At 45.2% G+C, this 70137-nt stretch overlaps 7 protein-coding genes across 10 annotated transcripts in view; 5 read left to right on the plus strand and 2 right to left on the minus strand.

The window, feature by feature from the left end:
- LOC130385859 (uncharacterized) overlaps positions 1 to 730 on the plus strand; it is a 10455-nt gene extending 9725 nt beyond the window's left edge. For all 3 annotated transcript variants that reach the window (XM_056594592.1, XM_056594594.1, XM_056594593.1), the window contains one exon: positions 1 to 730. This exon is cut by the window's left edge and continues 1099 nt beyond it. The gene's annotated coding sequence lies outside the window, so the exon portion shown is untranslated.
- A 2508-nt stretch (positions 731 to 3238) lies between these two features.
- Positions 3239 to 9069, plus strand: LOC130385966 (E3 ubiquitin-protein ligase rififylin-like). Its single transcript, XM_056594752.1, has 6 exons — positions 3239 to 3271; positions 4223 to 4429; positions 4595 to 4732; positions 4937 to 5530; positions 5909 to 6116; positions 8730 to 9069. Exons 1-6 carry the CDS (start codon positions 3239 to 3241, stop codon positions 8909 to 8911), a joined length of 1362 nt encoding a protein of 453 aa, XP_056450727.1. The 3' UTR covers positions 8912 to 9069.
- Positions 9070 to 24003: 14934 nt separating this feature from the next.
- Positions 24004 to 31236, plus strand: orai2 (ORAI calcium release-activated calcium modulator 2). The gene is made up of 4 exons (XM_056593951.1): positions 24004 to 24266; positions 24450 to 24615; positions 26910 to 27148; positions 27592 to 31236. Exons 3-4 carry the CDS (start codon positions 26918 to 26920, stop codon positions 28222 to 28224), a joined length of 864 nt encoding a protein of 287 aa, XP_056449926.1. The 5' UTR covers positions 24004 to 24266; positions 24450 to 24615; positions 26910 to 26917; the 3' UTR covers positions 28225 to 31236.
- On the minus strand, positions 29679 to 43323 carry bckdk (branched chain ketoacid dehydrogenase kinase). Its single transcript, XM_056593950.1, has 11 exons — positions 42925 to 43323; positions 42378 to 42446; positions 42069 to 42179; positions 38817 to 38864; positions 35901 to 36020; positions 34708 to 34806; positions 34311 to 34384; positions 33519 to 33647; positions 32915 to 33004; positions 32166 to 32321; positions 29679 to 31691 (listed from the first exon to the last, which is right to left on the minus strand). Exons 1-11 carry the CDS (start codon positions 43153 to 43155, stop codon positions 31547 to 31549), a joined length of 1272 nt encoding a protein of 423 aa, XP_056449925.1. The 5' UTR covers positions 43156 to 43323; the 3' UTR covers positions 29679 to 31546.
- Positions 43324 to 43949: 626 nt separating this feature from the next.
- Positions 43950 to 56466, minus strand: lrwd1 (leucine-rich repeats and WD repeat domain containing 1). Of its 2 annotated transcripts, none has more exons than XM_056593949.1 (16): positions 56372 to 56466; positions 55874 to 55969; positions 55370 to 55604; positions 55119 to 55238; positions 54847 to 54993; positions 54305 to 54400; positions 53661 to 54035; positions 53280 to 53430; positions 51826 to 51932; positions 50981 to 51191; positions 50468 to 50540; positions 49951 to 50091; positions 49051 to 49154; positions 48174 to 48329; positions 47085 to 47197; positions 43950 to 46633 (listed from the first exon to the last, which is right to left on the minus strand). In XM_056593949.1, exons 2-16 carry the CDS (start codon positions 55951 to 55953, stop codon positions 46481 to 46483), a joined length of 2262 nt encoding a protein of 753 aa, XP_056449924.1. In that variant the 5' UTR covers positions 55954 to 55969; positions 56372 to 56466; the 3' UTR covers positions 43950 to 46480. The 2 variants fall into 2 exon arrangements, with proteins under 2 accessions (XP_056449924.1, XP_056449923.1); XM_056593948.1 differs by having other exon boundaries at positions 43951 to 46633; positions 55874 to 55961.
- Positions 56467 to 67148: 10682 nt separating this feature from the next.
- Positions 67149 to 68968, plus strand: alkbh4 (alkB homolog 4, lysine demthylase). Its single transcript, XM_056594290.1, has 3 exons — positions 67149 to 67308; positions 67711 to 67899; positions 68109 to 68968. Exons 1-3 carry the CDS (start codon positions 67192 to 67194, stop codon positions 68661 to 68663), a joined length of 861 nt encoding a protein of 286 aa, XP_056450265.1. The 5' UTR covers positions 67149 to 67191; the 3' UTR covers positions 68664 to 68968.
- Positions 68969 to 70020: 1052 nt separating this feature from the next.
- LOC130385667 (E3 ubiquitin-protein ligase CBL-like) overlaps positions 70021 to 70137 on the plus strand; it is a 24007-nt gene continuing 23890 nt past the window's right edge. Inside the window, exon 1 of the mRNA XM_056594289.1 lies at positions 70021 to 70137. This exon is cut by the window's right edge and continues 482 nt beyond it. The gene's annotated coding sequence lies outside the window, so the exon portion shown is untranslated.

The following is a 70137-nucleotide window of genomic DNA, read 5'->3' on the forward strand; positions in this document are numbered from 1 at the left end:
AAAGCCTGGATGAAAAGTCAGGATGGTTAATATCGTTAATGTTAGTATTGTTAAGCATCTACTTTTGGTTTTTGGTCTGTCTAGGTTGTTTTATAATGGTGTCTTGTAAGCCCTTGTGGGCTGGGCATGCTAATGCATGAAACAATCAAAAAAAAAAATGTATAGTCAAATTGGAGAAATGTGCAGAGCTCCAATGCTAATACAGAAGAGAGATGATTCAGCGGTGAGCTCAGCCTCCCCTCTGATTCGCAGTGGAGTGGGGCGATAGGCACCTGCCTGTCACTCTCTTTCTGTAGGTCAACAATGTTGGGCTGGTGGACCCCGTCTTCGCCTTCCATATTCCAGGTCATATATGTCATGTGTGTATAATATATTCAGGATCGCTGACCTCTTCATGGGCTGTGGAGCCCATGATAAACCACGAAAGACCAATGCTGAGCTTGAGGAAATACTTCCAACTCATTTTTCACTGTTGCATGAGTATGAGTAATGGAACTACATGTGCATATAAAACATGAATCTAATACGTCATTTGCCTGTATGCGTGATTTTTTTAAAGAAGGCTAATATGAAATATGTAATTCATGGTCACCTGACCAAAAGTCTTTGTGCAACTTTGTGTTTAAATCTGGTTCTAATACTATCAAGCGGCTGCCCAGCCATTGACCTCACCGCATGTCACTGGTATACAGCTGGTATGTGCAGCTGTATGACATAGGCTGGCCTTTAGCCAAAGGGTGTATGTTGGCCTGTAGAATGTAGCAGGGCAATGTAGTTTTGCCTGTGGCTCTAAGCTGGCCTGTCGCTCTAGGCTGGCCTGTCGCTCTAAGCTGGCCTGTAGCTTTAGGCTGGCCTGTCGCTCTAGGCTGGCCTGTTGCTCTAGGTTGGTCTGTAGCTCTATGCTGTAGGCTGGCCTGTTGCGCTAGGTTGGCATGTAGCTCTACGCTGTAGGCTGGCCTGTCGCTCTAGGTTGGCCTGTAGCTCTAGGCTGGCCTGTCGCTCTAGGCTGGCCTGTCGCTCTAAGCTGGCCTGTCGCTTTAGGCTGGCCTGTCGCTCTAGGCTGGCCTGTTGCTCTAGGTTGGCCTGTAGCTCTACGCTGTAGGCTGGCCTTCCGCTCTAGGTTGGCCTGTAGCTTTAAGCTGGCCTGTCGCTCTAGGCTGGCCTGTTGCTCTAGGCTGGCCTGTCGCTCTAGGCTGGCCTGTCGCCATACAGTTTTAAGCCTTTGGCTTAAAACTGTATGGCTTGAATAGCTGCAGGATAGACTCCTTCCACAGTAGGAAAAACACAGGTGTAGCTCAGCATCAATTAAGGGTCCGTCCGTTTAGGTATGGCAGTGCAACAGTATAGACACAAAAGGACCAGCATGTATAAAACCAACCTCATGTCAAAACGACAGGAACGGGAGGTAACTTAACCCTACTATTGACAACCTGGGACTATGGTTCATTTGGTTGATGGACCTGCTTGTATATTACTGTGACACATTGAACAAGGTAGAAACAATTGAATAAGGTAGAAACTATGGGCAAGAACTACATAAGAACACCAGCCTCCCAACTCTTTCTTGTGAAACGAGGCCAAACCTATTTGCTGTATTATTCGAACTGCACAGGAAGCCACCAAGAACAACCTTTTGACACGGGCCATTGTAGCTGCTGGTGGCAGTGCTGGCCACAACTCATGTTTCTTAGATCTGACAGCGAGACAAAAGACAAAAGTGTGCCCCCGCAAGCCTACACCTCCAGACGCTATCGCACAAAGATAAGCACTTTCCTATGCTGTGTTAGGGGCTGAAACAAGATACTCATGAACCAGTTATCAATGCCATAAAGGGAAGTCATGAAACGCGCCTAATTTCTACAAGCTTAACTCTGTGCTTGGACTGATTGTTGTTTTATAGCATCTACGTTTATAGCCTAGGTTCAAGATGAATCTGTGACTGGGTCTGGTCCAACTCCCGTTCCCTATTGCGAATTTGTTTGTCTATGTCAGGCAGATACAATTGTAAGCTAGTGAAAAATCATCTTGAATCTTAAAACTGGTTTGATCCAAAAGTCTTCTCAGTGAGACTTCAAGCATCTGTTAAACAGACTATAACCTACATTATTAGTAAATCTCGAATAGGCATTTATACATAAAGAAAACACTATTATTATTATTATTAAAATTCATATGTATATATAGATTAAAAAATGATTAACGAGATACAAAACATATGAAAGTTGTACAATATACACATAATGAAACAAGGGTACACCCCCCACCTGGTGGCAGATTCCGTCTAAGCAGGTTAGTATACATCAGGGTGCACATAACTTCTTTATAGAGCTACTCAGTTGAGTACCAGGAGATGGTGTTTGGTACGCACCCCAGAAATAGCTCCACACGTAACATCGGATCTTATGAAACGTAGCCAGTTTCACGGAGGTTTTTTGCGTCACCTTTTTTTTTTATCAAACTGCAGCAGCTCGACCACGGAGCGTTTGATTATCTGACAAAAGGAACGTTGTGATCAGCTGATTTTGCGCAGTGTTGCGCTTATTATTCGTTTCGGGCCACGGCACATCTTGGGGCCAACATTTTCTTCTGTTCCTTTTCTTTGCATGCGGCGTAGGCCTACGCACAAGTAGCTGCTCAATGTATTTTGTTGTTTCGTTTTTTTTCAATCTCCCGTAAGTTACGCAAAAGCACTGTAGTGACACAAGTGACGTTACGCGTACCAGTTATGTGCGCCCCTGGCTATAACGCCACCAACTCAGTCTGAATTTAGTAGCCTTATAATCATAACAAGCAACATTTTCAGCACAAATTAACTACTATTCAGTTATATTTAAGTGGTATTATCAGTTGCTTTAACAATTGTTATTAATGTAGACAAACAAATGAGGATAATATAAATATTTGGTCTATTGCACCAGTAAATTTAAAACGTAATGATAATAGTTAGGCCTATGTGTGATATTAATTAACACTATTATAACTTCATGCCCTAGAGTGACATATTGTATATTACACTTTACATAGTTAACCATAATGACTTGGGGATGAGATGCTAAAATGCAACGCGCTTCTAAGAGAATGGATGAAGAAAGCGAGTGGACTTATAAATCATCTGTAAAGCTACGAGTCCTGTACACAGAGAGGTGATAAACAGCGTGGATCATCTGATGAAACCAGTCAGTAAGTGTGGTGATGAACAAGCTGGATCAATTAAAGAAACCAGTCAGTAAGTGTGATGATGAACAAAGTGGATCGTTTAAAGAACCAGTCGGTAAGTGGACTTCCGCGCACGCGCAGACCGGGAAACCATTCGCGTCGATGGAGCATGTCCACTGACTGGGATGTACAGAAAACCAGTCGACGGACGGGTTACGATGCATACTGAAACACTGGATATAACCTGCAATGACCTTCATTTATTTATTATGATTCAAACAATACCATTTTTTACTAGCACGATTGTTGCAGAAGGGAAATGTTTCCAGTCAGGCAGGTAAGGTAAAGCGCGTCTCAAACCAGACCACCGGATGATCGTATCCCGCTCGTCCGATCGTCCTGCAGTCCAAACGCTGCAGATCTTGTCTAACCAACGAAAGGACTTAAATGTAAAAACGGACAGGGGAACTGTGGAAGATTCTAGATCCATTGTTTTTAAATGCTTGAGCTATTGCATGGGCGCCACCATCTCCATCCAGATGTGAGAGTGAACCAGAGGCCCGATCCTGGTTTGAACCACTGACGGTCGCTGTTCTCTCTGGTTGATGGGGTCCGGTTTCTAAATCCTTTTTTTTTAAGAATCAACACCATATCTGATTTTTACACATGATGCAGAATGGTGCTGCTGAACGTTGCTCTTATATCGGCATTATTTTTTGTGTTTTTTTTAATCTGCTGTCTTGTATAAATATGTAGGCTAACATGTCTTATCGTACAGTGTTCCAAAAGGCCCTAGTTCCACATTTCTTGATCACATGCACTGCTGCTATCGCCTTGTATTTGTGTATCAAGGAATTTGATCAACGTTTAATGACACTACGAGAAGTTTATTTCAAGTAGAACAAATCATTAAATACAAATTCAAAACAATATTCACCGAAGTCAACTTCAACAAACATTGCATGATTCAAACCAATAATAACAGGACTTAATATAAGTAACGGATATAGACGTTTTCTGGACCAATATAGAAAGGGATTGACATGAATATGATGAAGGACACTAGGATGCCCCAACCCTGGTGTGTTCCTCTGCAGGCAGGAGCGTGTGGACGTCTGATTGCTGGCCTCTTCTGAATCCCTCCGTCACGGTGGAAGAGAACGGCCCCTCCTGGCAACAGGCCTGCACAAATCTGGGTTTCAGTCTCCCCCTGACCTGTCCCTCTCATTTGTGTAAGGCTTGTGGTAGCCATTTTGACTCTCTCGCACACAAGGTAAGGAAGGACCCCCCCACCAGTCGCCCCTTTCGATTGACAACACTGACAGAAGGAGCTCTAGCGAGCCTAAGACCTGGGTTGTCTCGTGTGTGTTTGCGATCTACGTGTTTCCCACCACGTGGATCAGGCTCACCCGTTGTTCTGTCCCGTGTTTTGCCGCAGCATGTCTGTGGGGATTGCAAGAAGAACTTCTGTGGCCGCTGCTCGGTGGAGGCCGAGGCCCGCCAGCCCCGTCTCTGCTGGACCTGTCGGCGGTTTCACGGCACCCTCTTCAACCGCACACAGCTGATGAGGCTCAAGGTACGTCTCACACCCCCCTCCAAACCAACCCAACCCGTCATGTGACAATAGTCGTCGTAATTCTGTTAGTCTGGTCATCCTTGGGAGCGTTCAATACTGGGCGGGCGCGGCCTGGGAACATGGATTTACACTGTTTGGGAAACACTGCCGCAGTGGGTCCTTGTTCTGCTCTCCTCTAACGGACCCATCTCCTCCCTCACCAAGGTGCGGGAGCTCCGGGACTACCTCCACCTGCACGAGGTGCGGACGGACAGATGCCGTGAGAAGGAGGAGCTGGTTGAGCTGGTCCTGGACCAGCAGGCCCTGGGCGGCAGCGGCGGCAATGCCGCCGCCAGCAGCGGTTGTAGCACAGCGCCCAACGGCGCTACAAACGGAGCTGCACCCCAGACCCAGCACACAGCTCCTTCGTCCTCGGACGACAACAACGAAGAGGATGACGATGACGACGAAGAGGATGACGATGATGATGACGACGATGAGGACGGCGACGACGACGACGACGACGACGACGACGGCGGCGGCGGTGGCGACGACGACGACGACGACGACGAAGAGGAGGATGATGAGGAGGGTGAAGAGGAGGATGAGGGGGATGAGAATGCTGATGAAGGGGAGGCAGATGGTGGTGATGAAAGTGAAAGGGTGGCTGAAGAAGATGCCGGTGATAACAATGTAAGGGAGGCTCAGGTGGAGGAGAACAACGAGAGAGAAGTGGCAGAGGAGGAGGAGGAGGAGGAAGACGACGATGAGGAAGAGGAGGCAGGGGAGGACGAAGAGGAAGTTGAAGAGAACATTGAGGTAATGATCATAAGTTTAGAGTTGATTAAGTTGATAAGGGCTTGGGGGAAATACAGGTTAGATACTCAGAAAGCACTCAATTTAGGCCTGGAGTAGGATTGTTTCAAGGTTTTTAACATGGTTGTTACCTTTAGTTATAGGGCAGCAAACTCAAACCTAGGCCCTGCTTACAACTGCGTTTTGAATCGCTTGCGCAAGAGATTCTGTTTAGAAGATAACCCAGCACTACGGTTCCTACTGTTCGATGGTGGGAACCATCTCTCTTTGCCTCGCCATCCCACAACCCTTTTGAATCCCGATTTGAAGACGGGCCGTGATGTGTGAACAGGGCCATAGTCTAGTCTGAACCTGTCCAATACGCTCTATTCCCGGTCCCAGCAGACGTGGGACCCTGAAGAGGCCGTGCCCGCGGAGGCCCGGACCGCCTCCCTCTCTGACCTGAGCTGTGTGGAAGACATCGAGGGTCTCGGCGTCCGTCAGCTCAAGGAAATCCTGTCGCGCAACTTTGTCGACTTCATGGGCTGCTGTGAGAAGTGGGAGCTGATGGAGCGCGTCACCCGCCTCTACAACGAAGTCCGCAATGAAGGTGAGAGGATGCATTGTGGTGCTGTCTGATGGGTCAGTCATCAGTCCTACTGCTAATACTGCTGTTCCTCTGATGGGTCAGTCATCAGTCCTACTGCTAATACTGCTGTTCCTCTGATGGGTCAGTCGTCAGTCCTACTGCTAATACTGCTGTTCCTCTGATGGGTCAGTCATCAGTCCTACTGCTAATACTGCTGTTCCTCTGATGGGTCAGTCATCAGTCCTACTGCTAATACTGCTGTTCCTCTGATGGGTCAGTCATCAGTCCTACTGCTAATACTGCTGTTCCTCTGATGGGTCAGTCTTCAGTCCTACTGCTAATACTGCTGTTCCTCTGATGGGTCAGTCATCAGTCCTACTGCTAATACTGCTGTTCCTCTGATGGGTCAGTCTTCAGTCCTACTGCTAATACTGCTGTTCCTCTGATGGGTCAGTCGTCAGTCCTACTGCTTATACTGCTGTTCCTCTGATGGGTCAGTCGTCAGTCCTACTGCTAATACTGCTGTTCCTCTGATGGGTCAGTCATCAGTCCTACTGCTAATACTGCTGTTCCTCTGATGGGTCAGTCGTCAGTCCTACTGCTAATACTGCTGTTCTTCTGATGGGTCAGTCATCAGTCCTACTGCTAATACTGCTGTTCCTCTGATGGGTCAGTCATCAGTCCTACTGCTAATACTGCTGTTCCTCTGATGGGTCAGTCGTCAGTCCTACTGCTAATACTGCTGTTCCTCTGATGGGTCAGTCATCAGTCCTACTGCTAATACTGCTGTTCCTCTGATGGGTCAGTCATCAGTCCTACTGCTAATACTGCTGTTCCTCTGATGGGTCAGTCATCAGTCCTACTGCTAATACTGCTGTTCCTCTGATGGGTCAGTCATCAGTCCTACTGCTAATACTGCTGTTCCTCTGATTGGTCAGTCATCAGTAGGGGTTGGGTATCGTTTGGGTTTTATCCGATACCGGTGCCTACTCGGTACTTTTCAAACGGTTCCGGTGCTAAAACGGTTCTCAAACCGGTACTTAAAAAAACGAAACGGCACACACTTGCATTAAGCAGTAAGTCAGCGGACACTGAGTTGAATGGCAACGGTGTTTGCTAGCCTACTTGATATGCAAGATTTATGGTTGTCATTAAATTACTCAACTTACCCGAAGAGGCTGCTGTGAGTGCTGTGACTGATACATATCTTATTAAAATAAAAAAAGGCAGGCAGGCACATATCATGGCGCAACATTACTGCCAAAGTCATATTAAGTAATATAACTCATGTGCGCAAGGCAGCCACAGGAGACGCCAACATTGTTTTCAACCGCTCGGTACCGCTGTATTAATTCCCAAGTTTTGAAAAGAAAAAGTATTTGAAGCGAATAACGACTCTGTTTTTGATTTGTTTATTTGGTTTTTGAACAGCAAGTTTTGGATGCATGCATCGGCTTTGAGTTTGTTTGTTTGTTACTTTAAAATGACATTCGCTCGCAACACACACACACACACACACACACACACACACACACACACACACACACACACACACACACACACACACACACACACACACACACACACACACACACACACACACACACACACTACAACCTGCCGATCTTCAATCAAAACAACATGGTCCTGGACCTATAAAGAAAGTCGTAGTCGTACCATGCGTGTTTACCGCAACATTGAAAAGGGTCCCGTCTGAAACAGTGTCGCGCAGCGCTGCGTTCCGAACGTTGTGTAATCAAATACACCGGTATGGCGGTATATAAAAAAATCATATCCTAACGAAAATACACACCGTTATTCAGTGAGAACCGGTATAGCGCCCAGCACTAACGCAAGTTGACGCCGCAACACCATGGGGGCGGGGCAGGGGGCGTTAAAAAACGTCAGGCACCATTATGAGGAAACGAAATGTGCGTTCTTATTCGATCTCGTTACAACCGTTTACGTCGGAACCGGTTCCCTACTGGAACCGAGTTTCGGTGCTCAACCCTAGCCAACACCCTACTACTAATACTGCTGTTCCTCTGATGGGTCAGTCATCAATCCTACTGCTAATACTGCTGTTCCTCAGATGGGTTAGTCATCAGTCCTACTACTAATACTGCTGTTTAGCACCGTTGTACGCAGAGCACACAAGTGGCTTCCAATGGATTCCAAAGCCCAAAAAGCCAATAAGGGACTACCACAAAGACAACCTCTTCAAACCGTATACGGTTGAACAGTCAGGGAGAGCTGTCAAATAAGGCCTTGTACCAGGTACCAGTTGGTTAGGTGATGGTTCACTGCTTGCGGTACACCAACTAATGCCAGGGTCAGACTATACACAACCTTTCTGTTTTTCACGAGGGTCAAATCGTCATGATGTGGTTAATCTGGGGTGGGTTCAGTATTGAATTAAACCTAGTCAGGTTGTACGTCACAGGAGTTACCGGCCTACGCGAGGACAGTCAAATTATTGAGAAAGAAACAGTAGGGGGGGCCATTCTTGATGTTTCATCCTCAGCTGAGCCCATCTCTGCATTGTGTCCTCATCCTCACCTGAACCTCTCTGTGTCCTAATCCTCACATGAGCCTCTCTCTGTGTCCTCATCCTCACCTGCCCTGTGTCCTCAGAGTCGGCCGCAGCCACCAAGCCGGACGAGGAACTGTGCCGGATCTGCATGGACTACCCCGTGGACTGTGTGCTGCTAGAGTGCGGACACATGGTCACCTGCAGCAGGTGTGGCAAGCGCATGAGCGAGTGTCCCATCTGCAGGCAGTACATCGTCAGGGTGGTCCACGTCTTCAGGTCCTGAGGACGGAGAACGCAACAGAATCACTTCCTCAGACACCACAGTAGATGGTGTCCAATAACTCAGAGATGTTATTTATGTTGTTTCTTTGTTTACTCATTAGTTTGTTCATTAATAGGCAGATACAATTGATATTTTATTACAATTTTGTATTTATTTATTTATTTATTTATTTTCTATCGTATAATAACTAATCTTAAATGTAATTTGCCAATATGTTGTTTCCTTAATCTTGGATGGTATGTCCTTGTATGTTACCTATGTTTTTTTAGATTAATGATAGAATAAGCAATCCACAGTACTAGTAATAATGTTTATAATGTAGACACTTTACCAGGTATTATTGTATTTGTGTATATTTGTATCTGTAAACATCAACATATCAAACAAATGGTGCAGGCACAGTTATAATGTCCAGAACACTGGAACGTTATGTATGTTATAACCCTGATATTTCGTAAGTTTTCTTTTCTTTTTTTTTCTTTTTTTACAGAATCCTCTTATTTTTTTCATGGATTCAGGATTCCCCAAATAACGGGAAGGAGGGCACTGCAGCTCATAATACAAAAAAATTAAAAGTTAAATTCTGGCGCAAATTGAACCCATGGTCTTTTTCGGCATGAAAACACATGAAATAAGCCCTCCAGACACTTTTTTCCTTTGATTAACAAGTACAGAGCTTTCCCGTACCAATGAAAGAAAGTGTCTGTAGGGCTTATTTCATGTGTTATCATGCCGAAAAATACCCTTGGTTCAATTTTCGCCGGAATTACACTTTAAGTAATCTTTTGCACATTTATGAACAAATAAAACGTGTACTTTACTATACAATGACTAGCAAACTAATAAACTTACTAGCCAACTCACTAATCGTGTCGCGCTGCAGTGTCCAGTCTGTAACAAAAGCCATGATAATATCATATTATCATAATGTTATCATGATATTATCATGATAATATCCATGATAATATCATGATAATATTCCATCACTTCAAAGGCAATACTACAATTGACGCATAGTCAATTTATGCATAGTAATTCCATTTGATAAATCTTTATTTATATATGCCGTCGGATGAGGTATAGAATATTCATATAATTGTGTGCACTTATTGTTCAACGCTCACTGCATTGATCACTCTCCTTGGTTTGGTTGCTTATCGGCGTAATTAGAAATTTACTTTGAGGGAGAGGGTCAAGGGGAGGAACTACTCATCAGGTAGGCGAGTGTTTTCAACCTTTGTAATGTTGTTGTGTTCTTCTACTGGTGGTTCAGCGATGGTACTGCAGCAGGTGTATGGGGTTCCGTATGGTGTGTGTGTGTGTGGGGGGGGAGGTCACCAACACGGTGCCCGCGGGCACCAGGGCGCCCGCAAGGACCATATGAGGCGCCCGCAGGCCTGTTCTGAAAATAGCAGAGCTCATTCTTGAACAACTCTTTCCCAACTTTTTTAAGTCATTGTTGATAATTATTGTGAGAAATCATTAACACGATCAGTTTCTTCACATAGATGAGTATCATTAATCAATATTAATAATATATAACTAAAGGCAAACTGAGCAAATTGTTTATTTCAGAAGAGTGTATCAAACTGGGTGCCCTTCGTATGACTCAGTACCCATGAAGTAGCTCTCAGGTTCAAAATGGTTGGTGACCCCTGTGTTAAAGGGACACTGTATTAGCAAAAACCAATGTCTTCATCCATAAATATGTCACCTCTGCTAATAATCTGATTTATCTTCCTGGGCGAAGAATTTCTTATATTTAGGTGAGTGCTGCATTCAGCGCTCAACTATTGTTCTTCTTTCTTTCTTTCTTTCTTTCTTTCTTTCTTTCTTTCTTTCTTTCTTTCTTTCTTTCTTTCTTTCTTTCTTTCTTTCTTTCTTTCTTTCTTTCTTTCTTTCTTTCTTTCTTTCTTTCTTTCTTTCTTTCTTATTCTCTCAAAACTTTGGGACCCATCTACTTCCTACATTTTTCTCCTAGAGACTTGTTATGATGGGTGTGTAGCAGGGCCGTTGCACCAAATCCTGGGCCCTGTATACAAGAGGTACTGATGCCCCCCCCCCTCCCCCCTGCACTGAATTATTGACGGGGGGGAAATAACAAACGCGTTACTTTCCAGCAAACATCTTTATCTCCGTTCTTGTATCAACCTACATTACATTCTTCTTTCCCTCTTCTCGCATCTATCATCAGTCTGCCTTACTACGCCACCTAGAGGCTGTACAATTCAACTGAACATAACTGTATGAGTAACTCAATGCAGTAGTGAACAAAACAAAAACAAAACAAGTGAACAATAAAATAGTCATATTAGCTTGGTATCGCGCGCTTCTTTTCAGATTTATTTTAATGTTTTATACTTGTATCTTCAATAATCTGAAAACAGAATTTCGATTACCTTTATCATTCAATATCACAGTTTAAGTTCCATGTCGGCTTGTTTGCAGTTGGTCTCATTGATTTAATTGGCAGATTGGGCAATTTTTCTCGCCCAATTTGACTAGGCTGGAAAAATGAGCATTAGGCGAGTACATATTATTATCTCACATTTAGTTCAGCTATTCAATCTTTTTCTTAACTTCTTGTACATCATTGCACTAATTGTATCAACAGTTGTAGTTTTTATATTATATTTTATATTTTCAGTTGGTCTCATTAACTTTCATAGAGGTGGTTACAGTATTTATTATTTCACTGGTGCTAAAATTATTGAATAAAATGAGATCTACCTCAAATGTATTCACACTTGATCACTAACTCTTCACTTTGTTTGTTTCCAGCCATTATAACATTTTTAAATGGTGTGCATGTTTACATTGTTTACTCCATTTAGGCTCATATTCAAATTGAAGTAAAAATCCCTTAATTTGATCACTTCACTTGCCATTTAGCATTTCTTTACGTCTTAAACTATGTGTCTTTATTAAAACATATTTTCAACCTCACTTTGCAATACAGCACTCACCGCATTTTCTGCAGGAAATGCATTTTAGTTATAATACATTATTTACCATTGAACGGGTAAGTCCTAAGGACCGGCATTAAATACTAATATTAGTTTAATATTCAACATTCATTTAACATTCAAAATACAAACGCTTCAACTATTTGAGTGAATGATGTCAAACCAACTGTGAAACATACAGATTATTGTCCCTCATGAGCCACAAGGCTAATTCTTTAAATATATTTTTTGGAAGAACCTCTGAGTGTACAACGTAGTTTCTCAAGTTGGGAATCATTGATTTACAACTTGAGTATGAGATGGTGGTCTTCTTGGTGAATTCCATCTCATTAATATTAAGCGTCTGGCCATTAAATGTTACAAAAGCTATCAGTACTGTTTGTGATTTAGGCAAAGCTAACCAAGGGACGCCAAAGCAATGATAGGCTCTGGCTCGATAAGAGTCCCCGTCACCTCTGTTAGCGTGCTAAAGATCACAGTCCAATAAGCGTGTGGAGCTGAACCCGACCAAACATGTGAATGTGATTCACTGGTATATTTCCACACCTTTTGCAAGAGGAGTCGATATTGTTATCAATTTTACAGAGACTAGCTTTGGTCCAATGAGTAGAGTGAATAACTTTGCAGTTAATCAGCCCATGTTTGGCGCAAATAGAAGAAGTGTGTACTCATTTAAAACTATCCTCCCAAAGTTCCTCTGAGATGGCCTCCCCCAAATCTTCCTCCCGGAGCAGCTTTATAGAGTTAAGGGAGGTTGAAGACTGCCTAGGATTTGACTGTAGATATGTGAAATCATACCTTTCATCACAGTGAGAAAATCCTCCAGAGGAATTTCCTCTGGTAGAATAGGAAACTGGGCATATTTATGGCGAACAAAAGTATGAATTTGCAGGTATTTAGGGAGGTGAATCTTGGGAAGGGAGAACGGTTCTGGGAGCTGCAAAAATGTTGTCAATATATAAGTCTTTGAATTGCTTGCTTCCAAGACTAGAACATATAGGAAATGTGATATCAGATAAGGAGGGCAGAAAAACATGGTTCGCAGCCAGGGGAGCTGAAGTAGAAAAAAAAATGTTAGCCATAATAGCGTTAGAATTTGAGATTTTTTAAATAAATCTTACATATGGAGAGGTTGAGCAGTTGATGGGAGAGTGAAGTCAACGACACCGGCGTAGAGGCAAGAGACTCCTTCAAAAATCCTGTTGCATACGTTCTATGCAAGATGTACAATTGGCACGAAAGAAATCTTTGGATTTACTAGAAACTTTAATTCCAAGGTATGTGAAACTATTATGAGTAACTAAGGTCATTTAGCCTGATATATGACTATAGGCTTTTAGTGTGGCAAGTGTAGCAGGAATGGATACAAATAAATCCGTAATGTACAGAAGAAGATCATCCGCATAAAGTGAGACCCTTTGTTCAGAGCTTTTGATGCCTATTCCAGTCATTTGAGTGTTAAAGCGAAGGGCTATTGCAAGGGCTCAATAGCAATGGAGAATAAAAGGGGGCTAAGTGGGCATCCCTGCCTAGTGGACCTATGTAGAGGGAAGTAATAAACTTTCCGCCAAAGCTAAATTATCCGATAATATGGAAGGGATAGCCCCACTCCACGCGATCACAGGCCTTTCAGCCTCCAGTGATATCACTGCTACTGAAACCGGGGTGGTAGATTTGTTATAAATTGTGTTGAATAATCTCCTTAAATTAAAAAAGGAATGTCTATTTCTAATGAAACCGGTTTGATCCGGGGAAATGATAGTCGGTGTTACAGCCTCAATACGCAGGTTAAGGAGTTTAGATAATAATTTAAAATCTACATTTAGCAAGCTGATGGGACGAAATGAGGCGCAGGAGAGTGGATCCTTATTCTTGATCAAAATAAGGGATATTGAGGCCTGGTTAAGAGTCTCTGGTAATTTGAGAGAATCGAATGAGTCGTTAAACATGTAAATTAGAATTGGGGCTAGTTTATGTATGAACTTGTTTTAAAATTCTGCAATTCTTAGCCATCTGGTCCAGGGAATTTCTCACATTGCATGGATTTAGCTGCTGCAGTTATTCAACAGTAATGTTTTTCTCCAAAGCCTCTATATAGTTGGAGTGAACAGTAGAGATCTTAAGGGAATTAAAGATGGTATCTAAGTGTGAGGAATTATGTGTGTGTTTTCAGATGTACAGTATATAATGTCTTGTAAAAATCTTTAAATTCATCATTCATTTTCTTAGGATCAACAGTTAAGCCTGGGGCTGTTCGCATTTTTGGTATTTGATGAAATGCTACAGTCTGTCGTAGTTGAAAAGCGAGCAATTTGCTGGCTTTATCCCCTTGCTCATAGTAAGTTTATCTGGATTTCAGTAACATTTCCATTGTACGATCCGTGGCTATAATATTAAACTCAGTTTGCAAGGTGAGGCGCTCTTCATACAAATCTGGAGAGGGAGATGTGGCATCAATTGTGTCCAGTTGTCCACTAGGTATCCTGCTCCGCCTTTGAAAAATGAAAGCTCACACGCTCCGATTTCAAATTTGGCCCGATATGTTGTCAAAGGGGGCAAGTTACCTCCTCTTTCTCCGCCTTGCCCGCCCAGAGAATTTGGCCCCCAATGAGACAATGAGCTACGACCGTGCGAGTGTCACATGTGTGTGTGAATATACACACACTGTAACGCAAGTGTTGTACACTTCTTTATTATTTGGATAACCGTTCTGCGGTTGGTGTTACCATATGTTGCGCATAACACGCAACATATGGTAAGGTTTGCGTAAATCTGCCTCTTCTGATCTCCCAGTTAATGACCTATGAGCAATAAGAGGCGGTTCTGAGTAGAAGTGTTGATTATGACGTCATGATGGGGCTGAAGGAAGGCTCATGGCCTGACTTCATAATATCAATATTATCAGGGACTTTGGTTGAAAGTGATGCTGAGGATGATGACTCGTCGAATAAGCAACGCTGCATTTTTAAACCAAGTTATGAACAATTTTGTATAGGTCTACCCATTAAATATATGTTAATGATCTAATCATTGATATTATGTTCATGAACACTCATACCTGCACGTTTACTCTGTTTGTTATAAACGGTTTTATTAAAGGTCCCAAGGAAGAGAGAGAGAGAGAGAGAGAGAGAGAGAGAGAGAGAGAGAGAGAGAGAGAAAGGGAGGGGTGGACTGGCCATCTGGCATACCGGGCATCGTCCTGGTGGGCCGTTGACCCAATGTGGGCCGGTCCGGTCCGCTATGTTTTGTTTTTTTCTCTCTCTCAAAATTTCCTCCAATTGGGCCGGCCAATGGGCTACAGAGGGCTAGCAGTGTGTTGCCAGCATCGACACATATTATTGGTCTATGTTTGTCATTGGCAATCAATCATGGGCTGACAGGCTCAGAGAGCCCTGACAGTGCTGTCAATCACAACACAAACCAGGGTGAGCGGGACCTCATGGCATGGGCCGGAGTCACGGGAGTCTAGAAGGAGCTGAAAATGGATAAGCGTAAGAAACGCCCGGGTGGCGCCGTCTCTGGAGGTGGAAGCTGCTAAATGTTCAAAATTGACAGACCTATTTGGTGCCGGGGTCACCACCCCAGCAGGTGCTGCTGCGCCGGGAGACGAGCGAGTGGAGGCATATATGCTAAGTAACGTTAGCCTGGGGCTAGCTAGGCTACATTTTGAGACATGTCCAAAACAAAGTAGAAAATGTTTTACATAGAGAGAGAGAGAGAGAGAGTTTAAGTTCAATTAATAGTTATAGAGCCTTAGGGCTTTAGGGCTCAGCCTTAGAGCTCTTTTGAGACTTAAGTCATCCTTCATGACGGATTAATTTGTTCACTAAGGCCCCGTCCACAAGAAGCCGATTTCATGGCGAAACCGTAAAGGTCTTGTACGGTTCGGCCTTCCGTCCACACGAATCTGGCGAATCCGCTGACCGAAACCGTAAACTTCTGAAACCACCTCGGAGGTGGTTTCAAATCTACCCGGTTTCGTTTTGGATTCGTGTGGACGCCTGAAACCGACTGAAACCGTAAACCATGACGTCATCGCCCCACCCCTCGACCCTCTAGCCAATGACTCATAAGCCCGCGGAGTCTCAGAACTCACAACAACAAAGATGATGGCGGACTAGAGGCTTGTAATCGTTCTGCAGCAGATCATGTCCCTTGTTGGGTTGCTAAGCCATTATTTATTGAGACTGTTGACTGACTGTTTGTTTGTGTTGTTAGTGGTTCGGGGGGCAGCCTTTATGCGCATGCTCGCCTCTTCTTCTTTAACTTTCTTCTAGATTTCTGTAGCAGAAGCAGCGCCCCTTAAGGGCCTGGCATGTGTACTACAGCGTTTCTACAGATCTACCCGGTTTCGCTTGACTCCGTCTTTACGGAGATACTCCGAAACCGGATAGATCGAAACCGGAACGGTTTCGTACGTTTCGGCTTCGTGTGGACGGGGCCTAATGCCGCGTTTCCACTGCAGGGTGCGGAACGGATCGGATCGCAAAGGTACGGTAGGGAGGGGGCGGTATAGCCCAGCTCAGTTCCGAGGTCGCGTTTCCACTGCCGACAGTACCCTTTGTGGTAGGCCGGATGTTGATCGCCGTGGCAGCTACGTAAACATCGTAAACAACGTCTTCCTCCCCAAGAATGCAGACGAACGTCTCCACCTCTTTGTTCGCCCAAGCAAGCGTTTTACGCGCCATGTTAATTGTAAAGAATAATACCTCGAGGCTACTGTTTCTTTGTTTTTATCCCCGCGTCGCCCGGAAGTGATGATTCTGTCGACCAATCAACCGAGGGGGTGTGTAGCTAGAATTTCCCGGGACCCTTTCAGGCGTCTCGTCTTGTTTTCAGTACCCCAACGGAGGAGTCCTGAAAACGAGGCCAAAACTGGCCAAAACGGGTACGGCTAAGTCCGGGTCACGCCCACTTTTGGCGGTGGAAACGCGACCCGATCCGCACCTTTGCGATCCGATCCGTTCCGCATCCTGCAGTGGAAACGCGCCATAAGTGTCACTATAACAAAAGGGCTACATGGCTACATATACTTGTCAGTACACAGATACTGAGTACAAGTTCTGTTTGCTGTTTCTTGCAGGTCATGAATTTGGTGAGGAGTGTAGCTGGCTGGCTTCTCATACATGTATACATTCATGTGCACATACACGTATATGAGAATGCATATCTATTCAGACCTGTAATTCATGTCTTAGACTTTTTCACACAGCTAAAGTAAAAAATAATAATTAAATTCTCTATTTATGGTTTCATAATGACATTAAAACAAATGAGTTTCAGCTCTAATGCTCCTAATGTCTGTAATATGTTTCTATTTAGATTATTTGTCATGATATTTTGTTATTATTGTCCGAGTCTGGTTTTAACTAATGCTGGGCTTACACCAAAATATTTTCACAGTCACAGACTAAAAACTGCAAGAGAGAATTTAGCGTTGGATCAAGTGTGATATTTAACAAGTTTTTTTTTTTAGATATGTAGATAAGGGGGGTGGAGATGCAGAGACCACAGGAGGTCTGTTAACTTCCTGTTCGGGTTTCACAGCTGTCTTGTCAGCAGCACAAGAGACACAAACTAAAAAAAACCAAAAAAAAAACCTACTATTTACAGTGCTGTACTATTATTCGGATGTATGATGATTAAATTGTTTTAATCAAGTACATACAGGGTTCTTCCCGTTCATTTCGTCCCACCCCCAGTGCTGATAATTTAGTGGGCTGGTCTGGACCGAAAATGCCAGGGCTGAATTTCTGTACCAGTCCACCCCTGGAGAGAGAGATGCCCTGTGTCAAATATCACACCAATAGTAACTTTTAACCATAGATCATGGGGCATGTTAAGATCAAATCAAACATCTGCTGCATAGTGGTTCCGTTGATTCCTGGTGCAAACCATCACTGATGTATGATTGTGCATAGCTCCACCGTGTTCCCACTCCTTCTTGTCACAAGGGGGCAGTATAGGTTCAATCAATACAGCCACAGAAAGGATGTTATCGATTGTGGCACAGTATCTTCAACACTTCAGTGTAAGAAAGAAAAAAAAAGATGGGGGAAATATTGGGATATTTGGTGTGTGTGTGTGTGTGTGTGTGTGTGTGTGTGTGTGTGTGTGTGTGTGTGTGTGTGTGTGTGTGTACAGGCTAAATGAAGAAAAGTAAACAAACATTAATTTAGATAGCAATATAGTCAGCTGCAAATATGACTTGACCCCAAACAAATTCTAACAAAATATTTCTCAGTGGATTACAGTAGTCAGATGTACTTATAAACATACTAAGAGTTTACCAAAGTTTGATACCAAGAAAGGCCACATTTTCAAAATGGCCCCTGCCAGGTCCCAAAAATTACCATTAGTCCTCTGTGTTAGAAACCGCAAGTTTATTAAGCTTCACCTCACCTCCACAAGGGACACCAAGTGGTGATTCAGGGTAATCGATAGCTCCTCCCACTATAAATAGAGGCCTAGTTAGGCCTACCCCCCTTTGTTCTCACCACATCCTCACCACAACTGAGTGTGTGAAGGTTTTTGCCATGTGTCTTTTGAATTCTCTTCACTAACCATGGCATTCATCATGGCAATCATCATGACAAAACAACTTTGCTTACAAAATAAAGTCAAGCAAATTAATTCTTGTTTCCTGTTGGTTTGTGGCTCCAGTGGAACCTACTCTTCGCTACTAAATGGTCCTTCGAGACGGAGTACTGAGCCACACCATTCAACATTAACCTAAACTGGCTGAAGCTAAAATAATTGATATCGATGATGAGCCCTCCACTGAGTTTATGATGGATGGATCCCAATTGGAAGTACGCTCAACCCAGCTTTACCCGGACAATGCAGATTTGTCTCGACTAGCACCTGTGCTATTAATACCTACTCCCCAAACAAATCCTAGCCTTCCACCTAAATCAGTATTGCCTACTTTCTTTGGTGAGCACCAAATCCCCTTGCCATCAGCACCATGTGAAGCATTAGCTCAACCCCACACAAAGTCAATTGGCCATGAACTAGGGGCTAGACCTAAAAGAGATAGGCAGCCCCCAGTATACTATGGGATCCAAATGCCCCAGCAGCAGCAAGCACAATCCCATAGGTTACGTCACTCCCGCAGCAAGAAAACTTATTTTTCCAGGTCAGCTCCTAGCCTCCCTGTTGGCTCCCAAGTTAGTAGGCACTCTGGAAGTGACCATGCCCCAAGTTTGAGTGATCTCCAAACCAGCATTCTCAAGGAAAAGAACATGTTGTACATCAGAGTGGGAGGTCGACTTCGAGGACACTTGATGATGAATATATCCATCCAATCGTATTGGATCCAAAACATCCCCTAACCAAACTCATTATCAAGCATTATGATGAGAAACTGCTCCACCCAGGCTCAGAGCGTGTACTGGGCGAAATGAGATGCCGATACTGGATTCTGCGTGGTTGCCAGGCCATACGACAGCATCAACACCAGTGTCTAGAATGTCAAAGATGGAGAGCCAATCCAGTCATTCCCAAATTGGCCGACCTTCTTCCAGCCCGCCTTAGATTGTCTAAGCCCGCCTTTTGGTCCACAGGCATGGACTGTTTTGGGCCTTTCACAGTTAAAGTAGGTCGCCGCTCTGAAACAAAGTGGGGCATTCTATTCAAATACTTGACAGTTCGCTGCATACATATCGAGCTGCTTGACAGTATGGATGCGGATACCTTCCTGATGGCCTTCAGGAGATTTGTTTCACGCAGAGGGAAACCCTTTGAACTCCTCTCTGACTGTTGGACTAATTTCAAAGGAGGAAAGGCAGAGCTGCAAACTGCCTTCCAGGCCATGGCACCAGATTTAAAGCAGCAATTTGCCCACACACAGGTGAACTTTCAATTCAATTCTCCATCTGCCCCACGTTTTGGCGGAAGCTGGGAACGAGAGATCAAATCAATTAAAATGTCCCTCCATGTTGCAGTAGGAAACCAACCAACAACGGAGACAGTCCTACACGCCCTGTTTCAAGATTAATCTCACTACCGGAAATCACAGACGAAGAAACAAAATGAAACGCATTTGCTGCACAAATCTGGGGGCGGCTGTTAGAAACCGCACCTTCACCGCCGTGAAGGTGAACTGCACCTTCACCTTCACCGCACTTTCACCTCACCTCCACAAGGGACACCAAGTGGTGATTCTTGTGGTACTCTTTGCTACACTCTGTATTTCCCCTAGACCAGGAATACTGGTGCCTGATACATGTTTTGGCCATGTAATATTCTAATTTTCATATTTGCATGATAGATAAGTGATTACATGTACAATTCTATATTAATACAATTGGTTACAAGCATATATTTATGTGAAATATTTCTCCTTTCTCATATCGTTTTGCCTTGTGGTTGTGGTTTCTGTGGTTCATAACCATTATTTTGATCCTAATTAAAAATAAATTCATTAGAACTGTCTGGTACGGTACAATTAGTCAAAACACGGTTGCCACGTGAAGGCTCGGTACCGCTAACCCCTTTTTTATGTGTTTCTTTTTATACTTATCTTTTCTATTTTCTTCAGTTGTTTCCATTTATTATGGTTTATTTTTTATATTATTTTGTACTGTGACCTTTAAAACAAAACTGCCATTGCCTTGTTCCCATGGTCCTCTTTCCTTGCTTGACGTGGGAGCAGAAAGACATTTGCACAGAACTGGATGGTTGATTCACAATCCACAAGTTTTTGGAATGTCTGTTTGCCGACACAAAAAATGTGTGAGGTTGTATCACATCCTGTGAAGGCGTAAACAAACAGCAATTGGGAACACAAGTCACTACCCAGGACTTGTTTCATCTCACTGATGTTGTACACTTTAGTAGCTTTGGACCTGTCTGAACGAAAATAGAGGCCTCTATTGTTCGTCCCAGCATAGTAGAGGAGAAGAATGAGTAAATCTGTATCCTCTCCTATCGAGGTTGTGGGCTGATGTTCTGAGGCCTTGACTGCAGCTTTGACAATGTCCACGTCTGCATCACCTGATGCATTGATAACAGTGCAGCCCTTCTTCTCCAGCTCCATGGTCATAAGATTGATCGGTCCTTGTTTGTTTGAAGATCTGGAAAGGAAATTATCCTTTCCCACAAACTCAGTCTCTGCATTGAATTTAACGATGGGGCGAGTGTTTGCACCACGTCTCTGATGAGTATTGTCTTTGATGGAAGGATCTTCGCTGTAACCATAGAAAACGACTGTTGCTTTACCATAATTGCGTATGGTAAAGTCTGCACATGAAACCGTAACTGTCACCCCTTTTCCATGCCAAGCGGTGAACCAGGGAGCCCCCGTCATGGACATGATGCTCAGTTGGTGGGATGGAATCCAGGACAGTTTTGTTAGATTTCTTGGTTGAGAGCTCAGTGACTGCCTGCACTAGTTTGGGCTTGTTGGCGTGACGGAAAATCTCCTTGCCTTCGAACAGGGCTGCAGGAAATGAGTAGAGCTCATAGCTCATTATAACTTCCCGTGAAAATTGTCAAGTTTTCGACATGATCAGGAACAGTTGGAACAGCAAAGCAGGATCTTTTTCCGTTTGAAGGATATTCCCAAAATGGGTTTTCCAATCATCTTTTCAATGATCTCATTGCCAACAGTCTCACATCGATCTCTGGTTCACCCCTAACAAACATAAAACCTTACAGTAATCTCACAAAATCATGTTTGCATTAAGTATTTAATCATGTCAGTGCAATTTAGACAAGTCCAATGGATTCATAGACCCAGAAAACATGGGGTTAGACATCAAGATTACTTGGCTAGGTCAAATAATGAAGGAGTTAGGGTATTTTAAGGGCTTCATGCCCATCTTGGATGCCATCTTGAAAATTACACCTTTCTAGTGGTCAAACTTTGGTAAACTTTTAGTATGTTATTCAGAACACCTAATGCTAAAAAAAAACTGCTGAGAAATCTTTTGTTAGAATTACTTTGAGGTTAGGTGTTTTTTTCAATATCTGCAGCTGTCTAATATTCACTTATGATGTTATGGGATTTCTTACAAGTTACACTCATATAGCCATATTGCTCTTAAATCTAACCTACGACAGCTTTAAGTGTTTAAAAATAGGGCAGAAGAACAAGCCAGGAATGAATGGTTATCTTTGTTACACAATTATAACTGATTGTAAATGAAACAACAAGGCAGTAAATGGTCAGTTGCTTTGACGAGCTGTCCTCAAAGCGGTGTAGGACCTGCCACTAGGCATAAGCAGAAGTAGAAGAAAATTTGCATCAACCTGGCAGACTAGGATCTAAACATCATCCCCAGTCCCCCCTGATCTCTCACGTTTCTTGACTTGTCTCGTGCTGCTGTCACGTCCACTAAATCAAACACAAAGAGTGTACAGTATGGATTTGACATTGTGAAGTTTTGTGAATAATTTTGTGTTTTTAAATCACAGAAATAGACTACTTCGCCTACATCTTGACCTTCAGGAAATATGTAACTTGTTAACATTAGAAAAAAAGGCTTCTTTCTGGGGCCCTTGTGCTACGGCTTGATATCACACCTATCTTTTATCCGAAACAAATGGTTTACCATACTGTCCCCTGTAGAGGCCTACTGTGTCCTACTGCTAATTACAGCCTGCTGTAATGAGCCAGTTGAAGCAACTGCTTGATCATAAACAGTTAAAGAACCGCTTTAGACATTCCCCCATCAGTACAGCACAGAGGGGTAGGCAGATACAGAGACATTCCAACGTCAGCACAGAAGGGGAGGCAGAGACCCTTCGCTGGATGTCGATCTCTCAGGAGAGTCTGCCTGAGCTCTAATGCTAAGTCAGAGGTTTCTTGTATCTAAGTACTTTTCATCCTCCTAACTGTGGCTGCTGCTGTTGCCGGATTGCAGAATCATGATAACAAATATTGTGACCAGGTTGTTTATATCACACCTGCCAAAGTTGATAAATTGATACACCACAAAATATATCGGCTCTGAAGTATCATAGTACAACACATCTGAGCAAATTGAAAAAAACGTAAAATGCTCCCTACCTGTAATCCCTGCAACACTAATATTGTGGCCTCATCTTTCTGACATATGAGCATCCTTGCGTCAAAAGTGTCAAAATAATGAAACACATCAGTAGATGATTGGACTTTGTTTGCTACACAGAAGACTCCTGCTGCACTGACTACGAACTGACACTGATTGTAGAGCAAGAAATGCAGTTGTCACAGACATTGCATTAATTAAGCCATCTACTGTTAGTGACAACGATGAAGGTGAAGTGGATGTAGAGTTCAATGCATCCTCTGGCCAACGAAACCATCCAAGAAAGGGCTAGAATTCAAAAATTAGCTTTCAGCTTAGCTATTTTGTTAAAATAAGAAATTAGTATAAGAAATTTCTGACAACGCTGGCCCCTTTACCAGGATGTCTTTACAAGGCCCAAAGCCTGGGCGACTAGTCTAGTACCAGGCCCCTCATTTGAGGAGGCTGCAATGCTGCAGAATAGTGCTTACACTTGTGAGAAGGAAGATTAGTCTGAGATCAGCTCTGCCCCCTCGGAGTCCAACTTGTGCTTCCATCTTGATAGTAAGATGGTCGCCCCTCATGCTTTCCTTCTTGCCCTAGGAGGAGGTGTTGTTGTAGGATTTGTTCAGTCACAAGTTCAACGGTTTGCCCCAGGACAGGCTAAACATGATGAAACCAACAACAAGCAGGATAAAACACAAATGTCAAAACAGATGATAGTCAAGGCTACATTACACAAGGTACACAGGTGTTATGAGAATGGGCGTACTGCAGGCTGCATACTGTTTGAAACACCATACATGCAATATATTTTAAGTCTCTCTCTCTCTCTCTCTCTCTCTCTCTCTCTCTCTCTCTCTCTCTCTCTCTCTCTCTCTCTCTCTCTCTCTCCTCTCTCTCTCTCTCTCTCTCTCTCTCTCTCTCTCTCTCTCTCTCTCTCTCTCTCTCTCTCTCTCTCTCTCTCTCTCTCTCTCTCTCTCTCTCTCTCTCTCTCTCTCTCTCTCTCTCTCTCTACTAGCCAATTTCATGAGAAAAACGCAAACGCTATAAGGGCTCCGAGACCGGAAACCTAGTACTTGAGGCGGGACTTTTCCAGGATTCCACCTACGCAATCCGGTTTTTTTTTGCGGCGAGCAGCAAATCTTTTTTTCGGAGGGTGGTAGGGATACGTACCGCCTCTGCTTCACATCTGATTGGTTAGGGTTAAGGTTAGGGTGAGGGTCCCTACCATCCATGGACCTATAAAGAAATCTACCATCCTACGAAGGAAAGCTACCATCTACGAAAAAATGATTTGCGCCCGGGCCGCCGGTCGTCGTCGAAGGAACGCACTTGAGAATGAAGCGCAGGGTTCAAAGGGTGTCCTCTGAGCTCACCCTCCACCATAAGGTGCATTCTGCGTTCAACACAGAAGTCGGCGCTCAACATAAATATTGTTTTATTGTATTGTATTTTCTTTTATTTCATTGTAATATTTAAATTATTTATTTATTTATTTATATGTATTAAGTTATTTAGTTTAGTTATTTAGTATTTTTTTGTTTATTTGTTTGAGTTTATTTATTGTTTTAGAATCAGAATACTGCTCCACACTCCGGTCCGCTTGGGAGCGGCAGTGGGACACAGAGCCAGACCGCCCGTACAACAGCAGAAGAATAAAAGAAGAAGAAGATACTATACCCACCGTAGTGAAACCTTGCAGCTCCAGCCCTCCTCATAATCGATGTACACCTGTCAGGTGAGATTAACTCTTATCTACTGAACCTCTCTGCGTCCTGATAAGCCGTTCAGCTGGGATCTCTGGTCAGCAAAGTCCAGGCTCTGCTCTACAGCCTATAGCTTTTCTTTTCCGGTGTTTTAGACAGACTGACGTTATTGGAGTCGCCCCGCCGTATATTCGGTGGGGTTTTGGATAGTTTGTACCATCGATCTTGTTGGTACATGTTTCCTCGTTTGTTGTTGGCTGAAACATGCTGATGAGGTGAGGAGCAGGAGAGCCTCAGCGACCCGGCGCTCCTCGGTGAAACGTCGGTACCGATGGACACGGTGGACACACTGGGTCTGTGGACACGGTGGACCCTTGGTCTGTCGACACTGGGTCTGTCGACACTGTCTGTGGACACGGTGGACCCTGGGTCTGTGGACACGGTGGACACTGGGTCTGTTGTCACTGGGTCTAATGTGGCGATCTGATTGCTTTGGATGTCCAGCTGACATGCAGCTTATGTTGACAGTAAAGTTTGGTGAATCCTGTGGTGCAACTTCAACCAATCGGCACACCAAACATCCACCACCAGTAGGTGATCTTCTGGGGAAGTCCAGCGAGGTCGTGGCTGATTTCGTTATCTCTTCATAACCTGTTGGCCTATCTGCCTTTATGTTGTTCCCCCGGTTCTCTAGTAGTGAAGAGCTGATGGACCAGGAAGATGTTCCCCGCTCAGTAGAAGAGACCCGGCCTTGTCTCCCTGCTCCGTTCATGTTTAACAAGCTGTCATCGAGATAAATACTACAGCAATATTACTTAATCGTACTACGGGCAATTATGCAATAACTCCCGTCAAATACACCCAGTCTAAAACAAATCGCATGATTTGTCATTATGCAGAGACGTTGTTGTGTTTCAAACTGACAGTGTTTCGCATGAGAGAGGTGGATATACCTTCTTCAACCCTAGTTCCAGGTGCATTTAAGTTGTCTGAGGATGTGACAGTACTACAACTCTCTGTAGTCCGCTCAGTATGGGGGAGTAGAGTCCATGATGCACTCTCATGTACAAGCCCAGGGTTTGGTTATACGTTATGCTGTCGTGCATAGCCGCATCCTTTGTTAAACCTGGACAGGACCCCTCAGTCGGAACACAGGTCAATGATGCGGTCGTCCAAAGTTGTACATTTATGATAATAAGGAGATAAAATGGGGAAATTCTGGAGAAATGGGGAAGGCCATCATTGGAGTGTACTTTGGGGGGGGGGGGGGGCATGAAAGGCTCTTGAAATCAAATGTATTATTATTATTACTTGGTATTGAGATAGTGCGTGCACTTTCTGTGAAGGATGGTCTTTCCTTGGCGACAGGAGATGATGAGTTAATTCTTTATGGTAACCTTATAGCTTAGGTTGTTAAGTATCTAGTATATAGGTTTGGTGAAATGAGTGGCTTACATGGATTGAACCGGTTTGAGGTGACACAGGAAGTCACAGAGGCCGGAAACACAAACCAAAAGAGCAGAGTTTACTTGAGAGACACTGGTGATCATGGAAGGAGGCCAGTTATTATTAGAACATTTTTGCTCAGTCTCGTCTCGTGGGACTCTGACTCTGAAAAGTCCTTTAGCTTTTTATTGTTTAAACTCATATTTTGTGATTTTATTTTGGTTTTTATTAAATTTCATGGACAAACCAAAGGTTGTATTGGAAGTAGGACAGACATAGTTCCAATAATATACATGTATTATTTTGCCCTATTGATTAGGGATTTAAAATGCCTTTGTGATATTTTTCTTGGTGATAAAATATTTTCCCTCAGTTCCCTAATGCACTCATCCATAAATGTGCCTCCTTTTGAATGTCAAATGAGTTTTGAATATGAAAGTAATTTATCTCTGTACCTCCTCTGTATCTCAATAATTGGTGGAAATAAATATGAATTCACCGAGATTGGGGCTTGTTGGCCATCAGATTTTTGATTGGTAATCTAATCCGAGTAGCAATCTTTGTTGTAAAGTATTTGGGTTAACATTTTAAATCCAGAACAGAGCACTTGGAGTGGGAAAAGAAAAGGAAAGTTCGGTGAATAATATAGTGCTTTTATGAATACATATATAGGACCAATATATATGTTAACTAAATGGTAGTAAAACATATTCAGGTTTCATTCTGAAACGGTGGCCTCTTAAGCTAACATATCTTGTGATATAAGGGAACACTGCATTTCATCATCCCGTCGTCAAATCAGTCAGACGGACGCCATCTACCGTCCGTAGTCTGAGCGACTCTTCCCCTCCTCCCCTCTCTTCCTGTCCGCCCCCCCCAGTTGCGACCATGAGCGAGCTGGAAGTGCCCATGGGGTCGCCCACGCCGGCTGCCTCGGAGCAACTGCAGGCGGACGGGGGGGGCATGGACTACCGCGACTGGGTGCGGCGCAGCTACCTGGAGCTGGTGAGCTCCAACCACCACTCGGTGCAGGCCCTGTCCTGGAGGAAGCTCTACCTGAGCCGGGCCAAGCTCAAGGCCTCCAGCCGGACCTCTGCGCTGCTGTCGGGCTTCGCCATGGTGAGTCCCCCCGTCCCCCCCCGTCCCCCCCTGCAGGGCCCGATGACGTCAGCTAGACTGTATGCGGTCCTCTTTCTCTTTTTTATTTATTTTAAGCGTTCGAGACAGGAAGGATGGAGTTAGAGAATAACTTCTTTCCTTCTTCTAGCAGATAATCACAGTTTTAAATGATTGCTCAAACTCTGCTACTTTTGCGTGCATGAGGGCATTTGTGTATTTGTGCTTAGAAAGATTGTAACTTCCAACTCAGAGTTGGAAGTTAGATTATACTTCGAACTCTGAGTTGGGTCTTGTTAGAGAATGGAGAAGCCTCCCTTAAGGTACCTTGTGTCCCCCACTCGCGCTCTGCTCTGCCTGACCTGGTGTCTCTGCAGGGGGCCATGGTTAAGGTACCTTGTGTCCCCCACTCGCACTCTGCTCTGCCTGACCTGGTGTCTCTGCAGGTGGCCATGGTGGAGGTTGAGCTGGACTTTGAGTACGACTACCCCCGGCCGCTCCTGGTGGCCTTCAGCGTGTGCACCACGGTGCTGGTGGCAGTGCACCTCTTCGCCCTCCTCATCAGCACCTGCATCCTCCCCAACGTGGAGGCGGTCAGCAACATCCACAACCTGAACTCGGTCAGCGAGTCCCCGCACGTGCGCATGCACGTGTACATCGAGCTGGCCTGGGGCTTCTCCACGGCGCTGGGCATCCTGCTCTTCCTGGCCGAGGTGGTGCTCCTGTGCTGGATGAAGTTCCTGCCGGTGGACGCCGTCAGGGCGAAGACGCCCCTGGCCGCCGTCAACTGCTGCCGGGTCCCGGACCCCGGTGGCGGGGGGACCGGGACCACCGCCGCCGCCGCCACCGCCAGCCCCACCACCGCCGGCAGCAGGGCGGCGGACGCCAGCGGCTGGTACGCGGCCATGGCCTCCACAATCATCATGGTGCCCGTTGGGGTGGTCTTCATGGTGTTTGCTGTGCACTTCTACCGCTCGCTGGTGCGCCACAAGACGGAGCGCCACCACCAGGAGATCGAGGAGCTGCACAAGATCAAGGTGCAGCTGGACGGCCACGAGAGGGGCCTGCAGGTGGTGTGACCGCCGCCACGCCCCCACGCTCGTGACGGCCACGCCCCCGCGCTCGTGACGGCCACGCCCCCGCGCTCGTGACGGACACGCCCCCACGCTCGTGACGGACACGCCCCCATGCTCGTGACGGACACGCCCCCACGCTGGTGTTTACCTATCTTACTCTTCTTCTAGATGACATTCGGTCTAGACTGTACTAGATACTATCGGCACTTGGATTGTTTTAGAGATACTGCTTACAGTAGGAAAAAGCCATCACCTATTTATTAAGCAGAAGACGAGTCGTTGCTCTGTGGAATAGACTGCGTCCCTAGTTTTGTTTCATGAGTTGATTTGACTCGTTCTTCTGATTTACGTGTGCATTGATTTACATTGCAGCATGTCGCAGAATCGAATGCTCTACAATGCTTTATGACTCATTTTTGGCTAGCTATAGAGTGGAAGCCCTTTTTAATGTGTCCTTCTGTGGCTTTTTAGGAACCGGCCATACCATGTTTGCAAGCCTGCCGTCATGTGAAGGTCAATGTCTCACGAGGCTTGTCTCAGTTCTAAGTGCTCTCCACTAAGACTAAGAAAACTCCCAATCCCCCCCACCCCATACCATTGTGGCTTAGCCCCGACGAATGTACCGATTTTCTTTAGTTTTTTTAAGACAATGCTTTTTCACCGATATTTGGGGCTTACCAGGATCCGTCTGTAGTAGGCAGACGAATCCTGGGACAGTAGGGGATTGATATAGAATAAACTTTGAAACGAGTCGTTCCAATTTTAGCCATGGGACTTCACTGGGCTTGGAACACGTGTGTGGGTACTGTCTAGTTACTTACGATAAAAAAAAATATGGTGATGCTCATCAATGCCAAAATGAGTTTTGTACTTTAATAATTCGTTTTCTTTTCATGTTACCTAAACCTAACTGTTAAACTCAGAATACGTTTACTGTGTGATTAAGGCAGGGTTTTGTTGTGGCCAGGACAGTGTATACTTTTGGGGTCAAACTGGTGTCCCCCACGCCATCCGAGATCGCCGCCTAAAACTGTTGCCTTGACCTAAATGGCGGTGCCTGCAAAGTGTCTATTTGTTTATGCAAATTGTGTCACACGTGGCCATAATTTGTATGAGTGATTTTGTTTCTGCACAGATCGATCCTGTTTTGACACGGAAAAAAAAACATCCTGCAACAAAGAGCTTAAGAAAAATGTCTTAATAAAAGTCACGGGTCTGCATTCTTCAGCTTGTTCCTGTTGCATCCCTCACTCACTCGAAGGGTTGGCCTGGAGAGACGCAGAGTTCCTAACGTGTGAGGAAGCACCCAGAGCGGAGCCACATATAGAGCGGCGTGTCAGCAGTCCTGCTAGTCAATATCAGTGTAGTGTAAGTATACTGCAGAGTAAAGGCCTGGATTAAACCTGTGCATATCCTAGTTTAGAGCTTCCAACATGACAGTACCTCAGACGTATTTAAGTAAGGGAAACCATGAATTGGTGTTCAATAGTTTTATAATGGCAAATAAGTCCATTCACTATAAACGGGCTGTTAAGAGTGAAATGTATAATTATGAAACACAGGAAACGGTCCATGACAGTTGATCAGTCACATTCGTACATTTGGCCTTAAGGATGTTAGCTACTTGGTATATTTATAAAATGGAAGAGATAGAGTTGTGTCTTTCTTAAGGACCTAGCCTTCCCTGGTTATTAATTTTGTGATTAACCGCTTTAGTTTTTTGTTGTCTAGTAGTTCCTTCAACAAGCCAGCAGAGGGCAGACCGTCGGCACCCAGCAGAACCTGGATCCATTAGCTGCTCACTTTTAAAAGTGTACTTTTAATATACTGTACAATTTGTTAGTCGCATCGTTTGAGGGTTGCAAGGAAAACAATTTCCACTAAATAACCTTGTTTTAAGGCGTGTCTGATAATTCATGCATTTCCTCGTCATTTAGTTATTTTCGACTCACTTAAACACTGTTCATATGAAGTCTCTGGGGACTCTTGTCACATTTGGTTATTGAAAAGCATCGACATATCTTGTGAGTAGAAATGGTTTCAAATGCCCATCATGCCATTATCCAATTGTTTCCCTGGGTTCATGGTCCCGCAACATGCACTATAGAGGATCACTAAGACAAATGGCCTTTAGTAACAGGTGCCCTCAAGCCAATCATAGCTGTTTCTTTGTGTCCTTATATACTGTTAAGGAGGTTCATCAAAGACGTATTCAGCCCCCCCGAGAAGGCAATACAGTGCAGATCTTACTTGGATGGGAGTGCAAACCACAACAAACATTTTTATTTGAAATATAGTTGTTAATAATCTCCAAGTAGCTTTTATAAATAAGCCACAACTTTGAGTGACTACATTGTTCTCTGGAAGGTAAAAAACAACTTGATTGTTGAAAAGCACTTGAAATGTCAAAGAGAAATCTGTCAATGTAGAACAAAACAAAGAAATGACAACATTGAAAGGCAACAGAAATACACGGTTATGCTGACTGTCTACAGTTGGTAAAACCACATCGTAAGGCAGCTGACGACCTCTCTGCTCACCTGAGACCTTGCCAACAACACTACTATTACTACTATTTTATTTTTTTATTCACTTTTCGCCGTTTCCTCTGGTGTGTAAAAAAAAAAGAAAAAAAGAATTGAGGTGGGTGGGTTTGAACATGGTTGCTATCAATTACTTCTGCCCTCAATATGGTCTTCAGTCATCCAAATGGAAAATTCCCGTCCCCCCCATTCCACTACACAGTAGAAAAGTACTGTCTCAATTGCGGTTGGGAAAAGTCTTCAGCATAAAATCACTAAAAGAGAAAAAACACTTTGGTGTTAAAAAAAATGTGACTACGCAAAGAAAGGTTAGAACTCATCATTAGGATTTAAACACGGAGCACAGATACTGCAGCTGTATTTGTGCCCAAAACAAAAGTAATTATATTAATACCAATAATAATCATCATAGGTCAACATTATTTCCCGCCAACTGCATTCAAAATCTCATAAGTCCTTCCCAAGGATTTCTTCAACCCCCCCGCTCTGTCCCTGGCGCTTAATGAATGGCAATACTAACCCATTAATGCACCTGCACTAGTCTAGCTTCTTCAGTGGCTTCAATCATCTCCAAATGTCCTTCAAGGGGGTATGCAAGTGTTGGCCTGGTAATGAACAGCAAAAACAAGACGACTCCATTTCCATCATAGCAAAAACCATCTAACCCCTCCCCCCTTAAAAAAAGGGAAAACTCCACATGGGATGGAAAAAAACAAAAATACTGCCCGTCCTGACTCCACATTTGGGGGGGGGGGGGGTTTAATACAAAAGGCTGGCGGCCGTCAGACCCGGAAGCTCTCCCCCTTCCCGTCGATGTGGCGCAGGCGGAGGTACACGTCGGTGCCGATGCCCTGCATGGACTGGATAGAGAGGGACCCCCCCAGGTAGTCTGCATAGGCCCGGGACGTGGGCAGCCCGAAGCCAAACCTGTGGAGACCGGGAGACCCGTCAGCACTTTGTATTTTTGGGAGTTTTATCCTTCGTTTTCCACTGCTGCCTGGCTGTTGTAACAAAAGGAATTTCCCCCCTGGGGGGGGACACTTTCACCTCTATGGGTGAAATTCGCATTTCACCCATAGAGGGCGAGATGAGTCCATTTATAAAACTTGCATCAAAGTCACAATTTGGACCAGGTTCAATCCATATCACTATAAATTACTTAAATAAGTTGATTTAGGGATGGTTGTCTTTTATAAAAAATACACATATCTATCCATCCTATATAAATATTTGTCCACTTTCTAGGATATTATTCACTGAATCAGTATCCGTCTGTAACTTGTCCTAAGAATGTCACTGCCATGTCTGACTGTTGTTCTGTTAAAGTTGTGTCAGACAACACTGACACAACTTTAACAGATCCTCTGATCCATAAGGACCAGCCTCCGCGAGGTGCGTTACCCGTGCATGGGGCCGGACTGGGGCCCGCTGTTGGTCATGGTGTTGAAGAGGCTGCTCATGCGGGGGTCTTGGTTGCTCTCCTCTGCCGTGCTGAAGTGGTAGTCCATCACCTTGTCCTTGTTGGCGTGGGGGATGCCACCGCCGCGGTCAGAGATCCTGGAGAGAGGAGGGAACGGAGTGAAGCCGGCGACACGCCTACAAGACTGACGACCCCTTAGCCGACGATATGCAGACTGGGCCGCATCACACACTGATGCGACCGACTCTCTGATTCAGGTCATGGACAAGCAGTCTGCTTATTGTAGCCAGGATAAGTACGGTGCCGAGGAGCGCCATAGAGGCACAACATAGATGGCCGCCGCCGATGTACGACGCTATTGAAACAGTTTTAAATGGAGACACTGGTTCACAGACGTCGTCATCGCTCAGTGCTGCGTCAGCCACCAAAGCATCACTTTTGGATCATCCACAACTCCGGTCTTAAAATATCAAAACATGTTCGATATTTAGGACTGAAAGTCCAGACTGAATTGGGGCGGCACCGACCGGTCCAGGCCACAGATTTGAATCCTACATCTAAAAAGGTGTGTTTGGTTGTTTTGCTGTACTTTGCTGGTTCTATCCGTTCTTCTAGGATATTCTAAACCGTTCTAACCCTATCCATCCCCAATTATATTGGATAACTGGGCAATTCAAAAAGGCCACCATGGAAATTGTCTAGGAGTTTCCCTGTTCTTCACCCAACTCACCTGATGACAAAGTCTATATCGTTGTTGGCAATGGTTACCATGACGTCAGGCACATTGTAAGGTGTGTCCAGGTGGCTCTCCATGGTGGATCTGTTTGGACAAACAGGGGAAGGTCGTTGGGTTAATGAGAGGACAAGCACCACTCCAGTACTGTAGTACATAAAGGCAAGATGAATAATGATCACAATTTGCAAATGGAATTAAACTACTGTTCAATAGCAAACCAAATGAATTGGGTGGTTTCAGCAGATTTTAGAGGTCGTTTTTAGTAACCCCTGAAGGTCAATGCAGGTGGAACCGTGAAAACCTACCTGCTAAAACCTACCTAGCAGAGGTAGCAACAGACCAACTGTGTGGTGTTAAGAGTGCTTCTGGACACTGTACGGCAACATAGGTAATGATCCAACACACACACACACACACACACACACACACACACACACACACACACACACACACACACACACACACACACACACACACACACACACACACACACACACACACACACACACACACACACACACACACACACACACACACAGGGGGGGGTGGGGGGGATCGGAGCTGGTCCTTGCCGGCGTGCGGGCGTTGGCGACCTCACCTCATGGCGTTCTTGAGCAGCTCGGGCAGGATGTAGTCCAGGGGCAGGGGGATGAAGGGGAAGCGGGCGGCCACGTGGCCGTTGATCCGCACCCGGGGCGAGTTACCGTACTGGTGCTCACACAGCCGCCTGGAGGGGGGCAGACTTTAGACCCCTGCTGCGGACCACAACCGTTCTGCCAGATTAGTTGAGTCGACATCACCGTCTCAATGAACGGGGTCCGCTTTTCTTTTATTCCCGACATTGAAAATGGTGTGAAAACACCGTCTGTTTTCCTATGTTCTGTGCTAGTGTTGGCCCTGAGCCATTATGAGGTCTGTGCCTCTTAAAACATTTATATTGGTTCAATTAATTTCACAATGTTGCTTATCCATTTTAGTTTTAAATACAGTGAGGAAGACCGGCCATCATTGTGTATGTTTCGTATAACGGCGTGTCAATGGAGACATGCTAAATTCCTTTGGGTTCTTCACCATTATGTTATTAACCACCGAGGCTCAAAGGTCTACTGAACATGAGAAGTCTAGAAAAATCGGACATCACAGCCAGCCAAGTATTTCAACCATACCGTTCTTTCTTGTTGACATTTACCTTTATTCCCTTAACTTGTCTCCACTGTCAACAATGGGGGAGGGGAGCTACGGGGTCAACGTGACATTCTTATCAACATGCGTTATCACCTGTTATCTACAGGAGGATAATGACGGCCATATATAGCCATAATACCCCCAATATGCCACGTTTTACAGCACGGAAGGTCACCAGGGATAACTGAACAAACACAGCACTCACCGCGCAAAATCCACCCATTTCTCGATGATCTTCTTCGGGGAGAGTCGTCTGCATATGATGCCCACAAAGTCCGGCTGGATGACGCAGAATAAGAAGAAAGAAAATAATAAACAGTGGGTAAACGTTGATTACTTCAAATCCTTTACAGCCTTGTTCTACAGTCAAAAGCAAATATTTGCTTTCAACAGTATCCTTTAAAGCAAGCACCCACATGCAATGGTAACAAGGTTACATAAGGGTTGTTACATAAGGGTTGTCCCAACGGAAAATACAAAAATTACAGGGGCTTTCACAACGTTTCAAACCCTAGAGAGCACAGGCACTGGCTTCTCAATTCCCACGGACAACACAACGACTGACACACAATGGCACTGACAAGCAGACACCAGCTACATACGTTGTCCTCATGGAGGGAGAGGTGGTGGGTGGCCAGCATTCGGATGCCCAGGCGGGAGCACAGAGTGGTGTCCAGGAAGCCCCGAACGATGGTCTCGTCCTGTGGGCACAACAACTGGTTCATCCTCTACCAACAAGAACGGCTTCTCCATAAATGGACCGGAGGTCATTAAGAACGTTCTCTTCCATTTCTTGAAAGTTATTCACCCTTTCTTAATCTAAAAAAGCACAAAAAGATATAGAGTGGCGATAAAGATGTCGTTTTGGATTATGAACATAATACCTCTTAGCTAGTTCTAGAGAATGCATCGGGGCTCAACTTCTAGACACCATCCACTGCACCATGTGAAGTTAGATAGATCAGGGGGAAATGATGCAATAGAGGGCATTAAGCTGTATCGGCTCTGACAATGCATACAAGGTATGAGGATTAGTCCAGTCTGCAATGTGGACGTTTCAACGGGCTACCATTCTGGTTGAGTGAGGTTAGGAATCGAGAGCCCTCTGTTGATTCCAAGGAAACATTGAAGGAAAAACACAAAACGTCAGCTTTCATTCCTCTGACTGAAATATTTGTTTGCAGCCGTCAATGACTTATCTGTGACCCTACGTACCCCCATGTCTTCTGCATGACTACTCAATAAGACTACTTTATGAAACTGCTGCTTTTGCTACTCAGGACCGGTCCAAAACGCCCACATAGATTCAAGAGTCTTTGCAAGACAGCCACACCCCGAGTGCCTCAACATGCTTCTGTTTGCCCAAATCATTGTAGAGCAATCACACAATGTATGATTTTGGAGCCCGAATTCATTTTTAAAATAAGTACATTTTAAAATAATTTGTAAAATACAAGTCTCCTCTCCCTCTTATGCCCCATTTCCACTTTACAATTACAACTGGTAACACCTTGATGCGTTTGCGATGGGGATCTGGTCCCTGGTGGTCCCCTGCTGGAGGTCCCCTACCTGGATGTGTTCACGACAGGGCTCTGGTCCCTGGGGGTCCCCTACCTGGATGTTTTCACGACAGGGCTCTGGTCCCTGGGGGTCCCCTACCTCGATGTGTTTACGACAGGGCTCCGGTCCCTGGGGGTCCCCTACCTCGATGTGTTTACGACAGGGCTCTGGTCCCCGGGGGGTCCCCTACCTCGATGTGTTTACGACAGGGCTCTGGTCCCTGGGGGTCCCCTACCTCGATGTGTTTACGACACTCCCTGAAGCCCTCGGCCAGCATCGTCACCACGTCCTTGTGGTCGTCCAGCAGCTGCTGCACCAGCTTACTGAAGCTGGCTTCCAACTCCTGGTCCTTGATCTGTTCAGAGGGGACACACCGGCCTCCAGTTCAACACATGCATGCCTCACGTGGCAATTTGCTGTGACCCTGGAATGAATGAACGCGTGTTAAATGTCGCTATTAAATAGTGTGTGCACAGTTCGCATTTTAATTCTGCAAACCAAAACAAACTGGCTAAGGTACGAATTATTATGTAAGTATTTTAAAAAGTGGATTTACATTTTTAAGTATGTTGCCTTCAGAAAGATATGATGGCAGTTTATGTTTGTGTGACATAACAATGTAAAATCTATGTCGCACATTTAAAAATGGGTCTGGAAATGTGCGGTGGAGTCAAAGCTGCAAGTGTTCTTAGTCAACAACATTCTTCTTGCAGTTCCTCTTCCTGGCCGTCTGTGTTCATGTGTGTCATTTTTTTTTACCTTCACAGCCCTGCTTAGCTGATAAACAAAGCAAATGTTTGATTGGATTTTGGAATCAGGTGCATTATATTTTCCATACCGGGACACAGTTGGTAAAGTGAGTGTTGAACTACTCAACGACTACACGTGACGCCTCATACAGGACAGCGCACTAAAGACTGCGCCAGAGAAAACAAAAGGGCATTGTGACAGGGGGCCTTGTTATCTGCCACATTCAATCACTGGATGCATCCATCGAGCCAGCCAAATCACAGCTCAAACGGCACATCATGTTCTGATTGTGGCAAGTTCAGGCGCTTTCTGATGTGACGTATCCAACATGCAGCATTAGCACAAAGTGAAAGACCCACCCTTCTCCCATCTCGCAATAAAGAAAAACTCAGGTGTTGGGTTAGAGGGGCTCCCGGGTATAAAATGAGGCTCACTGGGGAACACTGCAGACGGTTGAACTCGACACCTGCCGCCTCTCTGAGCCGCCGTTAGGCATTATCACAGCGCCGTGATTAATGTCTCTCCTTAGCCTAACCCCTCTTCTATACGACTAACCGATGGGAGGCCAGATTTGTACAGAATTTCAAAGAAAACGGTTGCAAGAATGTTGGGAAGGCAGCGCGTTATTGCACAACAAACGAGCCACATCGGTTGTGCAAGTCTGTTGTGCGAGTATGCAAAAATAAAAAGGAAAGAAGTCTCTGTGCAGTCCCCCATTAAAACCCATCAACAAGGAGGTGGTTGGAAGGGAAAGCCCCCCTGAAGACAGTTCTGGTCGATCGACATGCACTTGTTGGACCACATTCTCCCCGGTGCTAGAGTCCCAACACGGGCCGTGTGCTCATCACCCTTGAGCGACCGGCTCCTGCAAAGTTCAGCGCCTGGACTCAGGGCGACCGCACGGCACGCGTCAGGACTCAGTTACTCAGTTATAAATACACCCTCACAAAGCCCTGAACTTGAACATGGCGCTACGTTGCTACTTCGGTGTATGCGAGAGAAGGTGTTTGTTTGTTTGTTTGTAGGGATGGGTATCATTAAGGTTTTTACGGTAATACTACTTTTATCAACACTGATAATTGATCTGGTAGCTTATTGGTACTCTTGTCGGTTCTTTATGTTGATTTTTGACAGAGTGTAAATCGATTTTACCCTAAAAATATAATAATAATAATTAATGGATTATGAGGGCTTAAATTTCTTTTTTCAAAATGGGGGGGAATTCCCCCCTCAAGAGCTCCGCATTAGGGGGGATTATTTAAGTTTGGGGGGGATACTACTTGCAAGCTTGTCTTACATTTGGCCCCCCAAAACTAATTCAAGGGATTCTCTTCATTAAATTCCTTATACAAATTTGCTCACGTGCTTTGATTTGACTGTCGTGTACTGTACGCTAAGTCTTCTGCTTTATCTTTGCTGAGTTGAAAAATTAGGAAAAGAAGAAATCAAACACTTTGTTTTCAATTAATTCATTAACTTTGAATCCTTTTACATACATGCTGACTTCTTTTCTGAACTATATACAGTCCTATTAGTTCCTCCCTCTCCTCTCTTAGTCACATCTTCATGGTACATCAGTATCCTTTCTTTTTGTAGCTCCTTTTCCTTTCCTCGATCCTTTAATCTTTCCCTGTCCTCTGTCTCCTTCCACTTGATAACTGCCGTCAAAATCAAACTGCTGTCGATCAGGGCCAAGCTCAGAAATAAGCATCAGATCGCTGTGGTGTGTGTTATTCATAGAATTTATTCTTGATCCTGTTTTTTTGTGCTGAATCCGGGTTCACATGAGACACTGGCAATGTTTCGCAATCATATCATTTGGGCTACTGTGTGAATCTGATTCTTCGGAGGGGTGGAAATGTCAGGAATTTTAGAGGTATATTTAAGCCAGCGGCCCATTTTTGCATTAGCCTACTGAAGGCTCATAGCGATCGAAATAATCGCTATGAGCCTTGCAAGAACAGCAAATGGGTCGTGTACAACTTTTGAGAGGGAGAGAGCGAGAAAGAGCAAGCGCGAAGGGGCTCCGGGTGAGTGTGTGTGTTTGTCGCCAGATCAAAGATTGTACAAAGGACACATGCGCCACTGAAATCTGAAGATGGTTCGTCAAGTGAAATCAATAGGTGTAGACTTCACACCTTCCCGTTCTTAAAAATGTATCAGACAACAAAATGAAATTTGTGCGGGACTGTCCCGCATTATGCTGGCCCGAGTTGCGGGATTTGAAAGAAATATGCGCAATGCTCGCATCCCGTGCTGAAATGTAAGCCCTGGATTATTATTCATTAAACTATCCCGAGACTATGTTAATGTCAATTCATTGTTCTAATAAATGTCAGGTTAACAGCAATAAATAAGAGACCTGTGTGCGTGCATGCGTCTGTGCGAGTGTTTATCTCACCAAGGGAAAGTCGATGAGCATGTGGTACGCCCGGATGTAGAGTTCATGCTGTAGGAGAGAAGACAGGGGGGTTAAGGTTGGAATGCCATTCGCTCATTGGCTGTCAGTTGCCACACATGTCCGAGGTGCAAGCAAGCAGTGGTGGAAGAAGAACAGTGGGATCCCTTTCTCGGAATACTGGGATGTTACTTTGAAAATGGGATATCATATTTCTCCATAACCCCCTGGGGCCACACACACACACACACACACACACACACACACACACACACACACACACACACACACACACACACACACACACACACACACACACACACACACACACACACACACACACACACACACACACACACACACACACACACACACTATTTGGAGCCCATTTACAACAAGGCTAGATATGAACCGCATCATAAGGGCTGCACTCAGCAGGGCGGGAGGGAGGAAGGAAGTAGGTAAAAGTTCATCCAGGAGGCGCTTAGTGGGTTATGCAATCAGCAGAGCAGTTTGTGAGAAGAGAGAACAATGATCCAGCCCACTGGCCCAAGACAAATCTGACAGAGCCCCGAAACTGGGCCTGTACACTTGGTTTCACCTGCAGCACTGATTACCAACACAAGACACAGACTACCAACAGAGCTGCTACAAAGGCAGTAGTTCTGGGCATTTTACCAACAAGAAAAACTACTACACTATTAATACTGAACCGAGCACCTGACAGGGAAATAAATAAATTAAACTCAAGAAAAATGAGATTCAATAGACAGGCGTCTACTGAAGAGTACATGTTAGACCAGCAGTGCATTAGTATCACTTTACAATATGGGTACATTCATTAAAATTTTACCCATTATGTAATATGGTTAAGGTTAACCCAAACCCACCAACCTGGGACTCTTTGTATCAGATAGTATTGTGGTGTTGATGCAGCTACTTGTCAGTCTGACTTTGGCGCAATGAACGATACCATCTATTTTCATGCGTGCCTCTCTAAGGGTTATGAATCATGACAACAGGCTGTCCTCCTGATGTCTATACTTTGAATCAACATGTCCCATCGCTGTGGCGTTCTGCCAGTTGAACCGCATCTTGGCTATGTATGTACTTTCCATGAAATATTGTGCAATGTCCAGCCTTTACATGACGAGACAAAATACGTCCCATTTCAACAAGCCATTTTGTTTTGCAGGATAACATCGTCAAGCTAGCATCGCCGCGGTGGGCTTCTTTAAATCTATGTATCGCTATCACCAAATGACTATTGGCCCATAGATCTGCTGTGCCAGTGCATTGAGCAAGTGAAGGAATGGATGTGCCGAAATTTCCTTCAACTCAATGAGGACAAAACAGAGATAATTGTATTTGGTTCTAAAACAGAAAGGCTTAAAGTAACCCAACACCTTCACTCTGTCCCTGAAAACCTCAATCAAAGCCAGAAATCTAGGGGTTATCATGGATTCATTTCAGATTTACATTTTGACAGTCACATCAAATCAGTTACAAAATCGGCATATTATCACCTAAAAAATGTAGCAAGACTTAGAGGGCTCATGTCCACCGAAGACTTACAAAAACTTGTACATGCCTTTATCACTAGTAAGTTTGATTACTGCAATGGTCTCCTTACAGGTCTCCCAAAACAAACTCTGAGGAAGCTTCAGCTTGTTCAGAATGCTGCTGCTAGAGTTCTAACAAAGACCAAAAGATTTGATCATATTACACCAATTCTGAAATCGTTACATTGGCTTCCTGTAAGTCAGAGAATTGATTTTAAAATCATGTTGCTTACCTATAAATCCCTACATGGTTTAGGCCCAAAATATTTAACTGATATGCTTCCATCAGCCTTTTAGACCACTAAGAAGCTCTGAGACCAATCTGTTAATTATCCCCAGAGTAAACACAAAACATGGGAAAGCAGGATTTAGTTACTACGCAACAAATAGCTGGAATAAACTCCCAGAGGATTTAAGACTTGCCCCAACTCTGAGCCCCTTTAAAACAAGACTGAAAACTTTTATGTTGCTATAGCTTTCTGCTAAATAACTTTGCCTTTATTTTCTATTTTAATGCTAAAATGCCTTTTTAACTTTCTATTTTTGCATATGTTTTTCTTTTACTTACCTATTATTTTATTTTATTGTATGACACTGTTTATATGTGAAGCACTTTGAGTCTGCCTTGTGTATGAAAAGTGCTACATAAATAAAGTTGCCTTGCCTTGCCTTAAAACCGTCATCTCCCTTTTTAATAATGTATTTAAATAATAAATAATACATTATCAAGCTTTTGAGAACACTAGCCATGCTCTTTGTGCATGGCGCTGCGTCTCATACACAAGAACAGGTCTACAGTCCTACAATTTGAGAGACGACCTCTCCCTCCGAACAGCCACCATGGCCGCCGTCCCCGCAGCGTGGCGAGAGGTGGGGGGCCCGCTTTGGTCTGACCATGGAGACGGCCCATCCTGGGCCCTGGACGGCACAGATCAGCGCACTTGAACTACTGCTGGTGGAAAGCGCTAATCAGCGAGCCACAGTCGGACAAAAGTGCCGATAGAAAAACGACATGACCTAGTCTCCTATATCAGACTTTCAATAGAGAGTTCGGTTTTGGAAGCTTCCGATTAGTTTAGATCGTTACAATCATGTTCCTGGGGGGGCGGAGATCTGTGCGCCTCACACGGCACGGGTCTTGACTGGAAACCAGCCGACCGTCGGAGCCCCAAGTGAACGAGGCTGGCCCACCCACGGTCGAAGGGACTAAAAAGCCGTCGACACGGGGAGACGGCACAAAGTCTGGGACAGAAGTCCGGAGTCGGGAACGCAGTCACTCCTGGTTTCCCGCGGGGTTACGGATATGTATCACCAAAGATCGTTCAGGTGAGCGGATTAAGCGTTCAGCTTTTTTTGTATTTCTAGAGTCTAGCATTTAAACTGTTTGCTACTTCTAGCTGAGTTTGTGTGAGTCAAATTAGACACTTACCGATACCTGCCTCAAGCAACGGGATACATACATACATAAAGTTTAATGAAAGATGAGCTCAAATCTGGGTGAGAGAGGCATGCCTCTCTCTCTCTCTAATAGTAAGAGTTCATTCAATTCCTTTTTTTAACTACTAGATATGGCCTACAAAAACTCCTGTCAATCCCCATTTAAACTAATCTAAACTTCAGCTCACAGTGAAACCAAGCCACAAGGGATTAGCAGGGTGTGTGGCCTTGTGTGTATGAGTGGGGGCAGACTCACCACTTGGAGGATGGTGGGGTTGCAGCCGATGATAAAGGGCAGACTGCGGAAACCTTTGATCCGATGGGCGATGCGCACAGGCAGCTCCTTGTGCAGGTACTTGGCACTGCTCTGTTATCACACACACACACACACACACACACACACACACACACACACACACACACACACACACACACACACACACACACACACACACACACACACACACACACACACACACACACACACACACTTTATTTCACATTTAATCAGTCTGTGATCAGATCCGGTTATTTGGTAGGTTATCCTTAACAGCAGTGGGTTTACCAGGATGTGTTGTCCATCAGGTGATTTCCCAGCATACAACAGTGTGGCTGGCATCAGACGAACAGAGGCCTGGAGAGAGAGAGCAAGTTATGGAACACGTCGTAGAGGACTAAGACAATGAGGGTTGGGGGGAGGAATCTCGGGAATGACATATCTATATATACACATCTTTAACATATAGATGGATTTCGTAAATAATGCATATATATTATGTGTTCTGCCCATCTCGTTGAATGTGCGCGCACACACACCACACACCACACACACACACACACACACAAATATTGAGAAAACTCATAGATGGAGAGGGTTAACTACTTAACTCATGCAGGCTGTCATAACATAACAACAAAAGAAGAAAGAACAGCAGCAGAGGGTCGCAGGCCTACGGTGGTGGATGTCACCTATCCAGCCTGTCGATGTGACCCCACTTTGATCCCCCCCCTGCTGCTATCAGTTAGCGGTAGCTCGTACAGCTAGGTAGCAGCATGCTGACCACTGTGTCCTCACTTCAGGAACCAGCTCTGACACACGGAGCTCTGCTCACCTTCTCTGCGGAGATGTCAATTGCAGACTGGTTGTAAAATGAGGTGACCGTCTTGGACCTTTCCCTCGCCATCTCCGAGTACCCCTGCATAGAGGACGTGGAGCGGAACCTAACGATGTCTGTAGCGGTTGTTTTGGCCAGTGGCAGCATCGGAAGCCTGCTCATCCCCGGGCCAGACCGAGAGGCACTCCGGCCCAGCAGCTCCACCGTCCCGATGACCGTCCGACGCATCGTGCGGCAGCTTTGTGTACAGGACCGTCCTGTTTCAAAGGTATATCAAATGTCTATCAAAGGTCTAGGAGGCCATGGGGCTCAAGTTGTAGTCGTGCACAAAGGCACGGCACTCAGTACAGTACTTGGACAGGGTACAGGAGGTTGCAGAAAGGGCTTTATGCATGTTGACCAGTAGGGAAGGGATTCTGCTGAAGGACATCGCAGTTCAGCCAATCACGTGTGGAGGGGTGGGGCCTCGCCCCTTTGACGAACCACTGTACAGTGAAGCACAGCGGGGTGACGTCATCACGTACGTCTGTGTTATGTGTTTGTTGTTTGAAGCGAGACACACGCTAGTGCTAGTGTACGACTGACATGTGATACACAACAACACCATACCATAGCATATATAATGCGATTTCAACTGCAGTAAAAAGCAGTTTCGGTAAAAAAAGAAAGAAAGTGAATTGGCCAACAGGTTATAAAGGGAAGATAGAAGGATCAACTTTATTAATCCCGGGAATAGTTGAGTAAAACGAATAGGTCTATGTGAGTTCGCCCTGATAAAACCAATGTGCGGAGGATAAATTAAGTTGTAGTGTTTGTATATACGTGCTACGTAAATAATTGGAGAAAGAATAGTTTGTCCTTTTGGTCCGCCGGTTGCGGACATTGGGGATTGTGATGTGCGACGTGCGACCAGGGAACGAGTAGTCTACTGAAGGAAAAAGTGGTTACCATTATTATTCATATTATACCTAAATATTCTAATTTACAGCTGAGAAGCCACAATATTAAGCTCCTTATACGCAGTTAAACATCTAAAATGTACGTCTGATGCTCAGGTTTCAATGAGTTTCAGCATGAGTCTGTATTCACTTCGGGCATCCGATGTCAAAGTTAACACATATTTACCATCTAAATATTTACCACCGTCCTTCACCCATACACGTGAAATTTGAAAAATGTGAATATATTTCAAAAGTTCATTTATTTCAGTAATTCAATCTTATATAGAATCATTACATGGAAAGTTTGATATTTCAAGCCTTTATTTGTTATAATTTGGTAATTGGCTTTATGGCTTGCAGCTTATTAAAACCCCAAATTCAAAAATCTCAGAAATTAGAATGCTACACGAAATCAATAAAAAAAGAATTTTAAATAGGTACAGAAATGTCAGCCCTCTGAAAAGTATAATCATGCGCATGTCCTACACTACCTTCTGCATGAATTACTGCCTCAATGCGGCGAGGCATCTATCCTATCATCCTGTTTCACTGCTGAGGTTTTATGAAAGACCAGGAGGCTTCAATTCTGCATTTTTCGGTCTCATTTTTTATCTTCTTCTTCATGGTCATTGTAACCATGTTTTGGTAGTTGGCCAGTCTGGGCAGGTGCCAAGTCCTGCTGGGAAATGAAGTCAGCAACTCCATAGAGCTTGATGGCTGAAGGAAGCATGAAGTGTTCTTAAATGTCCTAGACGGATATGTCGGCTCTGGAATTAATAAAGCAGAGTGGACAAACACCAGCAGATGACATGGCTCCCTAGATCAACCCAGACTGTGGAAACCTCACACTGGACTTAAAGCATCTTGGATTGTGTGCCTCTCCATTTTTCCTCCAAACCCTTGGACCTTGGTATCCAAATGAGATGCAAAATTTGCATTCGACTCATTAAGCCCACGTCCAGGAGCTGTAGCTCTTGGTGCAGTAACTCCAACCTCAGTCCACTCCTTGGTGGATTGGCCTTTTCCCGACAATCCTCTCCAGCCTGCCACCATCCCTGCTGCTTGTGAACCTTTTTCTTCCATATTTTCCCCTTCCACCTAACTTTCTATTAATGTACTTTGATGCAGCACTGTGAGAACAGCAACTTCTTTTGCAATTACCTTTTGAGGCTTTCCCTCTATGTGGAGGGGTTCAATGATGGTTTTCTGCACAACGGTCAGGTCAGCCAGGTCAGTCTTCCTCATGATTGTGAATTCTACTGAACCAGACTAATGAAACCCTTTAAAGGCTCAGGAACCCTTTGCAGGTGATTTGGATTAATTAGCTGATTAAAGTGTGAAACTATGATCCTACAATATTGAACCTTTTCACAATATTCTAATTTTAGTTAAAGATTTATATTTTGGGGTCTTCATAATCTGTAATCCATTATTATAAAATTATAACAAATAAATGCTTGAAATATCTCCCTTTCCCTGTAATTAGTCGTTAAGATCTTTGTTCCACCTTTTAAGTTGAATTACTGAAATGAATGAACTATTGCATGATAATTCACATTTTTCGAGTTTCACCTGTATACTACACAGGACATCAACTATCTAATTAAGTAGTCATTATCAGATTTTTACCATACAATTTTCTTTACCATCAGCAACCGTGAAACCTACAGCCGGTTCTGACTGGTCAATAAACATTACACAGTACTACCGGTAGTTTGTAAAAAACAAAACGGCGACTTGTTTCCCGGTCACACATCAGTAGCTGCGAATAGGGTGCCGACTTCAGCTTGGTGTCTTGGTTCGTATTTTGGAAGCCATACAGACTATACATACACTGTCTAATACAGGAAATTTCAGTGAATTAGTTCATCGCCAAGAAGGGCTTCCAGTACCACTAGTACTTTTTACTGACATAAGGAAAGTTTTTTTGTACTATTAATTGTAATTATTAAATGTCTGACATTTGTTTTGCCCCAAATAGTAAAGCACTTTAGCAATAATATCAACTATATTAAAATATTTTACCCTCAATGCAGCTTCCCCATAACGTTGAGCAAGTTTTCTTAGTCAGCATTTAACTCTGGTCACAGGATAAAAGCGGTTATGCAAGGTCCAACAACTCTGCCAGAAACAAGTTTCAGATGTCTACCTCACGTTCTATTTAATCAAATGCCGCACAGCAACATTAAAATAATTGACTTTTCATCAAGACCATTGAACCCTTTTTGACGAATGGAAAATCACTTAAATTGAATATAAGTCGACCCACGATTGACGTTAAGAAGCTGCTCTACAATCAGCTATATTATGAGTAAACAACACCCACACAGAAAACACACATGGGACCCCCACCAAAAAACCCAACCTTTAAAATCAGTAAAACTCCATGCAAATATAAAATTCCTCCATTTGCATCTTTCTCAAAACAAAGCCCCTTTCAAATACATTTGTACATTTTTTACTCTGCAAGCCCCAAATTGAAAGTAATTTTGGCCATTCCTCATACAAATTCTTCATAACCAACATCAATTCTAGAATCACATTTCGACCCTTTGCAATATTGAGATGCGATCAGTAACCTTTAAAAACACAAATTGTTGTCCTCTTCTTATTCAGGACGAGTCCTCCCTTTTCCACACTACCACCATGTTCTTATCACTGAGCGCCACCAGGTAGGAGAGCCCCTGTCCCATGGCCACACTGTTGATGGAGGGGACCTCCACTGGGCTGGAGGTCCTCATCAATGGGGCCGGCCACTCCAGCACCTGAGAGGAACCCCAAAAGACCCTCGTTAGCACAACAAAACCATCAAATGCCCCATTACTCAAAGATCCTTGAGCAATGGGGTGTACTTCCACAGCAGATGACCCAGTAGCTCAGTCAACCAGCAAGAAAAAATCCATGCAATACTGCGTGTTTAATTAAGTTCTCCAATAGGGCTTGTACTTATTAGCTACTTCTATTTTGAAGTATAGGAGCATTGGAATGTTGATTCATGTGTTGGTGGTTAGGATTTTTTGCTCATTGTTTTAGCAATGAGTTGTGAAAATATTTGTCATTATGGGGAGATGTTGAGTTTGAAACTGCCACAGCGATTCTGATGCGAGACGTGACAAAGTATTCATTAGCCTAGGTTACTGTATCTATTTACGCTGGTTTTGGATTTTACACAACTGAAACTCTCTTGAGCCATCGCCCGTCTGATGTAAACGTTACCTCAGTGGGGGGGACCAGTTCTCGGCGCTGATGATTGTTCTCCAGGAGGAGGTTGTGCAAACTGTAGGACCACAGCCGGCCCCGGTCGTCCCCGCACACCAGGTAGCCCTCCTCTGGAGAAGGACACGCACACACGGTGGGAACGGTTATGCGGGGCAGTCAAATTCTTGCAAATACAAAAGTGGATGTTAAATTCAATTGATTCATTCATGTAGTAGTCGAAGACACAACAGCGCGCAGAGGGAAAGATGGTGAGAGTTATTATACACGTTTCCTATTTATTCGAACAAACCTATTTATTCTAACAAAGAGTCACACAGGTCCAGCCCAGCGCTAGTTAGCTCTGTAAAGCAGGCTTAGTGCGCCCTCTACAGCTTTGACTCAGCCCCATCCCATTACAATTACAATTAGGGCATTCAGCAGATGCCTTGATCCAAAGCGACTTACATCGGTTAATACACACATTGACACACCGACGGCAGAGTCAACCATGCAAGGCGACAGCCAGCTCGTCAGGAGCAGTTAGGGTTAAGTGTCTTGCTCAGAACACATCAACACTCAACAACCAAATTTCACAATAATAATTAAACAAAATGTTTATAGAATTGCTTTCCACGGCGGCTTGATGATCCACAGACTTTTATTTCTACAGTTCGACCAAAGTGGTACGCCAAAGTAATCCCACATACTCTAGTGAACTTCAAGTGATGGGTGGATAATGCTGAATCCAGTCCACCGGGGGATGCCAGGGAGGTGAAAACCTGCCCTCTGCAGGTCGGTTTCTGTTTAGTTCACTCCTGGTGTGATCGTTTAATCACTTCTATCGTTCAAACTGGATATGTTGAAATTTGTTGTTCAGACTGATCTCAATGTCAGATGATTTCACCCAAGGTCTCACTCGTTATCGGACTGGACCGAAATTGAGACTATGCTTTTACTTTGCAGATCGTAAAGGGTTACACAATAGAATGATGAGGTGATTAGAGAAGATACCCAGAACAAAGACAACAAGCAATACCGTTGGGAGGCCCCCAGCCACGCACGACCCTAAAACAAACTAAACGTGTGTGTGTGTGGAGGGTCTCTCACCTGGACAGGTGCTGAGGGACAGGTAGGGAACGCTGGTGGTGGCCCACTGCAGCTCCGCCAGCAGCACGGCCGCCACGCTGCCACGCCTCTTGGCCTGGCCCTGCGTCTGGCCCAGGCTCCACAGGTAGATGGAGGGCTGCAGGTGGCACTTGGAGGCTAGCAGGAGAGACCACACGCACACAAGTTTAGTGTTTACTAGTGCTGTCAGTTAAACGCGTTAACAGCGTCAACGCAAACCAATTTTAACAACGTTAATATTTTTATCGCGCCATTAACGCAATTTATTTATTTTATTTTTATTTTATTTTTTTCTTTGGCTCAAAACAAAGAAGCAGTAGCCTGACTGCTATGTTCAAGGCAGTATGTTTGCATGTTCATCGTTTAATTGCACTATAGGTTTTTTTTATTATCGTCCTGTTTTTTTTAATTTGTTTTTTTATAGCCAACAGTATATGCCAACGTTGTTATCAATAAAAAAAACATTTGCACAAGGCAAGCTGATGCACTTCTCCATGTTGATAAGAGCATTCAAATGAGAAAAATTTATGGGACAAAGAAATCAAGGGATATTTAGCATAGAAAAAAGTTAACTATGACATTAATGCGATTAATCGTGATTAAATATTTTAATCCCTTGACAGCACTAGTGTTTACCCTTCACATCATTTACATTAAGACTCACTGTGTAGAGATAGTAAACATTTACAGTCCACATTGTGGATGTATAAAAAAATAGCCAACAAAATACAGCATGAGACGAGGTTAACTGAAGCAAGATGATCCGTTAATTAAGCATCGGTTTAGTTTCACAACAACAAAAAATACAATAAAAAAGGAATAAAACCAATAGATTCCCTTCCCGGTGGGCCCGACTTACCCACGATGTCATTCGTAAGGAATCCTAAGCCGTCGATAGTGCGGTAGCTGTGGTCTTTGTCCTCCTGCTTATATATGGGGAATGTAATCTCCATCTCTGCGGCCCTAAAGAAGACATGATCATCTTTTATGGCTTTGAAGCCACTTAGCCTAAGACGGCCTGGCCTTTTCTAATGTTGTGGGGAATAAGACTATTATAAGCACAATAAAACAAACTCAAAAATGACATTCTGCAACCCAGCTCAAATTTCCAACTCCACCAGGAGATAATGACGGAAAATAAGGCAGAAGTAAGGAAATCTACAGAAGTGCATTTCAGAGTGCTGTAGTATTAAATCACTCAAACATACATAACCGTTCAAAAGTTTGGGGTCACTTTATTTTTTAAATAAAAGCACTTTTTTTTTCAAATGAAGGTAACATTAAATTAATTGGAAAAACTGTCTAGAAATTGGTCATGTGGTAAATGACTATTCCAGCTGTAAACAGCTGAGGCACATTTCCAGCAACCATCACCCCTGTCTTCTAATGGTTTGTTTTTTAGCTGACCGTGTTAAAAGGCTAATTGATTAGAAAAACCTTGTGCAATTATGTTAGCACATACTGGAAAACATGATATTGTCTGGGTGACCCCAAACTTTTGTACGGCAGTGTAGGTTGGAATAAAGTGGCATACCATGAAGGCATATCGTAATAAAGTAAAGTATAGAAATATGGACTAGCTGAACTCAAGTGGTCCCGATGGTAGTCTGGATGGAGTATAAGGCCCAATCCCATTTCTACCCCTTATCCCTTCCCCTAACCCCTTCAAAATAAGGGGGAGAGGTAAGGGGAAGGGGTAAGGGGTAGAAATGGGATTGGGCCTAAAGCTCTGATCTGTCCCATTGATCCCTGGTCTCACCTCTTCCCGGAGCCTGGGCTGAGCTGGGTGTTGAAGCAGTGCAGGCCGCTGTCTGTGGCGGCCAGCAGCGCGGTGTCGGGGGACGCCGGGGGCAGGCACAGGTGGAGAGGGGTGCTACTGCACTCCAGCACCATCAGCTGACTGAACACACAAGACGTTGCAGTTGACATTGGGGGGGGCGTGAAAGAGGCCTTGGCCGAGGGCTTGGTCCAAACCACCTGTGGAGCGGAGCTGCAATCGGTCTCTTAGACTGTTTCGACGGTGAGGACAAGACGGAGCACTTAGGATGGCTTTCATCTTGGAATATATTATCGTCCCTACATCACCCAAATTGGGTGGTGGTAAACTACAGAAAAACTGTCATGCGTGAGTAGCCCCATATTCTTTAATATCTTGTCCTATGTTCTTTAGCCCCACTCTAGCGACTGCAGTACTGAGATAACATGTCCTTCCAGCTGTAGAAGAGGGAAACCACGGGAAGAGCGTGTAGGCTTGGTTAGTCTTCCAATGCACTCACCTGGCCTTATATTTGTACTGGCTATCGACTCCTCCGATGTCCCACAGCGTGATCTTGTTATCATATGCCCCAGCTGCAAGGCAAGGGAAGGACATTACCAAACAACTCCCCAATAGGTTAACCTTTGAGTGAAGCAACGGCCCTAGAGGGCGCCGTACAAATGGAACTAAAGGAGAATCAAGCCCCAGCTTTGGCATACCTTGGACGACTCCTTTTCTAGGAAACGTAAACTTCTGCATTCACAGCTTCTTATTGACTGCCGGGGTTTGTGGGTCATCTGCCGAGTCAGCATTGACGCGACACAACCTTCCTACACTTATTAAAAGTGTATTGGAGGGGCGTTTACAGAAGGGCCTCCCTTTCAAATGGGCCGCCATGTTTAAAAACCGGGGGCTGCCAAACAGACCCGAATCAACCCAGTAGCCCACCATACGTTGGTAGATTACTAAGACCATTGCACCGTAGATGATAGTCCTAGAGTAAGAGAGACGGGGGACGGAGGGGACCACTCACTGAACAGGAGGTTCCCCTGCCGGGGACTGAAGCGCAGGGTGGACAGGGCCTTGCGGCTGGCCCGGAACTCTCCGTACGCCACGTTGGACTGGGGGTGGGTCAGGGTCACCAGGCCCCGCTTGCCCCCCGCCGCCAGGACGGCGCAGGGCCGTGCCGGCGCGCCGTTGTCCCGGGACATCTGCACCGTGGACCAGCCCAGGGTGAAGAACTCCTGCACGCACACGCACACACACACGTTAAGAGAAGCCACTTTTGTGTCGCCCCCCCCCCCCCCCCCCCCCCCCCCCCCTCCGGGTATGCAGTTCAATAAAAAAATCATGCTATTTTCTTTCCTCTCTCTACTCTTACTAGGGCTTTGACTTTTGCCCAAAAATCGTATTCAAAGTTTGTTTGTTTATTAATATTCAAATATTTATTAATAATATATTGACCATTAAATGCCTTCAGTAAGACCCAGATTGGGCTTCGCGAGGTTGTTGCTATGGTTACCGGTCTTGCGTGTTCCAACGGTTAATTAGGTTTCTAATAAATCGCCGTCTAATCAATACTTCATTCACTGCCTCTTCCGTGGTCATTACAATATTATGAATAGACCATCGGGATCTCCGACGTCCCTCCCTCTTGGCCTGCCCATAACAGGTAAGAATATTAAGTTAATATTAAGTTTTGATTTATTTTTTTAAATTCGAATTATATTAGAATAACGAAGTTCGGAGTCAAAGCCCTAACTCTTACCAACAACAGTGTTAAGCAAACCCTATCAGAACAACAACAGTATGGAGATCTTATAAGAAGACCAGCCCGGTCTAGCTCAATAGGTGTGTGAGGCAGGACGTGGCTCAGACCTCGCCAGGGACTTTGTACTTCTTCATGACCAGCCCAGTCTCACAGTCGATCACACAGATCGAGTCTCCTCCACACGTAGCCACCAGACGACCCCCTGCGGTGAAACCTGAGGAACACAGAAATCCACTCAGTATGCTTACCTGCAGGGCAGAGGTTCAGGCTGATGAACAGATCACCACACAGGCACATACCGATACAGTGCATGTTGTTAAGGACAACTAATGGAAAATCGATAAGTTCAATTTATGGCTAGCTTAAGGCATTTATTATCAAAGCTTTTTTTTCCCCATTGTTGAAAGTATCGTTGATGCTGAAATAAAATAAAGTCTATTTCAATAAGCCTTCCTTCTAGTTAAATAATGACGTGCACACTTAATTCAATCATAATATTAGACAATACCGACACCTATTCTTGTAGCTTTGTCCCAGGTCGTAGCTTACCATCATTAGCATTTTGAACCCTGCATATGAGCACAAACACAACCAAATGAAGTTATTTACTCAGTTTAGATTGCTCCATCGATCTCTGAAGGACCGGGAGGACTAGGAACAAACAACCCTTCACACCCGAGTATGTGCCATTCAGCGCTTAATTCATGTTTAAATTGGGTTGTGAATAAACCAAAGTCTGCTAGGCTACTCTTTTTGCATGTAAATACAACCACTGCCAGATGAATGGCCTTTGGATTGCTCGTCCAGGGAAAAGGATTGCTACACATCAGTTTGGGGACTCCGTGCCATGTGTCCTTAACTATCGGGTCACTTAAAATGACCAAAGCAGTCAGAAATACCATGTACAGTCTACAGTACAGAGTGGTGAGGCATTATTGATAGCTGTGATTACAAATCAGTTGAAACTAGTGCTGTCAGTTAAACGCGTTATTAACGGCGTTAACACAAACCAATTTTAACGGCGTTAATTTTTTTAAACGCGCGATTAACGCAATTTATTTATTATTATTTTATTTTTTTCTTTGGCTCAAAACAAAGAAGCAGTAGCCTGACTGCTATGTTCAAGGCAGTATGTTTGTATGTTATTCGTTTAATTGGACAATAGGCTTTTTCTTTTTTATCGCCCTGTTTTGATCAGTATATGCCAATGTTGTTATCAATAAAAAAAACATTTGCACAAGGCAAGCCGATGCACTTCTCCATGTTGACAAGAGCATTAAAATGAGAACAATTAATGGGACAAAGAAATGAAGGGATATTTAGCATAGAAAAAAGATTTGCAATTAATCGCGATTGCTTGCGATTAATCATGAGTTAGCTATGACATTAATGCGATTAATCGCGATTAAATATTTGAATCGCTTGACAGCACTAGTTGAAACCCTTCAGAAGGCATCCGAATGACAGAATCCAGGCGACCGATTAGGACATGACTTCTGGAGGGTTTCAACCAATTTGCAACCACAGCTATAAACCAAACATTGTGGTGGGGTGTACTCACAGCTGGTGTCTCCGCCGCCGTGGGGTAGAGGCTGGAAGGCGCAGGCCCACAGCGCGGTGCTGAAGTCCTCGGGGCTGTTCTGCTTACTATGGCACTGGAGCACGTGGAGCGGCTTCAGCTGCACCCTCTCCCCCTCTTCCCTCGGGGGCGGCTTCAGACGTGAAATAAAAATAAAAATAAATAAAAAATAATCGTTTACTTCACGTTGACTTTGTTTGGTGAACCATGCAAGATTGTGCCCTCTGTGATGTCATGGATACGTCTATGTTTACAACACAGAGTTGTATTATTTGCGTTATTGTGTGCATGTTGTGTTAGTGTGTGCATGTTGGGATAAATGGTGGATCAAAATCACTTGTCAAGTATACTCCGGGTGCTCACCTGAGGTCTGATGCAGCTCCTTTTCCTCGGGGACCCCTCCCGGTCCACGGGGGTAGCCGTGCTTGTGGGTAGACCCCGGTCTCCGGTTGCTCTGCGTTTGGGCCGGCCGCTGTCCTCTTTGGGCGGCGGTTGCTCGACCAGAATCTTCCTGGGGGTCTTGACCGCGGGGCTGGCGGCGAGCTGGGCGGATGCTGCCTTGCGTGGGCTAGCCCTGACGGCGCCAGCTGGGCCTGCTCTCTGTCGGGTAAGGTGGAGGGCGCCAGGGCTGTCCTTGGAGGGGGAGCTGCAGGCGTCTCCTCTGGCTCTTTTGCGAGGGGTCAGCTGGAGATCTTGGTGCAACAGAGATTGCTTCCTCTTGACTGGGGAGTTAATCCCCTGAGGCAAAGAAAATAATAGATATCGTAAGCATTAGATGGACTGTGAACACTATCTATCCATCTATCTATCCATCCATCCATCCATCCATCAAACACGCGCACATGGGAAGGGTGGATAATCGCTTAGTTAGTCACCATTTCCCACATATTAAGCCAATCACATCCACTGTACATTGACTAGTTTAGAGCCTAAACCAGCATCATAATAGCATTAGTTTGAGTTCAATATCCTCAACAAAAAATACAACACAGCATTAAGAGTCATACGTTGTTCTCCTTTGTGATTATGGGCTCCTGGCTTTTGTCCCCTTCCTCGGTGCGCTGAAGCAGCGAGCGCAGGTATTCCTTGGCCAGTATCCCCACCTCAAAGGGAAGACATTTGATTTGAGACATTATTAAGATGCCCAAAAACCGTGCATAAAAATCCACTTGTTTTCATATTGATTTGCTAATTGGCTGCAGAACAGCTAATTGGCTTTAAATATGAACACATTTAAAGGTTTCGGCTGACCGACTAAAATATGGTTGGAATATTCAACAAGAAACAATCGTAATAGCTTTGAAGAGAGAACACAGCATACAGATAAGCCCGCCGTATTACACAACCCATCCTGAGTCAACTTAAATAGTTTTTTCTTTCCTAAAACATGGAGCACGTTGGTACATTTTTTAACTCAGTATTGTTAGAGCAAACCTGAGATAACAGCACAGTATCTAAAAAGCTAGTGTCTGAGGTTATTCCTTCAGTCTTTCATTAACTGACATACCAGGGAAAACCAACACGTAAAAAGGTAAGATTCTGAGCTCACCCTCCATCGGATGTAGTCTCTGGTGGAGTTGGGTCCGAATTGGATGCTACATTGAGCCGTGGCCACAAAATCTCTCTCCATGTCCTCCATTTTCTCCTGGGAATTGGTTTCCAGGACGCCAAACTTTGTGGCCCAGACGGCAACCACCTGTTACACCGAAGCAGGGCGTCAGAATCGGACGGTGTTTGTGTCTAGTCATTTACACCAGGAGTGAAAAATACTTTTGCATAATGCACAAGTCAGGTTCATTGTTGCCGTTGCTGTCGTCGTACCCTGTCGTGGAGGATGCTGCTGCTGGTGTGGCGGATGTGGTCGGCCCTGCCGCCGATGTTCTTGTCGTTGTACATCTTTAGCTTGGGCAGGAGCACCATCAGCTTGTACTCGTCGTTCACCTGAGGGCCAAACGTACGTTTGACTTGCTAGTAGAATGTACGATATATTGCATAACACATCAAAACCGATAGCAAATACTGCGGCGGTAGCCTTGTTTCCCTGTATTTTATTTAATAATGCCGTTCCTCACAGTGATATAAATGTTGCCGTCCAGTTTGAGTTCTTCCAGACCAGTGAGGGAGTCCAGGGTGGTGACGTCCTCCATCTCGTTATCCGAGAGGTCGAGAGAGCGCAGGCTGGGCAGGGCCAGGCCTTTGGGCAGCTCCTCAAGACGGTTCCCAGACAGATCCCACGACTCCAGCGACTGGAGCCGGGACAGCAGCTTCACAGGGAGGTCCTTACATTTCAGCGCGAGCAGAGAGAGACTGAAGCAAGCAGAACAACAAAGGAGGTCCCTTATTAATCATGAAAAGTGTACCTATTCCCATTGCGTTTAATAACAAACAATAGGCCACAATGACTCTGGAGTACATTGCTGGTTTTCAAGCAGTTGATATGAAATGTTACGATGCCAACCAAGATGTCCAGCAGAAGCCAGGCCCTTTGATGAATACTAGCAATGGCCCTCATGGTCAGTCCTACACTCCAGTCACCATATTACACATTGGCTTAGGATAATAACAGGTATACTTACTTCAAGGTTTGGATTTGTTCCAGTGTTTTGTTTTTGGGAGACGCCCTCTCCAATAAAAACTTTTCTGTTATCTTCGCCATCGCCTATTCTAAAATTCTAAAATAAAAGGAAAGGAATGTTTAAAGCAAAAGTTTAAGATGGAATATAGTTGTGCAAACAAAAACAATTAAATGTTGAAACTTAATGACAGTGACTTAGTGACAATAATACCCAGATAATATTTTCGTACAAATGCCTCGGTACACTTCACAAAAGGTATCACAGCACCAAACAGAACGAGGTTTACACACCTTACCAACAGTAGCATGCTTACATCTGAGTCGCACTCATGAGTTACTTTGTGCTCTTATTTTGTAGTATGTTAATCGAGTATTAAGTGGACGGTGCGATGTTTTTAAAACCTTGATTTTCAATATGCACCTTGCTGCTAGATAACGTACTAGTATAAATCTACTGGTTGAATTATTTATATTTAAGTATCATTCATACGCTACTCACCGATGCCGCCGACTCGCTCCCGGGAAAAAACTTTGTGCAGACCGTGACGTATTTTCCGATAGAGGAACTTGTTCTTCTTCTTTCCAACCGAGGGTAAGGAGAGCATTAGCGCCCCCTACTGTATGGCAAGAGTTACGTGCATTAGCGCCCCCTACTGTGTGGCTAGAGTTATGAGGCTCATCTACCCCCACTGTCCCAAAACGTAAGTATAATAAAAATAAAATAAATACAGAAAAAAAAACCTCGATCATATCAATAATACATATGCATAACTATAACGAAATAGCTTTATTAATTTATGATTATAATTCCACATCAAAATGATCCTATTCAAGTCCTCTCACATAATAATTGGATGAATCCCGTTTCTTTGCTCCAAGCAAAATCTCAGCCCTACACCTGGCTGCTGCGCATTCACGTGCAGTGAGCCGTGTCCCGAAGGCCAATTTAAGGTAGGGTAAGGGGGAAGGCTAACATCCCCTTGAAGTTAAGATTTTCGATGGGCACCCTTGCAACGCTACAGTTGTGACTTGCTCCCGCAATTCCTTGCGAGAAAATGGAAAAAATCAAGAAAAATCCTAGAAAGATGGCGGGCAAAAAGATGCGACAGGATCGAAAACCACAAATATAAGTGTTTTCTATGTTAATGATCATTGAATAAATGACAATTACCATCAGATAATGCCATTTGAATGTTATAGGCATTTTCTTTATAACAAGCACAACCACCCATTCTCCCGGAGCAGAGCTCCCAGGTGTCCCGGCTCCGGGCAGCCCAGTCGAGGGCTTCGTAGCCCGACCGCGGGCAACTGCGGGCTCCGCAGCCCGGCCGCGGGCTTCGTAGCCCGACCGCGGGCAACTGCGGGCTCCGCAGCCCGGCCACGGGCTTCGTAGCCCGACCGCGGGCAACTGCGGGCTCCGCGGGCAACTGCGGGCTCCGCAGCCCGGCCGCGGGCTTCGTAGCCCGACCGCGGGCAACTGCGGGGTCCGCAGCCCGGCCGCGGGCTGAATGGCCGACGGATCCAACGCTGCCTGAAACGGTGTAGCTAAGATGGCTGCCGTTGAGCATGAAAAGTATACTTCGAAGGAAAGTTAGCCTGGCTATTAGTTAGTTAGTTAGGCCTTTAAGTTCCCAAAGGAACATAGGCCATCGACAAACCCCTCCATCCTCTCCTGTCTTGGGCCCTCCGCTCCAGTTGAGGCCAGGACAGCCCTTCTTTATTCATTTCCTGTTCTGTGGTTCTTCTCCAGGTGGTTCTCGCTCTGCCTCTCTTCCTCTTGCCCTGTGGGTTCCAGGTTAGGGCTTGCTTCGTGATTGACTTCTGTCTTCTGAGTGTATGGCCTATCCACTTCCATTTCCTCCTCCGGATTTGGGTTTCTATTGTTTCTTGTTTGGTGAGTTCCCACAGGTTGGCGTTTGAGATGGTGTTGGGCCAGTAGATTCCCAGGAGGCATCTGAGGCACCGGTTGGTGAAAGTCTGCAGCTTATTGAGTATGTTAGTGGTGGTCTTCCAGGTTTCAGAGCCATTCCGTCCTTCGGAGGAGACGTAAAACCGAGGTCCTGACTCACTGTGGTCATAAAAAGATCCCAGGACACTTATCGCAAAGAGTAGGGGTTTCCCCGGTGTCCTGGCCCAACCAGGCTCATTCAATCTGGCCCCCTAATAATCCTCCTGTACAATTGGCTGACTCATCAATTCCCTCACTCTCCACCTCAAGCTGGTGTGTGGTGAGCGTTCTGGCGCAGATTGGCTGCCGTGCATCACCCAAGTGGGTGCTACACACTGGTGGTGGTGAGTTAGGTCCCCCCCTTCTGTAAGCGTCTTTGGGTAATTGAAAAGCGCTATATAAATATAATGAATTATTATTATTATATAGAAGGGTGGACTTGACGTTTGAGTTGAAGATTTGTAGTTTGGTCTTGAGTGACAGGTTTTTCATCTTCCAGATATTGTTGAGCATGTTGAATGTTGCCCTTGCCTTTCCAATTCTGGCTTGGACGTCCTCCTCTGTACCACCATCCACAGAAATGATAGTCCCCAGGTATGTGAAGCTGTCTACTTCCTCTAGTTGGTTTTGGTTCATGGTTATGGGAGTGTTGTTGTTGCTGTTAATTCTCATTACTTTGGTTTTTGATTAGTTAGTTTTGAGCCCGAGCAGAGCAGCGGTATCCTCTAGCTTGCCTGATTTTTCCTGCATCTGTTGATGTGTGTGAGCCAGTAGTGCCAGGTCATCAGCAAAATCCAGATCTTCTAGCTGCTCTGTCAGGCTCCACTGTATGCCAGTTCGGCTATTGCAGGTTACTTGTATCATGATCCAGTCTACGCAGAGGAGGAAGAGAAGTGGAGAGAGCAAGCACCCTTGCCGCACACCAGTCAGGACCTCAAAAGGCTCAGATATGCATCCTTCATGGAGGACTTGGCATCGCATCCCTTGGTAGGTGCTCCTAATGATGTTGGTTATTTTTGCTGGGATCCCGTAGTGGGCCGTCCGTTTCCACAGCATCTCCCTATCCACACTGTCGAAGGCTTTTTCAAAATCTATGAAATTTACATTGACAGAAGTGTTCCATTCGATGGACTGCTCAATGATAATCCTGAGGGTGGCGGTTTGGTCTCCACAGGATCTGTTTTCCCTGAAGCCGGCCTGGTTTTCCCTCAGTTTCTCATCCAACCCCTTCTGAAGCCTCTCCAGCAGGATCCGGTTGAGCATCTTCCCTGGAGTTGATAGGAGCATAATTCCGCGGTAGTTCTTGCAGTCCCTGAGGTCTCCTTTCTTTGGGATTTTCACAATGTGTCCATCTTTCCAGTCTGATGGGACACATTCTTCCTCCCAGATGGTTTTCAGTAGGTGGTAGAGCATGTTGGTAGAGGTTTCGATGTCGGCTTTCAAGGCTTCTGCTGGAATACCGTCGGGTCCCTCTGCTTTCCCTCCTCTCAATGTCTTAATGGCTTTTTTGATTTCTGGCTTGGTGGGCGGATTGCAGTTTATCTTCACCAAGTTTGGTGATGGTGGGATTTCTGCTGTCAGATGTGGGGCCTGTCTATTGAGCAGTGCTCTAAAGTGTTCAGTCCATCTCTTCACTTGGTCTTCCTTGGTTGTGAGGAGTACACCCTGTGCATTTTTAATGTGTGCCTGTGTGTGTCAGAACCTGTCTGTGAGCTTTTTAGTGGTTAGGTATAGGTCCTTCAGGTTGTTCTTTCCTGCTGCTTCTTCTGCCTGTTGTGCTAGATTCTCAATGTATTTCTTCTTGTCTCGCCTTACACTTTTCTTCACTTCCTTGTTTGCTGCTGCATAGTCTCTCTGTGCTGCCATCTTGGTTGCTCTGGTTTTGCTTCTGTTTAATGCCTCCTTTTTCCCCCTCCTCTCGCTCACTTTTCTGGTGGTGTCTGTGGAAAGCCAGGGTTTGTTGTCTGTCTTTCCACATGTTTTTCAGACCTTTCCATATCTCATCCACCTCCCTGGGGGTTTCTATTTCTATTTCCAGTGCTTGATACCGGTTGTGCAGTGCGATTTTGTAGAGTTCTGTTGTACCTATATCCTGAAATTGTTGTATGTTAAATTTGACCCTTCCTTCTCTGTGTTTCATGGCTTTTAATTTCAGCTGAATTTTTGCTGTGAGGAGGTGATGGTCAGACCCTGCGTCTGCTGCTCTTCTGGCTCTAACGTCCAGCAGTGAGTGCCTAAACTTCTGGCTGATGCAGATGTGGTCAATTTGATTTTCTGTGATGTGATCAGCAGACACCCATGTTATTTTATGGATGTTCTTGTGTTGGAACACTGACCCACCGATGACCAAGTTGTTGTCTGCACAGGCTTCTGCAAATCTCTCTCCATTCTCATTCATGGTGCCTGGTCCTTCTTTTCCCATTATTAGCTCGTAGCCGTTGTTGTTTCCACCTATCTTTGCATTCATGTCTCCCATCAAGATCATGTGTCCTTTTCTTTCCTGGACTGTAGAATGTGATGTAGTTGGTTGTAAAATTGGTCCTTGGTTTCATCATCAGTGTCGTTGGTGGGGGTGTAACATTGTACCACTTTATTTTAATAATAATAATAATAATAATAATATCTTCATTTTATAATGCGCTTTTCAGGTACCCAAAGTCGCAGATTACAAAGTCATAGAGGGGGGGGGGGGGGGGGGGGGTATTACAGACAGGGGGACAGTACAAGCAGGACACATTTACATTTACAGGCAAAGAAGGGGGGGGGGTATTACAGACAAGGGGGACAACACAAGCATACACAGCACAGGCAGAAAAAACAGAGTTATTGAGATGTAACAGGGGGTAGAAGTGTAGGCAGTTGGGTAATGGTGGCTAGGGATAGGGAAGATCATAGGCTTGGGTGAAGAGGTAAGTTTTGAGGCGGGACTTGAATGTTGTGAGTGAGGGAGAGTGGCGAACAGATTGGGGGAGGGAGTTCCAGAGTGGCTCGGGAGGGGCGGTGGGGGAGGAGGAGGTCAGACAGGTAGGGGGGGGCTAGGTGGTGAAGAGCTTTGAAGGTGAGGAGGAGTATTTTGAAGTTGATGCGCTGCTTGATGGGGAGCCAGTGGAGAGAGTGGAGAACGGGAGTGATGTGTTCACTGGACCGGGTGTGGGTGAGGAGGCGGGCAGCAGAGTTTTGGACCATTTGGAGTCTATGGAGGGAATGGGAGGAGATGCCAGTAAGGAGGGAGTTGCAGTAGTCGAGGCGAGAGGAGATGAAGGCATGGATGAGGGATTCAGCAGCAGGGGGTGGGAGGCAGTGTCTGATTTTGGCGATGCGGCGGAGGTGGAACTATGAGGTCTTGACGATGTGGCTGACATGGGGAGTGAAGGTAAGGGTGGGGTCCATGATGACACCGAGATTGCGTACCAGGGTGGAGGGGGTGATGGTTGAGGAGTCGATGGTGAGTGAAATGGGACCAGTTTTATTGAGAGTGGATTTGGTGCCAATGAGGAGGAGCTCAGTTTTGTCACTGTTCAGTTTGAGGAAGTTGTGAGTTAGCCAAGTTTTTATTGTAGAGATGCAAGTTTCGATGTGGGTGAGGGGAGGATTTTGGGGGGATTTGGTGGTGACGTATATCTGGGTGTCGTCGGCGTAGCAGTGGAAGTCCAGGGTGAGTTGGCGGAGGATGTGACCAAGGGGGAAGAGGTAGTAGATGAAGAGGAGGGGGCCGAGGACTGATCCCTGGGGGACCCCCTGCGTAACTGGGGAGAGGGTGGATGAGTGACCGGAGAGGGAGATGAACTGTTGCCTGTTTGTGAGGTATGATGTGAGCCAGTTAAGTGCAGAGCCCTCAACACCCAGTTGGTGCAGCCTTTGTAGGAGGATGGAATGGTTAATAGTGTCAAAGGCTGCGCTGAGGTCTAGTAGTAACAGGATGTTGAGGGCACCGGAGTCTGCAGAGGTGAGGAGATCATTGAGTACTTTGACCAGGGCTGTTTCGGTGCTGTGAAGTGGACGGAAACCAGATTGGAGGGGTTTGTAGAGGTTGTTTGACTGGAGGTGGGTGTGGAGTTGGGCGGCGACAATGCGTTCAAGTGTTTTGGAGAGGAACGGCAGGTTGGAGATGGGGCGGTAATTGGAGAGGTTGGCGGGGTCGAGGGTGGGTTTTTTGAGGATGGGGGTGATGGAGGCCAGTTTGTAAATGGAAGGAACATGGCCAAGGGATAGAGACTGGTTGAAGAGGGGGGTGAGATGGGGGATGAGAGCAGGGAGGCAGGCCTTGGTTAGGGTCGTTGGGAGGGGGTCAAGAGAGCAGGTGGTGGTTTTAGAGGCAGTGATGATGTCTAAGATGTGAGAGGAGTCAACAGGGGAAAAGGCGGTGAGGGGAGGGGAGGGTGGGTGGTCAGGGAGAGGGGGGGGGGTCAGGGGTGGGGGGGGTGATAGAGTTGATGGCGACGGCAGTCAGGGAGCTGTTGATTTTGGAGATCTTGTCATTGAAGGCAAGAAGGAAAGAGTTGCAGATGTCAGGGGAGGAGGGTGGTGTGGTGTCCAGTGGCTGGAGCAGCTTGTTGACGGTGGCGAACAGGGTGCGGGGGTTCCGGTGAGAGCTGTTGATGAGGGTGGAGAGGTGGGCAGATTTGGCGGCTTGGAGAGCATCACGGTAGGAGGAGATGTGTTGCTTGTAGGCTTCGGCGTGGACAGTGAGGCGGGTTTTTTTGAGGAGTCGTTCCAGTCGGCGGCCCGTCTGCTTCATGGTGCGGAGTTCAGGGGTGTACCAGGGGGCAGGGTTGGTGTATGAGACAGAGGAAGTTTTACAGGGGGCAAGAGAATCGAGGGAGTCGGAGAGGGTGGTGTTTAGCATGGCAGCATAGTCATCGGGGGAAGAGGGGGCGGAGTCAGGGGGGAAAGCAGAGGATATGAGCTGGGAGAGCGTGAGGGGGTTGACTGACTTGAAGTTGCGGTAGGTAGTGGTGCATTTTATGGGGTTGTGGGGCGAGGGTAGGGGGGCGGAGAAAAGGATGCAGAGATGATCAGAGAGTGCGAAGGGGAGGGGGTGGGGGTTGGATATGGGTAGGAGAGAGGAACAAACTAAGTCCAGAGTGTGGCCTTTGGTATGGGTGGGGAAGTCGATGTATTGGGTGAGGTGGAAGCAGTCCAGGAGAGAGAGGAAGTCAGACGTCAGTGGGGCGTTAGGGCAGTCAATGTGGATGTTGAAGTCACCAGAGAGTAGGAGGCGGGAAGAGAGAGAGGATGCGATGGTGAGGAGGTCAGACATGTCAGTGAGAAAAGAGGGGTGGGGCTTTGGGGGACGATAGATTAGAATGGCGGTGATAGAATTGGGGAGGGAGAGAGCGAGGTATTCAAATGATGAAATGGATGGAAGGTTGAGGTTCAATTCAGTGATGGATGTAGATTTTTTGTGTATGACAGCAAGACCTCCCCCACGCCCGGAGAGGCGGGGTTTGGCAGTGTACCTGTAGTTGGATGGAGTGGCTTGGTTGAGAGCGTAGAAGTCCAGGGGCTGTTGTCATGTTTCACAGAGGAAAAGCAGGTCGATGTTGTTGTCGAGTAGCAGTTCAAGTAAAATAGGTGATTTGTTGGAGAGGGAACGGCAGTTCAGCAGTGCAAGGGAGATGGATGGGGGCGCAGGGGTGGGGTGGCGGAGGTTGCTGAGGTTAGCAGTGCGGCTGGTGGGGGCGACGGGGGGGCGAACACTAGTCCAGAGTGAGGGGATAGGTGAGCCATCTTTGGAGTGTTGGTTGTGAGAGAGCCCAGAGCGCCGGTGGATGTAACGGGGCCAGCGAAGGATCCCAGCTGAGCTGGCTGCAGAGGCAGCAGCAGCTGGGAGACGGTAGTTGTGGTTGAGGAGGTGAAGGTCAGCAGCAGTGTAGGTGAGTGGACGAGAAGTTGGTGGCGTAGTGGTAGTCTGTCCAAGGAGGAGATGTAACGTAGCAGCAAATGAGGATAATCCGTTTAGTAAACTGGCGGTGGCTAGAAGCTGGTTAGCTAGAAGCTGGTGGGCATGGAGTTGAGGGAAAGCGGCAGTGGACCGGGTGTTGAAGTTGGTGGAGTGGGTGGCGTTGGTTGCCCCAGACCATGTCTGCACGGCAGGTAGGACCCGCAATGCCATGGCGGGCCTCAGCAGGCTGTAGCAGGCGAGCTGAGAGGGAGTGGAGGCTCCCTCCAAGAACGCCAGCAAGATAGCCAGACAACCGAGCCCAGATCACGCAGTCCACACACTCGAAGCCGGGAGAAAACAGATGAGTCCAGTGATGAGGTGAGTCCGGAGATGGAGAAAGTTAATCCAGCTGCTAGCTAGCTGGCTAGCGCAGTAGATGGTCCAGGAGTGAGGGAGGAGAAGAGTAAAACCGGGTGCAGCAATGACCGATGAAGTTGAAGGAATACGGATATGTAGACGGATATGTAGACGGGAACAAAACAAAACACTAGAAACGACTAACGACTAACAAAACACGAACGATTGGGACAGAAGCGGCAGTCAACAAACTAGACGCCAGCGTTGCTCTAGCCCAATGTGTGGTTTGGAATTTGGCTGTAATGATCCTTGAATTGATGGGTTCCCAGCTGATCAGGGCCCTCTGTGCTTCTTTGGACAACATGAATGCTACTCCCTGAGTGTGTGGTGCAGAGTCATCTGGATGTCCAGAGTAGAGGATGGTCTCTCCACTCGCCAGCTTGACCTGCCCTGACTGGAGCCACCTGGTTTCTCCCAGACCAAGGAGAGATATTTTATATCTCCTCATTTCCTCCTCTATCATTGCTGCCTTTCCCCCAGCGTACATGGTCCTCACGTTCCATGTTGCTATGTTTGTGGGTCGCCTTGAGGTCAGAAGCAGTTTCGGACGTGCTGTCTCCTTTCGGTTTTCCAGGCACGTCGTCATCATCTCTTTAGCTTGAGGTGCTGTAGAGGCTTCTTTCCCAAGGGGTAAGGATTTCTTGGGTTTCATCGATGTTTTGGTAGCTATTCTGTTTTTACGGGGTGGGATCGCTGGCCCCACGCCCAACCCCCATCTAAGGGGGAGTGTTTTGGAGTTGACTTGTTAGTCCTCTTCCCTCGCCTATTGTCCTCCAGGTAATAGATTACAGTCTCATACCACGTGAGGCCAGACAGGCTTTAGGTCGTGTACAAGCTGTCTCGGCACGTCAAGCCCAACCAACTCCTGCTACTGTGTAATGAAAGCTGCCCGCGGCCTGGCTATTGCCAGACCAAAATCAATCATAGATTGCATGGCAAATTCAAATTGCCGGTGTGGGTGTCGGATTGACTCGGCTGCCAGATCGACTCGGGGTCCTAGATGCGCAATAATGACGCACTTCCTGTAAACGCTGGCTTTTAAATGCGCGTTTTATATAAAAGAGGATCGGTTAACTCCATTCACTGAACGGGGCGATCCACTTTATTTCCAGCGCTCCCAACACAGAGTCAAAACAACGACCCACACTCAGACACTTCCGTTCGCCTCCTTCAGAATTAGAGTCCCTAACAGGAACTGGGTTACATATGCATTCATCAGTGCTTTTATACGTGTTTCCAATGGCTTTGTTTGTGCGAAGGAACGGGCTGCGTTCAGTGAAATCAAAACCAAAACAGATTGAGCCTTCTTTTTATGTCCATGATTGATTCCCGTTTATAAACAACCCTTCCGAGTTTTGTCAGTTGGCGTGTGTCGATACGTCAAGGGTCGATACGTCATCTGTAAGTGCAGGACCCCGAGTCGATCTGGCAGCCGAGTCAATCCGGTACCCACTCCTGCAGAACGGATTGGGGGTACCCAGTCAGGAACAGAGAATATATGACACAACTTGTATTAACAATATAAACAGTATAATAATGACGAAGGTTATAAGATGTAAGAAACCCGCTAAACTATTTTGTAACCATTGCGAAAAAGTTTGTAATGGTAGGGATTCGCAACTGGCAGCCCTCATGCATCCTCACTCAGTGTGGCATACAGATACAAATAAATATAATGGACATTTTATCTATATATATATTTTTTTAATTAATTTAATATATATTTTAAACACTCATTATACTGTTCACCGATAGAGGGCGCTTCCAATGCAAAACATCTCAGGGCCCTGGGCCTTCCCCATGAGCGAGGAATAAAGACAGAGAGCCATGGCAATGAGCAGTGCAAAAATTAAAAGAAAACTCAGTCAAGAAAACCGTACCTTTCAGTCAAGATGGGAAGCAGAGTATCTGTTCATATAATTCAAAGGCAAACCCATGCGTCTAGTTTGCTTAGAAACAATAAGATATTGGGTGGGAAAAACACCACTGTTTGGAAGATTTTGTGGATGTTAGGACTTTTACAGGAGAGAAAAACCATTCACTTGAATTATTATAACAAAGAATTAATAACAAAAGCATTTTCGTGAGCTGTCCGCGATGCTGGAGGTCCTAGGATGTCCATGGTCACTGGGGTACATAACTGGTTAACATTTGGGAACCACTGCAGGTAGAGATGAGTTCTTCTTCCTTCAAACGGAGGGGCTTCTACAAAAAACGAAAAATTCATTACTGCAAGAATGGCAAGAGTCCCCCGGGTTGTGGGTATGATCAACTGTTTCCGATACCCCACATTCATCATATAAGCCATCAATGTCACCCTACCAACAACAATGTGGACTACACTCCTGTACACCAAAACCATTAATATGCCAACCCCAGTTTCCTCCTTCCTGCAACAACCCGCCTTCTGCTTCCAGAGAAGCTGGATACCGTTTTCTTCCTGCATAATGATACAGGTCCTGGCCGGGTATAAAGAACTATCAGATGATAACATAATGCTAATAATAATACTATATTGTGGGATATATACAATTGCTCGTATACTCCCTGTGTTGGGGTCCACTCTGTGTATATCAGAATCACATGCATACTGTTTTTCTCATTATGTGTTTCTCAGGAGTGTCCCATTTATGTCAGATTGTTACAAATATCTGACTTTCTACATGTGGTGGACTCAATGGACTCATTTACAGTTTATGCTACCAACTGTAGAACGACAAGAAACATAGGTGCACCTACATCCACCCCATGTCCCCAAGCATTTATTTAGTTATGCTGCAGTTTGAATACTGAGAAGTTACCTCTATGTCTAGGCCTATATAGTGTTTTTGTAATACTGAACATCTTTGCATTAGTATGTGTACATGAAATTGCCTTGACGACTGTATATGTCCATGGTGCCAGCCAATAAGAAGCTAAAGGGTCTAAAAAGGCAAACAACAAACGAACCACTTGGGGCATTAATGACCTCGCTTCCAAAACTGTCCTGTGAACGAAGAAGACACTCGTGGAGGAAGTGACGCATAAGGTAAATACGGAAGTTTAATTCGACAGACCGATAGAAAAGACGATGTCCTCAACAGAGACCGATGATTATGTCAGCAAATGTGGCTGTAAAGGAATCCGAAGTTGTCTGTTATGTGAGCGACTGAAGGAGGAATACATATTAAACGGGAGCGAAGAGAAGGTATATGTTTATATAAAATAAAACTTAACTTTAGACGGAGGGAGTTATTTTAAACGCTGGCAATTAATATTCCTTCTGACATTCAGCAGTTCATAAGCCACCATGTGATTATTTCTACGCTATGTGGCACTTTGTTCCCGGCCTACATCACTCTTGACACTTTATGTTTTATCCATCCTCTTTTGGTGCACACTTATTTTGTGTTTGTGCCTTTAACTGTGAACAACAGAGAGATTGCAGTTGTTTTAACATGAACATTAATTGATTTGTATAGCCCCTAACCACAGTGTCGGTCTCAAGTAAAACAAAACAAAGCATTTATTTAATGTCTATGACATTTAAACAATCACACGAGCACCGGTTTTTCCATCTGTGTCACCTAAACGTGTGTTGCCCTTCCAGGTTAAACTGCAATTCTGCTACGATCCCTTGCTAAAATCAGCAGTACGTAAGGATGGAGAACCTCCATCCCTCCCCTTTCCAGGTGTCCTCCTCTGGGAAGACTTCCTGTCCAAACAGGAGGAGGAAGAGCTTGTACACGAGATGGACAAAAACATCTGGAGCCCGTCCCAGTCGGGACGCAAAAAACAGGTTGTGTTTTACAATCAATCTACATTTATGCAGCGCTCTGTATACCTTTTTTTATCACATTTTGGCGTGCATTATTCTTTGAACCATGATTTCGTCTATAACACCAACATATACTGATATGTTGGTGTATTGGTATATATACCAATAAATATATTAATAAATATATTCAAAGAAAACCAACCAACCTAAACTACATTTACTGTTATCAGGACTTTGGGCCCAAGGTCAACTTCAAGAAGCGGAAGGTGCGTCTGGGCAGTTTCCAGGGCCTGCCAGCCATCAGCCGGCCCCTGGTGGAGAGGATGGTTCAGCAGCCCATCCTGGAGGGCTTTCAGCCTGTGGAGCAATGCAACCTAGACTACCACCCCGGGCGTGGCTCCTCCATCGACCCGCACCTGGACGACTCCTGGCTGTGGGGCGAGCGCCTGGTGACCGTCAACATGCTCTCGGACAGCGTGCTCACCATGTCCCTCCCAGCAGCGCAGGCACTAGAACTCAGACTAGGGAGCGAGGACACAAACCGTGACGAGGATGACCAGGAGGTACAGGTGGCCGTCCGTCTCCCCCGCAGGTCGCTGCTGGTGCTATACGGCGAGGCACGCCACAAATGGAAACACGCCATTCACAGGAGGGACGTCCCGGCACGCCGGCTGTGCAGCACGTACCGAGAGCTGTCGAGCGAGTTCCTGCCAGGGGGGCCGCAGGCAGAGGTGGGGCTGCGGCTGCTGGACGTGGCCCTTAGCTTCAGCCACACCGCCAGTTGACGGGACGCAACTGGCGGTGTGCGGGACGCACATTTAAGGACTAGTGACTGTTTTTAACTTTTGAACTGCCACTCGAGCACTCTGCTCTTTAGTTTTTTTGCGAGTTACATGTACACAGGCCTTTGTGTATCCAACACTGAAGAATAAGACTAAGAGGTTTCTTAAAGATTACATTAATCATAACAGTAATAATGGGACCTAATCATTTAATCTTGACTCACTTCGTGTCACCAGTGGAAAAAAAATATTCAGTACAAATTACTGCAATAGCATTACAAAAAATGTACAATAAACAATAACAAAAATGTTCTGTTTCCAAAGTCTGTTTGACCTTTTAAGGCATCAAAAGGTTGACGTGTGATACTGATACATGTTAGATGTACTGGTTTTACTTCATCAACTTTATCAACAAACTTGAATGTACAAGCAAGGCATAATTGCAGCAGTTGGAGCCATAATAAAAATAAACTACTAATATTTGTAGAACCTTCAACAAGCTCATCAGTCATGTCCTGAAATAACCATATTATTATTGTATGAGAGATTTATGAATCGGAATAGCGATACTTATAATAGTTCATATAGGCTGTGTTATTGTCAAAATGACAGACCTGTTTCTTTGGTTTGAGTAAAAGCTGCTGCTATGTTCTTCACGTCACTCATTATCAAAGCACTTAATGGGACTAATCTATTAACTGGCGATATTTATGTCAGCAGACTATGGATTTGTTTGTGCTAGTCTAACCGGCAGTAATCTCCTAGAAATATTATTAATATCAACTGACAGAACTTGTCTTACAGTTTAGTAGCAATTGCTAAAGCTGTATTATTATGTTTGCTAAATGTTTTTTGTTGTGGTTTTCCCCATTGTTAAGGAAAGGGAATTCATTGATTTGATTGCTTTAATGTTGGATATAAAACCATCAGAAGACCTTTAAACAAACGTGCACGATAGCTATAGTGTTAACAATTGTATTGAATTGTATTGAGATTGTTTAAGATGTGTTATTTCTGTTTAGTGATATATAAGGTTTATACTGAGACTGCATTATTTAGTTTCACTGCCTTCCGTTATTCTTTTCGTGGCAATCTGACATTCAATTAGTAAATATGAATATGACATGCCAGTCGTTTGTTTCTGGTGCTGTTAAGACTTTTAAAAGATTATAATTATTTTTTAAAGATAGAACGTGTGTCTCTTGCACGAGCCTCCACGCCCTGACGTGACGTACCACGCATACGACACAATGTAGAAGCTCAGTGTACAGTGTTGCCAGTTGGGGAAGGAAATCTGACCCAATCTGGCAACACTGGCTGGTGCGCGCTGGAGCCAGTGTTGCCAGATTGGGCCAATTTCTCGCCCAATCTGGCAACACTGTTAGTGGATGACAAGTCCAGATATCCACCGGAGAAGACCGGAGAAACGGCACGGCGATAGACTCGCCCTTGTTATCAAGGCTCCCATCTCTTCCGT

Source organism: Gadus chalcogrammus, chromosome 7 (genome assembly GCF_026213295.1).
Source record: "Gadus chalcogrammus isolate NIFS_2021 chromosome 7, NIFS_Gcha_1.0, whole genome shotgun sequence".
Taxonomy (NCBI): Eukaryota; Metazoa; Chordata; class Actinopteri; order Gadiformes; family Gadidae; genus Gadus; species Gadus chalcogrammus.

Bases quoted from the DNA above. Each gene is read 5' to 3' on its own strand.
- LOC130385966 (XM_056594752.1), top strand. From the start codon at position 3,239: ATGAACAAAGTGGATCGTTTAAAGAACCAGTCG. The intron at 3,272-4,222 runs GTAAGTGGACTT...GAAGGACACTAG, and splicing joins ATCGTTTAAAGAACCAGTCG to GATGCCCCAACCCTGGTGTG. The intron at 4,733-4,936 runs GTACGTCTCACA...TCCCTCACCAAG, and splicing joins CACAGCTGATGAGGCTCAAG to GTGCGGGAGCTCCGGGACTA.
- orai2 (XM_056593951.1), top strand. From the start codon at position 26,918: ATGAGCGAGCTGGAAGTGCCCATGGGGTCGCCCACGCCGGCTGCCTCG. The intron at 27,149-27,591 runs GTGAGTCCCCCC...GTGTCTCTGCAG, and splicing joins TGCTGTCGGGCTTCGCCATG to GTGGCCATGGTGGAGGTTGA.
- bckdk (XM_056593950.1), bottom strand. From the start codon at position 43,155: ATGCGTCGGACGGTCATCGGGACGGTGGAGCTGCTGGGCCGGAGTGCC. The intron at 42,180-42,377 runs GTAAACCCACTG...GTGTGATAACAG, and splicing joins CTGATGGACAACACATCCTG to AGCAGTGCCAAGTACCTGCA. The intron at 38,865-42,068 runs GTGAGTCTGCCC...TCTCTCCTACAG, and splicing joins ACCCCACCATCCTCCAAGTG to CATGAACTCTACATCCGGGC.
- lrwd1 (XM_056593949.1), bottom strand. From the start codon at position 55,953: ATGGCGAAGATAACAGAAAAGTTTTTATTGGAGAGGGCGTCTCCCAAA. The intron at 51,933-53,279 runs GTGAGTACACCC...TGTGTTCCTCAG, and splicing joins CGGCGGCGGAGACACCAGCT to GTTTCACCGCAGGGGGTCGT. The intron at 48,330-49,050 runs GTAAGTCGGGCC...CTCTCCTGCTAG, and splicing joins CCTTACGAATGACATCGTGG to CCTCCAAGTGCCACCTGCAG.
- alkbh4 (XM_056594290.1), top strand. From the start codon at position 67,192: ATGTCCTCAACAGAGACCGATGATTATGTCAGCAAATGTGGCTGTAAA. The intron at 67,309-67,710 runs GTATATGTTTAT...TTGCCCTTCCAG, and splicing joins TAAACGGGAGCGAAGAGAAG to GTTAAACTGCAATTCTGCTA. The intron at 67,900-68,108 runs GTTGTGTTTTAC...TACTGTTATCAG, and splicing joins AGTCGGGACGCAAAAAACAG to GACTTTGGGCCCAAGGTCAA.